The 61540-nt window shown below is 33.7% G+C and overlaps 7 protein-coding genes and 1 long non-coding RNA gene across 9 annotated transcripts; 5 read left to right on the forward strand and 3 right to left on the reverse strand.

Annotated features, from left to right (window-relative positions):
- Positions 1-12951: 12951 nt before the first annotated feature.
- Positions 12952-14036, forward strand: LOC114925530 (uncharacterized). Its single transcript, XM_029293914.1, has 3 exons — positions 12952-13116; positions 13249-13420; positions 13903-14036. The coding sequence occupies exons 1-3, from the start codon at positions 12952-12954 to the stop codon at positions 14034-14036; spliced, it is 471 nt and encodes a 156-aa protein (XP_029149747.1).
- A 2339-nt stretch (positions 14037-16375) lies between these two features.
- LOC112755797 (transmembrane 9 superfamily member 8) lies at positions 16376-20418 on the forward strand. Its single transcript, XM_025804092.3, has 7 exons — positions 16376-16678; positions 17582-17746; positions 17827-17936; positions 18065-18170; positions 18254-18366; positions 18538-18688; positions 18899-20418. The coding sequence occupies exons 1-7, from the start codon at positions 16571-16573 to the stop codon at positions 20054-20056; spliced, it is 1911 nt and encodes a 636-aa protein (XP_025659877.1). The 5' UTR covers positions 16376-16570; the 3' UTR covers positions 20057-20418.
- A 692-nt stretch (positions 20419-21110) lies between these two features.
- On the reverse strand, positions 21111-21668 carry LOC112755798 (uncharacterized). Its single transcript, XM_025804093.3, has 2 exons — positions 21507-21668; positions 21111-21427 (listed from the first exon to the last, which is right to left on the reverse strand). The coding sequence occupies exons 1-2, from the start codon at positions 21577-21579 to the stop codon at positions 21210-21212; spliced, it is 291 nt and encodes a 96-aa protein (XP_025659878.1). The 5' UTR covers positions 21580-21668; the 3' UTR covers positions 21111-21209.
- A 17494-nt stretch (positions 21669-39162) lies between these two features.
- LOC112755799 (early nodulin-like protein 13) lies at positions 39163-40192 on the forward strand. The gene is made up of 2 exons (XM_025804094.3): positions 39163-39456; positions 39609-40192. The coding sequence occupies exons 1-2, from the start codon at positions 39267-39269 to the stop codon at positions 39998-40000; spliced, it is 582 nt and encodes a 193-aa protein (XP_025659879.1). The 5' UTR covers positions 39163-39266; the 3' UTR covers positions 40001-40192.
- A 303-nt stretch (positions 40193-40495) lies between these two features.
- LOC112755800 (uncharacterized) lies at positions 40496-43642 on the reverse strand. 2 transcript variants are annotated; one of them, XM_025804096.3, is made up of 6 exons: positions 43308-43642; positions 43165-43220; positions 43010-43064; positions 42846-42917; positions 42046-42323; positions 40496-40830 (listed from the first exon to the last, which is right to left on the reverse strand). In XM_025804096.3, exons 1-5 carry the CDS (start codon positions 43516-43518, stop codon positions 42100-42102), a joined length of 618 nt encoding a protein of 205 aa, XP_025659881.1. In that variant the 5' UTR covers positions 43519-43642; the 3' UTR covers positions 40496-40830; positions 42046-42099. The 2 variants fall into 2 exon arrangements, with proteins under 2 accessions (XP_025659881.1, XP_072053817.1); XM_072197716.1 differs by lacking the exon at positions 40496-40830 and adding an exon at positions 41479-41549.
- A 1268-nt stretch (positions 43643-44910) lies between these two features.
- LOC112755801 (uncharacterized) lies at positions 44911-46453 on the forward strand. Its single transcript, XR_003179082.3, has 4 exons — positions 44911-45169; positions 45259-45324; positions 45946-45996; positions 46153-46453. It is a non-coding gene; the product is annotated as an uncharacterized lncRNA (long non-coding RNA).
- A 760-nt stretch (positions 46454-47213) lies between these two features.
- On the reverse strand, positions 47214-49169 carry LOC112755802 (sugar carrier protein C-like). Its single transcript, XM_025804097.3, has one exon. The coding sequence runs from the start codon at positions 48938-48940 to the stop codon at positions 47390-47392; it is 1551 nt and encodes a 516-aa protein (XP_025659882.1). The 5' UTR covers positions 48941-49169; the 3' UTR covers positions 47214-47389.
- Positions 49170-55171: 6002 nt separating this feature from the next.
- Positions 55172-55859, forward strand: LOC112757842 (uncharacterized). Its single transcript, XM_025806393.1, has 3 exons — positions 55172-55213; positions 55348-55584; positions 55707-55859. Exons 1-3 carry the CDS (start codon positions 55172-55174, stop codon positions 55857-55859), a joined length of 432 nt encoding a protein of 143 aa, XP_025662178.1.
- The last annotated feature ends 5681 nt before the right edge of the window (positions 55860-61540 follow it).

Below are 61540 nucleotides of genomic sequence, written 5' to 3' on the forward strand. Positions count from 1 at the left end.
CTAAAGTGTCCAGTCTAAAATTCTTTGAGGACCAAAATGGGTATATACTCTCTAATTTATTATCTTTGTTGTTTTATTTGTAAGACAAAATGTATTTGCTTAATCAAGACACGTATATCTTTGGTGAGGGATCATGGCATAAGTGGCGTTCACATGGGTCCACAAAATCCTCTAATCATAAGTTTGGTGAATGCTGATATATATACTATGCCATCTCGTGCTCATCCAATATGGTATCTCATATTATATTATTATCCTTATAAAGTTCTCTGGGTGCATAATAAGCTAGGAAGGGTGCCATTTCTCTTTCTCTTTTCTAAATCATAATTGGTATCAGCAAGTCCAAAAGTGGCGTTAATATAGGTAGCATAAATGTATAATGACACGACAACTTGTAGTTAATTATGTCCAAAAGCTAAGTTAAAAGCTTAATTCAAATTAATTAATAAAAAAAATGAGCCAGTATATTTTAATATTATATATTAAAATTATTATTAATAAAAGTTTTAAATTTTTTATTTTAATATTAAAATAAAACCCTAAATACTAAAAATTTAAAACTTTTAATAATAATAAATATATTAACAACTTAAATTTTATATATTTTCTATAAAACATTTTTCAATTAATAACTTTAAGGGATAAGTACTTTTTTCGTCCCCAAGGTCTGGGGTCAAAATCGATTTCGTCCCTAGCCTTTTTTTTTTGTTAAAATCATCCTCAACGTTTAAAAACGCTTTAAAATCGTCCTTTTCTATTTTTTTGGACCAAATTACCCTCATCATCATCATTCTCCTCTTCACCACCACCACCACCACCACCACCACCACCACAAACACAAACACCACTCCCTCACCCTTCCGGTAACCCCCACCCCCCACCCCCTCACCCCTCACCCTCCACTCCTCACCGCCTCACCTCACCCCCCACCCCTCACTGCCTCCCCCTCACCTCATCCCCCACCCTCACCGTAACCCCCCCTCACCTCACCCCTCACCCCTCACCCTCCACTCCTCACCGCCTCCCCTCACCCCCCACCCTTCACTGCCTCCCCCTCACCCCCTCACCTCATCCCCCACCCTCACCGTAACCCCCCCTCACCTCACCCCCCACCCCTCACTGCCTCCCTCTCACCTCACCCCCACCCTCACCGTACCCCCTCACCCCCCTCACCGTAACTCCCCCTCCCACCCCTCACCCCACTCGGTCATCATCATCATCATCATCAACAGATTTCATCAACAACAACAAATTTCATCAACCATAACAAATTTCATCAAAAACCACAGAAGAAGAAGAAAAGAATAAGAGGCAGCAGAAGGCAGAAAGCAAAAACAGAAAAACAGGGGCGGTGGGGGGCTGGACGCAGGGGCGACAGCGGGCTGGACGCGGGGCGGCGACGAGGGGCTGGACTCGGGGCGGCGTGGGGCTGGACGCAGGGGCGGCGGCGTGGGGCTGGACGCGGGGCGGCGGCGTGGGGCTGGACGCGGGGGGCGGCGTGGGGCTGGACGCGGGGCGGCGTGGGGCTGGACGCGGGGCGGCGGCGTGGAGCTGGACGCGGGGGCGGCGGCGGAGGGCTGGACACGGGGCGGCTGCGGGTTGGGGGTGATGGAGTGAGGTGGGGGGTGGGTGTAGGAGGAAAGGAAAATTGTGTGGGGGGGGAGGAGAGAAACGAAGAGATCTGATGGGGGGTGAGGGTGGAGTTTTTTTTTTAATTTTTATTAATAGTTAAGGGTAATTTGGTCCAAAAAAATAGAAAAGGACGATTTTAAAGCGTTTTAAAACGTTGAGGATGATTTTAACAAAAAAAAAAGGCTAGGGACGAAATCAATTTTGACCCCAGACCTTGGGGACGAAAAAAGTACTTATCCCTAACTTTAATATATGTATGTCTTGGCTAAACTTTTAATTAAAAGGGATGTCACAACAACTTTTTTGTCTAATCAATAATCATATGCGCATGTGTGTATAAGCCTATAAGGTGGAATCATGGGTGAGATTAGGCGTGGGCATAAATAGCCCATCTATCGCAATATTAATAATTAATAATTATAATAATTATTAAGAGTTTGATGGAAGAGGGTCCCAAGTTTTTTAAAATGGTTGGAGTGTGAGGTGACTTGTCTCCTGGCAAAACTTGCCATTGGGGACCATGTGGCTTCTTTTATGCCTAAACCCTAATGTGGTTCTTGCTCATCCTTTGACTTTATCTTTTAGATTTTAATTTTAGAGAAAATGACAAATAAGTCCCTGACCTTTTGTCCCGCAGACATTTTCGTCCTTGACCATTGAAAAATACTTTTAAGTCTCTGACCTTCACAAAACTTGGACGGATCAGTCCCTGACGAAGGCATTTGAACGGATCAGTTCCTGACGGAGGCATTTGGACGGAGGGACTGATCTGTCCAAGTTTTGTGAAGGTCAGAGATTTAAAAGTATTTTTCAATGGTCAAGGACAAAAATATCTGCGGGACAAAAGGTCAGGGACCTATTTGTCCTTTTCTCTTAATTTTATAATTGTAGGTTAAGTTTTGATTGAGATATATATGGATAGATGTTGTTTCGTTACAATAATGCAACTGGCTAGCTAGTATATTCTCTTAAAGGTTTTAAGATCTTAAAGATTAACATGATTTGTGCACGCTTGTAGTGAGCTTTTTCATCACTTCTATTATAATGTCCATAATCAAATATACACATATATATAAATGTTTCAAAATAGTTAATTAGTAATGAATTCTCTCATTTTTTCTCAAATTGATATTATAAAATATTATATAATAAAAGATCACATTTGACAAGATTACTTGAGATAAAAAAATAAATTAAAAGAAGTTTTATAAGTAGAATTTAATTTTTATATACTAATAATATAAAAATAGTTTTATATTGTTATTTAATTGTATATTATTATATTAATGAAAATAATTAATTTTTAAATTATTTATTTGAAAATTTATTTAAATTTATAAATTTAATTGAATAATTGTATAAATTTTTTCCATCATAAATGTAATATACCACATATTTTATGTGACAATTCACCTAAATAAAACAAATGGATCAAATATTTACCCAAATATAACAATTGAAAACTGATTACTTAGTTGTCTTATTTTTTATTCTATGTAAACTGTGGAATCCCTCCCAGTTCTTATAAAAATATGTAAACCGTAGTACCCCTTCTATAGTTTATGAAAGAAAAAATGTGTGCGAGTATCCTTTCACGATTTACAAAAAGAAATTTGTGTGCATAAAATGTGGTATCCCTTCCACAGTTTATAAAGAAAAAAATGTGAGCACAAACTGTGGTACCCCTTTCACGGTTTATGAAGAGCTATATATATATATAATCTGCGAGACCGAATGATAGATTATATTGTTGAGTGTTAGAGTTATTGGAGGTGAGAGCATTTGGGAGAGAGTTCGGGGGCATCGAGACTCTGACGTGGTGGGATCATGAAAAACCAAGATCACATATACGATTGAATGGCGTTGCTCACGTGGCTGGCAACATCAACCAAGAGGTTAGTTTTTTATATGCTAAAATTTCATTAATAGTAAGGAGTTAATTTTTTTTTTTTTGTTAATTTATGTGTTAAAATGTTATGTGTGTTTTGTGTAATTCGTAAATAATTTATAGTGTAGTGATTTGTACATTAAATTTTTATTAGTATCGAATTAATTTTTTCGATAATGAACCAATTTTTTCGTTAATGAACCGTATTTTTTAAAAATTTGATACGTGTCGAATTAATTTTTTGTCAATGAACCATATATTTTAAAAATTTGATTAATGTCGAAATAATTTTTTCTTTCACATGTTGCAGCGGTGTATTTATAGTGTTGGGAGAGAATTCACCCACTTGCTCCCAAATACTTCAAGCTTCTGCAACATGCTATTCTTTAGATGTGATAACGTATTCGATGAACTGATAAATATACGGAAGGATTCTATGTTAGTGAACTTCACATCATATCTCTTGCTTCTATAAATTTTTCCAGACTAATGCATTGGCACTAAAAAACTCTCTTCCTCACTTGTCATTATAAAAATGATACTCTTTTATACAATTGATTTTACTGAGTATATATAAAGTTTTTAATCCTCATAAACCGTAAAAGGGGTAAAACGGATTATGTATGCATCCTTACTATTCATAAACCATGGAAAGATATGTATTTTCTACATTTTTCATAAACTGTAGAAGAGATACCACAGTTTACATGTTTTTGTAAAAAGTGAAAGAAATTTCACGATTTACATAGAATAAAAATAAGGCAAATAAGTAATCCGTTTTTAATTGTTGCATTTGAGTAAATATTTAGTTCATTTATTTTATTTAAGTAAATTGTCCTATTTAATTTTATATTATTATATTTTTTATTTATTTATATTTATATTTTTTTTTACCTTGTTTGATACGGTGAGGACAGCCCCATCCATGATGATTATGGCAATGTGCAAGGTCATATAAATAATTATATATGAAGAACATCATTACACATTGTAAAAACTAGAAACTGTCATAATGGCCTAGTTACCTATTTAAATTTTTTCTATAGTAAAATAATCAATTAATGATACACATAAGTTAGATTACCATATTTCAAAATAATTCTGGTAAGGAGTATAAATAAGGCTAATGTTAAATTTGATAATTAAAAAAAATTAAATTAAATCTTCTAAAATAAAAAAATTAATAAAATAATAAAGTGAGAGACTAATTACTATTAATTTTATAACTTTTACAAAATATATACATAAGTTATGTGGTGATCATATTTTGTGGTGGTTAATAGGTTAAGACTAACTATAGTTGACTGGCCGATAAAATTAAGACATATGGATGGTAAAATTAGTTATTGTATGATTAATTTCAAAAGAGGAAAGTATTGTTTTTGTCCTCAATATTTGAGGTAAATTCTAAAATTATTCCTAACGTTTCAATCTTCCTATTTAAATTCTTAACGTTTTAAAATTGACTCAATGTTGTCTTGCCGTTAGGGATCCGTTAACATAATTGACGGCGGGACAAAATTGAGACGATTTTAAAATGTTAGGGACTTAAATAGGACGAAAACGTTGGGGAAAAAAATGATACATAGAAATAAATTTTAATTTTATCCTTCAATAATATCAATTTTTTACTATACATAGTATTCAATTATTTTTTAATCACATTTAAGTAAATTACACTTAATCATATTATTTTTATTTTAAATAAATTAATTTTTTTATAATTTTACTCTTAAATATTTTTAGTTATCATGAAATGTTTGTAGAATGACTAGTATATGAACTTGCAGAAAAGAAAAAATAATATATATACAATAAAATATAAATTATAGCTTTTGTCTCTAATGTATCAAAATTCTTTAAAATTATAAAAAAATAAATTTATTTAAAATGAAAGTAATGTGATTAAGTGTAATTTATTTAGATGTAAATAATTGAATACTATGTACAGTAAAAAATTAATATTATTAAAAGATAAAATTAAATTAAAATTTATTTTTATATATTGTTTTTGTCCCTAATGTTTTCGTCCTATTTAAGTCTCTAACATTTCAAAATCGTTTCAATTTTGTCCCGCCGTCAATTCTGTTAACGGATCTCTAACGGCATGACAACATTGAGTCAATTTTGAAACGTTAGGGACTTAAATAGGACGATTAAAACGTTAGGGACAACTTTAAAACTTACCTCAAAGGTTGGGGACAAAAACGATACTTTACTCGTTTAAAAAAAAAAAACGGTAACTGAAGGAATATTACCACAATGATAGAATGGTAATTACAGGTCCTAGACTAGTTTTTGATGGATTGGGCCTTGAATGAAATGGACAATAAACAAAAAAAATGAAATTATAATGGTATTTTCCAAAAAATGTGTCAAAGTGAAAGGAAATAGTAATTGGACCCCAGTGAATTAAATAGTTAGAACTGGTTAAGAAAAAAAAGGGATGATGCAAAATAAAGTAGTCAGCATTGTATCCAGTATGAAAATTTCGGGAGGTGACGGTCCTGTTGGGGCTTTAGGCTCATATTGTTAACATTTAAAATTTAAAATTGAAAATTTTAAAATTTAAAATTTGATGTAAAATAATTGAATAAAATTTTTTGAATTTAGAGTAATATGTGAAGTAGTTTTTACTATTTGTTTTTATTGGGCTAAATAATTAACCCATAGTATATATTGTTAAAGTTTTTTGTTGTCTTTCTAACAAAGTTCATATTATAATGCTTAATGCTCAGGATTCTATCGTAAACAATAATTGTTATCATCTGTATCAATAATAAAGTAAAAATATAAATTAAAATGAAGAAAGTTGCTACTATTGTTAATATTTGTAAACGAAATCTTAAATGGTGAAGTGTGAAAATCTATATTTAAATTTATACAATTGTAAGTCTTTAACATTTTTTTTAAAAAAAAGAGTAAACTCTCACTGAGTTGGTGAATTTTAAAATTTAAATACTTAAGTTAATTACCATAAATGCTAACTATAGAATAATTTTATTTTTTTTTTAATCTATGATACATTACTTACATTTCATAGATGGTTTAAGAACCATAAAAAGCGTAAGAAAATAATTGTTGTAACTTGAAATCAAAGAATTTTGTACTAAACACTAGAAAGGTAACGAAATTAAATTTTATGTGAGAGAAATTGAAAATTATAAACTAATATTATTACAAATAATATTCAATTAATTATAAATTACTTAATTAATAAATAGAAGAACTACATATGACATATCCTTTATTTGCAACCATTTTTTTTGTTTGACCAAAATAAATTTTAATCTTTGTAGTTAAATATAAACCCTCTTTTTTAATTAGTGAACCCTAATTTATATAATTAAATCAACTATTGTAAATGCTAATCATAAGATGACTCCTTTATTTCTTTATCTACAATATATTACTTACATTTCATATATGCTATGAAAACAATTAAAATAAAAGAAAAAGATTGTTATAACTAACAAAATTTTTAAATGATAAAAAAGTTATATCTACTTTAATATATTATAGAACTGATTGTTTTATTTTAGAGATTAATAACGGAATTAAATTACATGTGAGAGAAATCTTCATATATTGTTAGACGTAAAAATTATTTAAAAGGATAAATTGATTTTATTATTTAAAAAATTAAATAATTTAGATATAAAAAATAGGGTAAAAAATCCAAATAAGCAGACTGAGACATATTACCCAAATCAGCCAAAATGAAAATTTTTTTAGCATTCAACCAAAGATTACTTTAATGTAATTCGAATCAATATAATTCGAACTATAATTGCAAGTAATTCGAATCAACTAGCTTCGAATTAAGAGCATAGAAATTTGCATGTAATTCGAATAAAGTTCTCTCGAATTACAGTAGCATAATTCGAATCTTAGTAGGGAAAAACGAGTTAAACATAATTAGATATATGTCGATTCGAATTAGTAAGAAAAATAAACCAAACCATAAAGTCTTTTTCTTATAGTTGCTAACATGGATAGCCCAACGCTGTGTCCCTGTCCCATATACTGATATACCTTCCATTAGTTTGAATAGTAAAACTTATTTTAAACATAATAATAATAATAATAATAATAATAATAATAAGAATAATAATAATAATAATAATAATAATAATAATAATAATAATAATAATAATAATAACAACGAAGATTTTTTTAAAATATTAATGAGTTATCAATTTGAATTCTATACAATACACTTTTGTCCATTTTTAATAGCTCATAAATATTTTTTAATAAGCACAAGTACTAAAAGTGTGTTGGGTAAAATAGCTTTTAAAAATTAAAAAAAATATAATAAACATATTTATAACGAAGAATAATATTTTTTTTTTCAAATTTTAGAGACCAATAATTTAAATATTTATTTGATTTACTCTCTATATTAATATAAATAGAGTTATCATTAGTCAATAATAAAACTTGTATTGATACGTTTATTATCCATTTATATATATTGACTCACTTATACAAATCACAAAAAATGAGACACATATCTCAAGTAAAATTATATGAAGATTGTGTTAGAATTTGTGAAGGTTAGGTTGAGAAATTAGAAATATATAAGGATTCCAATGGCAACATAATGATAGAAAATATGTGTAGAAAAATAAATGAAATATATTTTTAATTGTTTTGTATGGAATAAAATATTTTTTTTTAATTTCTAAATTATTAATGACTATGTAGAGTACTTTATTTAAAATTTGAGTACCTAAGTCATTAGAACATTACAAATTTTATAGTACTCCTAACATTTTTTAAGCCATTTTTTAAAATTGTTTTGCATAGAATAAAATATTTTTGTAGTATAGTTTAAATAAAATTATTAAAAAAATTTATTAAAAAATATTTATGAGCTATTAAAATTGGACAAAAATGTATTGTATGGAATTCAAATTGATAGCTCATTAATATTTTAAAAAAATCTCGTCATTATTATTATTATTATTATTATTATTATTATTATTATTATTATTATTATTATTATTATTATTATTATTTTGTTCAAAATAAGTTTTACTATTCAAACTAATGGAAGGTATATCAGTATATGGAACAGGGACACAGCGTTGGGCTATCCATGTTAGCAACTATAAGAAAAAGACTTTAAGGTTTGATTTATTTTTCTTACTAATTCGAATCGACATATATCGAATTATGTTTAACTCGTTTTCCCCTACTAATTCGAATCGATTTGATTCGAATTATGCTATTATAATTCGAGAGAACTTGATTCGAATTACATGCAAATTTTTATGCTCTTAATTCGAAGCTAGTTGATTCGAATTACTTGCAATTGTAATTCGAATTATATTGATTCGAATTACATTAAAGTGATATTTGGTTGAATGCTGAACAAATTTTCATTTTGACTGATTTGAGTAATATGTTTCTCAGCCTGGCTTATATGGATTTTTTACCCTAAAAAATATTATGAATTATATATACTACCCTAGATCCTAAATAATCAATCCTACCCTATAAACCTTTAACTTAATGACCCTTATATTTAGTTGAGTAAAGTATATATTTTGTACTTAAAGTTTGGCAAAAATTTTAAAAATATCTCTAAATTTTATTTTGTTTTAATTTTATCCCAAAAGTTTTTTATTTGCATCAAATATACACTCGACGGCTGAATTTTTAAAAAAATTAAGACCAATCTAACAATAATGCATAAAAATTATGCTTGATTTGCTTGTGTTGAGGGGTTGTTCTTATGAAATTGTTGTTAAATCGGTTTTAAATTTTTTGAAAAATTAGTTATCATAGGTATATTTGATACAAATCGAAAATTTTTGGAATGAAATTAAAACAAAATAAATCTTAAAGATATTTTTTAAACTTTTGTCAAATTTTAGAAACAAAAAATATACTTTATCCTATTTAATTTATTATAATCGGTAATATTTTTAAATAATTAAATCTTTCAATTTAAATATCAATACCTACAGCAGCGTAAACACTAATTTTAATACCATTGGTTGCAAACACAAATCTTTTAAGTTCAACCGTCTCCAAATTTAATGTGTTAACTACATTTTACCTTTAAAAAAACAAAAACAAAAACTTTATAATATAGCTTTAAAACTAACTTTTCTAGAAAAAAAAAAAAAAGGAGCTTTCTCTCGATATATATATATAGAGAAAAAATTCTAAACAATTCCTGATTAATTGGAAAGATAACGAAGTATTCAATAAATTTTTTTTTTATTTTTAATATTTATTTTTATGAGAGATTAATTTTTTTGTTAATATTTTTTATTTGTATTAATAGAATAAACCTACATGACATATTAAACTGTCAATTAATCCATTAAAAACTAATTAGAATTAACAAATTCTTTTTTAGTAAAAATCTCGTTGTCTTTTAAAGATAATTATCGAAGCCGTTTAGTTTTATTTTATTTTTCTATTACCTTTTTTAAATACATTAGTTAATTTTACTGTATAAAACTAAGAAACATTAGTAATTTTTAAATTATTTTTATTTGTCATATAAGTATATTTTGAAAAGAGATCATTAATAGAGGGACTAACGAGTCTCACGAAATTAAATATTAAATACTAAAAGCAATATTTTTTGTTTAAGACCTCATGATCCATTACAAAAAATGATCAAAACCAAATTGAGTATTCACTCATTCACATATATATTATTGATTGTTATTCTCTCCCAAATCATTTAATACATAAAATCTTGAGAGTAAAATACAAAAATAAGACAAATTAACTTTATTACTAATAAAATTAAATAATTTAGATATGAAAACGTTAGTGATTATATATATACTTTTTAAATTTTAAATTTTAAATTCTTAATTTAATAACTTTTAAATTTAGTTTATTATAATTCCTAATCTCTAAATACTCAAACCTTTTAATTTAAATTCTTTTGACTACACCATAAATATTAATTCTGATACCATTAGTCGCAAATACATAGCCTCTTAACTTAAATAATCCCATATTATTAGTAGCGGTTTTTTATTATTGTTTAGGATGGAACCTTAAGCATTAGGTATTACAATATTTTACTTTTATTTTTGTGTTGTACAGTGGATACAATGCTTACTATTTTATTTTGCATAAACTCCTTTTTTTATACCACATTATAACCATTTAATTTACCGGATGTCCAATTACTATTTTTTTTATTTTGATACATATTTTTGGAATATTCCACTCTAATTTCTTTCTTTTTTTTTTTTATTGTCCATTTTATTCAAGGTCCAATTCATTAAAAAAATGATTCTAGACCTGTAATTATTATTTTACCATTGTAGTAATATTTTTTGGCTTACTGTGTTTCTTTTAAAGCTAATCATATATTAATTATTTTTTTCATTCATGTGTCCTAATTTTATTAGTTAGTCAATTATAGTCAGCTTTAGCCATCACAAAATATGGCCATCACATAAGTCACAAAATATGTATTTTATTATTTTAATTTAAGAGTAATTAACTTCTCATTTTATCATTTTATCAACTTTCTCACTTTAAAAATTCTAATATAAAAATTATGTGTGAATCAAATGGATTTATGAAACGATTCAATAAATAATTTAGTATCTGAATAATATAAATGCGAGTCAAATAAGTCCTTTTATTAATTTTTCATGAAATCCTAAAATTATTGGTGTTTTAAAGTGTTACCTAGAATCGGATTAGACTTTAAATTTGGATATGGAGTTCAAACACCTTAGTTGAGAGTTTTACTTGTTCATCGAAATAGAAATTTTTTTTATGTTATCGTCTAAATGATGGTAGGAGTACTTGCAATAAATTTTGACGCTTAAGTTACTAAATTTTAATAGATTTAAAGTAAAATTGGATTGGAAAAGATACATGAATGTTAGGATATTTATAAAATTATAGATAAAATTTAGTTATTCTTTAAGAATGACTTCAGATAATCATGAGTGATTATTTTTTTATAGAGTAAAAAATTATGTCTATATTTGAGATAATTATCTTCAGATAATCATGAGATAATTATTTCTTCCCACCTTTTACTGTCAAAATAAAAGACTTATTTTGTTGCACATCATTGTTCTGTTCTCCCAAATTTTCCACCATTCAATTCTCCTCTCTTGGGATTATTAAAGACATATCTCTTGAATACTTCTTGCCTTCACTCTCCTTTTCAACTTTCTTTACACTTATTTGCAGTTGATGCTGCTCTTGCCATGAAGGATAACGTGGATCATGGGCTCTGGAGTGTCCGCCATGGATAAAATTACCCCTCGTTCAACCAAAATCGATGGAACAATGGAGAAAAAAATGTATAAAGAGAAAATAGAAAGAATTTTTATCGTGATAGTATTTTTTTACTTTTTCTTTTACAATTCTATCGTTATATGCTTCTCTAATCCCTCCTATATTTAGGGTTTTTATTACTCTTGTAACATGTTTAATTTCATTTCAGTTCAATGAATTCAGAAAGAAGAATTGAAGAAGCATGGACACCCAAAAAAAAAAAAAGGATGCAAATAAATGTTTGATTAGATAAATAATTTATTTGAAAGTTAATTTGGCTTGGTTTAATGGTTAGTTTTCTAGTTTGTTTAAGTAAGTGTGAGAGATTTAAATATCGTCTTATACATGCAATAATATATTAGCCAACAATAAATCATAAATAAAACTTCAATTCATGACAAATTAGTTTGTAGATTATCGAATAAAAGAATACAGTAAAAAATAAGAAAAATATGACTAAAACCCCAAAGTGGTCCCTGAGATTGGGCGAGTTACCCATACTTGTCCTTGACTTTCAAAATTCCCTAACAACATCCCTAACATTCAGCTCCGGGACCCATAGTTGCCCTGCAACCCTTTCCGGCGCCAAGTCAGCAAACGGAGGGATGATCTGGCACCTCCAATGCCACGCTGGAGCCAGCAACGGCTAGCTGATGTGGCAAATCTGAATTTTGTACCCAATCTGGTCCCTGGTCCCATTAAAACCCTAAAAGCTAAGATCATCCTCTTCATCGCCTGAGCTTCAAACTGCTGTTGCTGATTCCTTCTCAGATCATCCTCTTCATCGCCTCCAGCTCCAGGTAATAACACATACAGATCACATGCCTTCCATTTCGATCTGCCATTTCTCTGTTTCCTGATTGCTAGCTGCTGCTACCATAATATGAATGTAACTTGGCTAAATTTCAGTTTCCTCTAAAACTGTAATCACTCAATACTAAAAACTATAAGCTGCCGCTGCTTTTGTCAGTTTGCAATTGTTTGATGTAGCATTGCATTGTGTTACTTACTGTAGACATGTGCTGCAAATGCAAATGAAAAAGGTGACAAGGCTTCCTTGATTCCTCACTCCAGACGGCCTGCACTCCCCTCTCTGCAAATACCCCCATGGTCATTAGATGCCGCATTATCTTCTTTCGCAAAGACGGATGGTCCTTCCACATCCACCTACTTCAAGGACCCTCTCTCTTAATGGTCAAGGTTCATTCTCTCCATTGTCAAAGGTTGCCCACTCATTACCGGTTACTCCAATCGCATCTTTGGGTCAAGAAAGTGTATATGGCAGACATCTGGGATGTGCTTCTGATTTAAATGTATGTCTCTTTTCTTCAATCAAGGCAACTGTTTTCATACAACGCTTGCTAAAATTTTTTACATTTTGTATGTTAAACTGGTATATGATTTTAAACTATGCTGCATTGATGAATATTTCCATTCTTGTATAGACAATGGTTGTCAAGCAGCATATAACTCGATCACTTTCGGTTCCAGTTGATGCCAAAGCCAGCAAATTAAGGTGCACTCAGTCTAGGGTCTTGATTCGTATCATTTCAGCCAGGCGGCATCTTGCAACTGTTGATGGAACTTCAACTGGTGATTCTTCAGTCATGGAGATTAGTAATTGCTTGAAATATACGTAGAGCACATAATTTCTTGTAGGTTCCCATTTTACATTTCTTGATCAAGAATCACAATCTGAAATATTCAGTTATGAGTTCTAACTTTCAAGAACTATTAAATATTTGGCACTTAACCATATATAACATGATATTGTTAACGCTTTGCATCGTTTAATAGACATTATAGATGAAAGAAATTTGGTGGCTTCTAGGTGATATAATCTTTAGTGCGTCTCTCATAGACAATCTTAGAGACTATAGCCTTTTATAGCCCTTCCATGTCAATTGCTGACTAACTCTCGAAATTAAAAGCTAGCAAATTAAATAAACTTTACATTGAAGTTAACTTATTCATTTCTATTTTCAATCATCAAGTTTGTCAATTGCAGATTGTCTTTAAGTTAGGATTCCTAGGTATTTCAGACTATAGCCTTTTATAGCCCTTCCATGTCAATTGCTTATTAACTCTCCCCTTTCTAGCTATTGAGGATGCTACAGCAGATATTCCAGAGGAAGAAGCAGTTTGTAGGATTTGTTTGGCAGATCTCGGGAAAGGAGAGAATACTCTTAAGATGGAATGCAGTTGTAAAGGTGATCTTGCACTTGCTCATTAAGACTGTGTAGTAAATTGGTTTAGTATTAAGGGCAACAGGATCTGCGATGTCTGCAAGCAGGATGTTCAAAACCTCCCGGTAACACTGTTGAAAATTTATGATCGTCAACTCCCTGCCAGACAGCCACCAAATGTGCCACAACCAAGGGAAATAGCTTATTACCAAATGGTCCCTGAAGGAGAGAAGAAGAGATACTAGTTATAATAACGATTCTTAGCTTTTAGGGTTTTAATGGGATCAGGGACCAGATTGGGTACAAAATTCAGATTTGCCACATCAGCTAGCCGTTGCTGGCTCCAGCGTGGCATTGGAGGTGCCAGATCATCCCTCCATTTGCTGACTTGGCGCCGGAAAGGGTTGCAGGACAACTATAGGTTCCAGAGCTGAATGTCAGGGATGCTGTTAGAAAATTTTGAAAGTTTAGGACAAGTATAGGTAACTCGAAAGTCTAGGACAAGTATGAGTAACTCGCCCAATATCAGGACCACTTTGGAGTTTTAGTCAGAAAAATATATTCAAAGTTAGAATACTAGGCTAAAAATGTGTTTAGATGATGTATTTAAAAAAAAACCCACATTCAGGCTAAATTTTCTCGGCCCAAACAACGATCCAACAAAAATAGGTTTTAGAATAATTAAAATTCTCAAAGACAAAATATTGTGTTCACATATTTAATCAAAAGGATTTCGGATTAAAAAACAAATATAAATTTTAATTTTCACCTTTTTCAATTTTTCCTTTTCTCTATCTCATTTCAGCATTTATATGCATTAACTAATATTTAAAACTAATAAATGATAAAGTCAACTAAATATTTTATGAATAAATACAATCTAACTTTCTTTTTCAAAAAAAGCAATTCAAAAATACAATTAATATAATTACTTCAACCAAACAAAATATTTTGAAATTGAAGGAAATTTGATTATAATATTTAAAATTTTTAATATTTGAAATATATTGAAATTTAAAAGTACTCAATCTAAGCACACTCTAAATGTAAAATTTGAAAAATAAACTTATTGACCACAAAACGTGATAGTTTTTTAAGTTTCTAATTTTCTATCTATTTTAATGCTAACAAATCCAGCATTAATGTAACTGGGTTATGTTGAATATTAAGAAATTGTAATATACAAAGAATATAGTAAAATGATATTGTTGAATAACTAGGAAAAATTCTAAATCTACTTGTATCCTATTATAATAATTTGTCAATAATTTAGACAAATTTTTTGACAATTAACTAATATGAAGAAATAAATGAATTCACAACTTTTATCCTTTTTTTTTTTTAATGAACAACGGGTATTTATTTAAATTTTTTACTTTGATATCTCCATGCATTGCATGTGCTAATTTGGATTACAAGTTACAACTAGTTACACCCTATCCAAATGCACCTTTAGCAATGAATAAAAATAAGAACACAGCTCCGTGAGCTGGAGATTTGTCGGTGGTTTAGTTTAGCTTATTTGGGCCTTTTGGGTGGAGGAGCAGTTGGTCATTTTCCATTTTGGTAAAAGTTTGAACATGGGTACTAATGTGTGTAATTGGTTTAATTGATTATTTGATTTAAAATTGATTATGTCAAAATTGTTAGAATTTATTTTGAAATAAAATGATTTATGTTTGGGAATTCTTCTACCTGTGGTATAGTTGTTTATAACCACATAATCAATTATATTATAATTTTTTTGGGTTGATTGAATTACCATGTATTTCTTTTCTTATTGATGCTTAATAGTTAATATTCCGACATGCGTTGACCTGAGTAATGTAATTATAAATTTTACAAAAAATAAAATGTGTCACTTGTAATTTTAGTAAAAATAGTCTGTAATTATAATTATAATTTACCACATGCTCCCTTTACAACTTTAAAATGTAGTATCATTATAAAATAACTTTTAATATTAAAAACTAATATATATATATATATATATATATATATATATAATTTTATAAATTAATATTTTTTAAGTATTTTTATTTAATATTAGTAAAGATCAATATACTATATCTTAAAATTATATTATATTTTGTATATTATTTATCAGGCATCAAAAAATATTTGCATGCTATTAAAAAATATTGTCAAATTCTCATTTTCTATATATAATTTTTTTAGTTGACTTTTTTTTTTTAATTTTCCTTATGTATTTAGTATAAAATGTTTTATATAATTCTTCAGTTATATTTTTTCATAACAATTAATACAATAAAAATAAAAATATATTTATTTAAAATAATAATAATAAAAAATATTAAAGGTGAGTGACGTGGCAGAATTAGATGGGAAGACGAATATAACCTTTGTATCTGTCTCACTGTGTCCCGCTCTACACTGATTCATTTCACAAGTCACAACACATCCTTCTTTCATCACCCTCTAATCTTTTATATTACTCACACCGAGCTCCCTCCCTTCGTCGTAGATCTATTCTCGTTACTCATTATTAATAATATCACACACAAACCAACTCTCTTCTCTTCTCGTCTCTTCTTTCTTTCTTCTTCCGATATCGAACGACATGTCGTTTCGGAGATCCCTTGTGTTCTCCGCATCCTTCTTCTTCCTCCTCTTCCATGGCGCCTTCTCATTCTACCTTCCCGGCGTCGCACCTCAGGATTTCCAAAAGGTAACCACAAACCAAATCTCTCTTTGTTTACATTTTCTTCATTCGAGCTTTTCCCCGATCTGCCTTTTCAGATCTTGGATCTGCCATAAGCTTCATATATTCTATTTAGTTTTAGGTAGTTGCTTGCATTTTTTTGTGACATTTTCGTCGGTTGTGTGGTTTTCATTTTTGATCTGTTCGGTTTACGGGAATCTCTAGCTGCTTCAATGGTTGGAGCCCGTCTGACGCATTATGTTGTATGTTGTCGATGGTGCGAAAGTTTTAGCATTGTCGGTTGATTCGGATTTGAACTCGATTCGTTGATTTGGACTAGTTGTTAGGGTGGTTTGATGTGGTGGCGTGCAATGTGATTATATGAATGTGAAGATATGGGAACGTTATTGTGGATGCTTTGTCGTCTTCTTTCTTAGGAGTAATTTGACTATGATGTTACAAATTGAAACTTTGCAGGGAACAGATTTAGTTACTTGTCTTGTGTCATTTAACGGCGAGAATAGATTTGATTTGATTTATGCTTCTTGTACTGTTTAGTGTCTCGTGAGCTCACTAAGAATTTTACCCGCTTTTAGCATTTTTATGGCATATGCATCTTTTGAAATAGTCAAATTTAGCTGTAATTTGAAAATCTATGTGTTTAAAACTTTTCGTTCCATGCCTAATGATTTAGTTCTGTTTCTTCAAGTATGTTTTCTCCTGTAATGTTGCTTTGCATGGATTTTGCAATGCATACTTTGTTGGGTGCATGTGATTGGTTCTTTAATTTGGCTTTGGCCTTCTCCCTTTAACTTTTAGATTTTTCTCTCACCCATTAATCCCTGAATGTCAAATTGCTGTTAATAATGAATGTTCAGAATTCAGATTTAAATATATCTCTTCATTGACTTCTGATATTTGCTGGTGCAGGGAGATCAATTACAAGTAAAAGTAAACAAATTAACATCAACGAAGACCCAGCTTCCCTACACATATTATTCCCTTCCATATTGTAAACCAGGCAAAATTCTAGATAGTGCTGAAAATCTTGGGGAAGTGCTTCGAGGTGATCGCATTGAAAATTCTCAGTATGTGGTAAGATTCTTATAACATGTTATTTTGTGACATGTTAACTATGTCATGGATCCAGCTAATTTACTCTTATTTATTTACAGTTTAAAATGCGTGAACCACAAATGTGCAATATTGTGTGTAAGCTGAAACTTGATGCCCAGAGTGCAAAAGAGTTCAAAGAGAAGATTGATGATGAGTACCGGGTGAACATGTATGCCATTCCTGTAGTCCCCCTCCCCCCCCTCCCTCGTTTTCCTTTTTTTTTTTTGAAAAAATATGACTATTATTATTTAATGTCAGTATTGTGTAATTTATAATGACTACACCTTTTATGTACAGGATCCTAGATAACCTTCCCTTGGTGGTTCCGATAAAACGTCCAGATCAGGACTCTACTGTTTATCAGCTCGGTTTCCATGTTGGACTCAAAGGGCAGTATAGTGGGGTATGCTCATTTTTTTGTAGAACAATATTTGTTGTTTTGAATGCCAAATATTTTCTTGTGCTTATTTTGTTGAAAATGGACAGAGCAAGGAAGAGAAGTATTTTATTCACAACCATTTGGCATTTACTGTCAAGTATCATAGAGATTTGCTAACTGAATCTGCTAGAATTGTGGGCTTTGAGGTGAAGCCATTCAGGTTAGTATTTTTGCGGTTGCTCTGCACTATTAAATGTATTTCATTTATTTTCTTGTGATATGTATACAACACTCATGTCGACCCCACCTAGGGGGATAAAGCTTTGTTGTTGTTTGTTTGTATGTATACAATACTCATACTGATTTTCTGAAACTGAATGTTGAAATGTAGTGTTAAACATGAGTATGATGGGAATTGGGGTGAAAATACACGTTTGACAACTTGTGATCCTCATGCTAAGCACACAGTTGTCAACTCCAACACTCCTCAAGAGGTCGAAGAGAACAAGGAAATTATCTTCACATTTGATGTTGAATTTGAGGTGAGTTCATGATTGTAGAATGGTACTGTATTTTCTCCTTGGCACTTTCTTGATGGCCAATTTGGCTTATGACTTATGGTAGATATTAGATAAAATAAAATTCCTGTTCTATTAATGGATTTTCTTTTGTCTTATCATAACTGGCCTTTCATTTCTCTTACATTATGGAATGATTGGAATCTGTTTTTTATGACATTTATCTATCTACAGGAGAGTGATGTGAAGTGGGCTTCAAGATGGGATGCCTATTTGCTAATGAATGATGACCAGATTCACTGGTTCTCAATTGTGAATTCATTGATGATTGTTCTCTTTCTCTCTGGAATGGTGGCAATGATAATGTTGCGTACACTCTATCGTGATATTTCAAAGTACAATGAGCTTGAGACCCAAGAAGAAGCGCAAGAAGAGACAGGCTGGAAGCTTGTCCATGGTGATGTTTTTAGGCCACCAAACAACTCAGATTTGCTGTGTGTTTACGTTGGAACAGGGGTTCAATTTTTCTTTATGATACTAGTAACCATGATCTTTGCCGTCCTTGGATTCCTTTCTCCTTCTAACCGTGGTGGGCTTATGACAGCCATGCTGTTGCTTTGGGTATTCATGGGAATTTTTGCTGGTTATGCTTCTTCTCGCTTGTACAAAATGTTCAAAGGATCAGAGTGGAAGAGTATTTCCCTCAGGACTGCAACCTTGTTCCCTGCAACTGTCTGTGCTGTTTTCTTTGTGTTAAATGCTCTCATTTGGGGAGAAAAATCATCTGGAGCTGTGCCATTTGGAACAATGTTTGCTTTGATCTTTCTATGGTTCGGAATCTCTGTTCCACTTGTTTTTGTGGGTGGCTATGTTGGATTCAAGAAGCCTGCAATTGAGAACCCGGTAAAGACCAACAAAATCCCAAGGCAGATCCCGGAGCAAGCATGGTACATGAACCCGGTCTTCTCAGTTCTGATTGGAGGAATACTCCCATTTGGAGCTGTTTTCATTGAGCTTTTCTTCATCCTCACCTCAATTTGGCTGAACCAATTTTACTACATCTTTGGTTTCCTCTTCTTGGTCTTCGCCATCCTCATCGTCACTTGTGCCGAAATAACAATTGTGCTTTGCTACTTCCAGTTGTGCAGTGAGGATTACTTGTGGTGGTGGCGTTCATACCTCACCTCTGGCTCATCTGCACTCTACCTCTTCCTTTATGCAACGTTCTACTTCTTCACCAAGCTTGAAATCACCAAGTTCGTATCTGCTGTACTATACTTTGGCTACATGCTTATAGTATCTTATGCCTTTTTCGTGGTAACTGGTACCATCGGATTTTACGCATGCTTCTGGTTCACAAGGCTCATCTACTCTTCAGTCAAAATTGATTAGTTATGCAGTGGTCAGTCTCATGGATTAAATCTAATATACTCTTCCCAAAGGATGAAGATGATTTATGTAAGGATTTCGAGATTCAGGTACTATCATTATTCAGAATCAGATGTAACCTATTCTATACAATTTTGCATTGTGAGAAGGACACGGTTATTCTTTTGTTTCGATGTCTTTTTTCCTTGCTGATGCTGAGTTGTCGAAGTAGGAGGATCCTTGTTTGATTACAGATTTATAGGGTTTTTTTTATGTTACTGTCGTAGAAGAATTTCAAATTGGCTCCATTTTAGTTGATTTTTATTTTTGTTATTGTTTTATTGTTATATTAGCAGTGTAATAAATGTCAAATATCGTTAGCTTCAGGGTTGTTCGTTCCAGTGCAGCTTCGTCCGCTGCCTGTTTAGACCGTACTTCTTATTTACCCCCTCATTATTATTACTTTTTTACTTTTTCAAAGGTCCAATTTATTACTCGATCGAACCATGAGACAGGAGAATGGAAAAAAGACAGACAAAGGCCGTTTTAATATCTTTTTTCCTTGACGATTGATTAACCAAGAATATGACAAGAGTTTACTTAGAAGGCAGAAGCTGTAAGTTTTAAAGTTGTTCCCAAGAGATGAGTTATTTTTAAAAGTCTGATCTATCGTGCATCGTACACCACGCAAACCACCTTTTAACCATTTGAGAAGTCTAAAATATTTCTTCTCCAATAAAGGATCAATTATTTTCCTTGTGGCATCAAGAAATTTGTTAAAGAAGTGTACTAATCAAGTTCTTCTCTAACATGCTTGCTACCTGTGCAAGCAAGCATCCTTAGCTTTTACAATGTTGGGAGCTGCCAGATCCAAGTCAGCTCTCCTCTTCGAGAACAATGCAAGCATCAACCTTTGAATACCAAGCAAGCATGCTAGCGTTCTCCATTTAACTATTATTTTGCCTTAAACAAAGAAAGACCATTACTCTTTTGCGGCTTGTAAAAAAGACTTTGTATTATCATGTGTGTGTGATTATGAAGAACGTGATTGCGTACAAACCCAAAAAAGGTAAGAAAATTTTCAAGAAATGGCAACGGATTAGTATAGCTAGTTCAGCATACATTCACGAAAAAAGAAAAAAAAAGAAAAAGAAAAAAAAGAAAAATATATAGGTAGCTATTTCTTTGGGTGTGTGTCCTCAGGTTTTGCAAGTCCAACATTGACCTTAGCGACATCGGTAGCTGTGGCCTCTGGCTTCTTCTTGACATACAAAACAAAGTAACTGACAGCACCCGTTATGAGTAATCCTGCCACTGCCATTGTGCTCAAACTGAAAGGTAGTGATCTTCTTTGGTGAAGAACATTCCCACCTTTTCCCTTTGATCCTTCAACACCTGAGTCACATACAAGATACAAATCTTCAATAAAACCACATGAAATAAGATATAATGAGAAAGTATATATTATATGAACCTGCTGCTTTCACTTGTTCTGAGCTCATCTTGTGTGTGTCTGCCGTTTTCCTCCAATCTTCCTCTCCACTCATCACTACTATCTATTTCTTTCTTTCTTTCGTTTTCACTTAATCGATTTCAAGCTCTATGGTTTGTTGTCACCTTGTTTGTGAAATGTGGATATTGTTGCCACTCACTAACTTTTCCTAAAGAAACGTTGTTGCTTGCTTGTTTGCCACGTTTGAAGCTAGTTGGGTGCCTTACTGCCTTACCAACACGTACTCATTACGCGGCAATGAACTGGGTGTACGGGTGTTGAGATGATTCACGAAAAAGAATGAAAAACAATTCCCTTTTAATTGAAAGATCTTTTACATAAATAATACTACAAATACAATAATTTAAATTGATGTTATTTAATTTAATATTTATAATTTTATATATTTAATATTATTTAATTATTTTAATAGGAATTAAAGAATATAAAATAAAATAAATAATAATTAAATAATATAAAATTAAATAAATTTAAAAATAATTTTCTATTATTTTATGAACAATTTTTTTACTTAAATATATATATTTATGGTAACATGATTTTAAGGATGATTTCTCTAAAGTTTGATTAATTTGTTTAAAGATCTGAATTTAGCATAGGCATGATATCTTCACGTGGAAATTAGGCTAAAATGGACAATTGTTAAAGTCATGATGAGTTGAATCAGTGTTAATTAATGAGTACTTATCCAAATCGGTTTAGAAGGATTTTAAAAGCGGATATTTTAGTCTTAAAAAAATTAATATTTAAATTAATTTTTAAGGTTTTATTCTGGTAGATAAATCAGTTTTCAGTTTATTTTTCGACAGAATAATTACTCAGATCAATCTCCAAAAATTTTAAAAATAGACATTTTAATTTTTAAAAAAATTAATATACAGATCAATCTCCAATATTTATTCCATTAGACATAACAGTTTTTCGTCTAAAAAATATAAAATTATTATTATTATTAATTGCATAATAATATTATACCATAATTTTTTGTATTTTTTAGATAAAAATAATAATAAATTTATTCATTAGATTTTATGTATGTATTTATAATATATATATAGTCACTAAATAATAATAATAATAATAATAATAATAATAATAATAATAATAATAATAATAATAATAATAATAATAATAATAATAATAATAATAATACACTCTTTTTCGTTAGAAACAAGTAAGGTGAATAATGATACTTTGAAATTTAAATTAAAATATTTTATTTTAATACAAATATGATTTTTAAAATTGGGCATCTTTTGATTATATTAAATACAAAAATATCAAATATTTTTAACTTTAAATTTCTTGTAGAATAATCTCTAATAATTTTATTATTATTATTATTATTATTATTATTATTATTATTATTATTATTATTATTATTATTATTATTATTACAAATACATACATAAAAATCTAATAAATAAATTTATTATTATTTTTATCCAAAAATACAAAAGAACAAATATATGTAATTTGAATCAATACGATTCGAATTTGATTCCAACGTAGTTCGAATTGATTAAATTCGAATTACACCCAAGTAACGTGCTTGAGTAATTCGAATCAATATGCATCGATTTAATAAAGCATAGTTCGAATTGAGTCAATTCGAATTACTAGCATCAGCTGCATAAGTAGGGAGTTCGAATCTAATTGATTCGAATTACTATTGGTTGCTGACTAAAGCTAATTCGAATTGATATGATTCGAATTATATATATATGGTGCGAATGAAGTTGATTCGAATTACTATGAAGCAGAGTTCTATATATATGATGTGAACGTCAGTTGCTCTCAATAGAGGGATCAGATGGCTAGTGAGGATAATTTTTTAGTGTTGGTTCACCACAGAAGATCGATTAAGAGAAAAATTCGATCCGGTGTGAAGTTCACTGATAAGGATCCTCTCTGTATTATCGTGAGGCCTACCACGAGCTATGATGACCTTGTTAGCTCTGTACTGCTGAAGCTTGGTCTGGATGGTCTGAAAAGGGTAAAGAATTTTTTCTATCGCATTCCAACGACGGTGCTGCAGGATACCGTGAAGTATGACTGTTTCACGATCGGAAGTGATGAGGACTTGCAGGTCATGTATCATTGTCGCCGGCAGTTTCCCGAGGTGAGGACACCAGAGCTGTTGGCAAAGTTGGTTGATGTGGTATCCAACTCGGGTGGTTCGAACCGGAATACGCACACCTTAGCCACGGTGGCCGGTTCTAGTTCGAGACCTGCCGTTGCTTCTTCGTTTGTCCCTGCGTACGAGCTGCCGACCCAGCCTGTCGCCTCCCCTTCGTTCGCTGTTGACCTCAGGGGCAATGTTGGCGACGAGGTTGTTACAGGGGAACATCTTCCGAGCTCATTACATTGTGCTACACCAGCCGATGTTGGAGACGGATTGTTTGATGATCCAGATGACAATGATGTTGAGCCGGATCTGATTGCTGATGACAGTGGCGATGACCTCGGAGCGAGTGACCCGAGAGGGGCCGCAGGTGGATCTAGTTCTGGCACACAACAGTACCCACCCCATTTTTCGTCATTGGACCTGGATGCCATGAGGCAGGATGGGCTTCCAGGGCAAGCCGCTGAATTTGGCGCTAGAGATGCAGACGGGTCTGCTGGTTTGACAGAGTTCCAGGTTGGTCAGCAGTTCCAGGATAAAGATGAGGCCCTTTTGAGTGTGAAGACTTACAGCATCCGCCGAGGGGTACAGTACAAGGTAATTGAGTCTGACTATCGCCGATATGTGGGAAAGTGTTCTGAGTTTGGGAATGGGTGCACATGGTTGATTCGGTTGAGTCTCCGGTAGCGCAATGGCATCTGGGAAGTGAAACGGTACAACGGACCGCATACCTGTCTCGCCACCTCTATCTCCAGCGACCATAGGAGTTTGGATTATCATGTCATATCGACGTTCATTATGCCAATGGTGAGGGCTGATGCATCCGTCAACATCAAGGTGCTCCAAAATGCCACGGCCGCGCACTTTGGATTCAGGCCGACGTACAGGAGGGTCTGGATGGCGAAGCAGAAGGCTGCTGCCGTCATCTATGGTGACTGGGATGAGTCGTACAATGAGCTCCCTAGGTGGGTGTTAGGAGTCCAGTTGACCATGCCTGGTTCAGTAGCAGTCCTTCGGACATGCCCTGTTCGAGTTGGGGGACAGCTCGACGAGTCTCAAGCTTATTTTCACAGGCTGTTCTGGACGTTCCCACCTTGTATCGAGGCATTCTGTCATTGCAAGCCGTTGGTGAGTATTGACGGCACCCATCTATATGGCAAGTATGGGGGAACGTTGCTTGTCGCAATTGCACAGGACGGGAACTCCAACATACTGCCCGTGGCATTTGCACTTGTCGATGGTGAGAATGCTGAGTCTTGGTCCTTCTTTCTCTCCCACCTCCGTCAGCACGTGACACCGCAGCCAGGTCTGCTAGTTATTTCGGACAGGCATAACGGCATCAAGGCCGCCCTTGAGTCTCCTGATGGGGGATGGCTACCTCCGGCTGCATACCGTGCATTCTGCATTCGACACGTAGCAGCGAATTTTGCCCTCACCTTCAAGGGCAAAGATGCTCGTAGGCTTCTTGTGAACGCCGCATATGCCAAGACCGAAGTGGAGTTCGATTACTGGTTTGACATTCTGCGCTCTGAGAACCCGGCGATGTGTGACTGGGGGAACAGGATTGAGTATTCCTTGTGGACTCAGTATTGTGACGAGGGGCGCAGATTCGGGCACATGACGACCAATATCTCTGAGTGTGTGAATTCAATCCTGAAGGGTGTCAGGAACCTCCCTGTGTGCTCGCTGGTGAAAGCCACATACGGCAGGTTGGCTGAACTATTCGTCCGCAAGGGGAGGGAGGCACAGGCCCAGCTGGGTACCGGACAACAATTCAGTCAATACCTGGTAAAGTGTATCGAGGCAAATCTAAAAACTGCTAGGTGCTTCACGGTGACTGTATACGACAGAGATAACTCGGAGTACACCGTGGCAGAGACGACTCCGACTGGTTCGTTCTCACTGGAAAGCTACAGGGTCTCACTGGGTTCTCAGACATGTGATTGTGGATACTTCCAGACACTTCATTTCCCATGTACGCACGCCTTGACATGCTGTGCCTACTCACGTGTTACTTGGCAGCCATACGTCCACCCAGTGTATCGACTCAGTTCGGTTTTCAGTGTATATCAGATGGGATTCACTCCTCCCATTCCGGAGGGATTTTGGCCACCTTATGACGGGGCGACCATTATACCGGACCCGAGTATGAGGCGTGCGAGGGAGGGTCGTCCACGGTCCACTCGAATACGGACCAATATGAATGAGACAGATCCGAACCGGCCCAAGAGATGTAGCCTCTACAGGCAACCCGGACACACTCGTCGGAGTTGTCCACAGGCCGGAGGACCCAGCCATGCAGGGTGAAATAAATAGTAATGTGTGGTTTTATGTTCTGCTGCTGTATTAGTTTGGTCATCTGTACTTTTTTTTTTAGAAAACGATGTACTAAGTTTGCTAACTAGTCGGTTTTCAGTGCTGAAAAATCCGTCTCGTAGAAGATATGTATGTTAAATGTGTTACTAATAATGGAAATAAGTTACATAAGGAAAATACAGATTTTATCACCGTCACTGATACACAATAACGTAAAACCAAACTCACTGCTGCATGATCGGATGAAATAACGATATAAAATACAACACTGACAACAAAAGTATATAACATACAACAAAGATAACAAAATAAAATAGAACATTGAAAATTGAAACATATAACATACAACAAAGTTGACGATTTAACATATCACAAATCATCTAAATAGGTGCGACCCCGTGCCACAACGACGTGGGACCCGTGTCCTATGACCTCTCCGGATAAGGGGCTCCTCATCCTCGATCTCGTCCTCCTCGTCCTCCGGAGGTGGCTGTGCAGGCACCCTAGACTGGACATGTAGGGGTCTGGAGGAGGATGGTCCGGCGACTGAATGTGATGGAGCAATACGTGCTGATGCTGGGGTCCCACCCAAGGCGAAAGGCTGAGCAGGGCCCACCGAGGGAGGCTCATTCAGATCTACATCTAGCGCTGCCTGTGTCCCCGTCGTCTGTCCCCGTCGACGGGCTGCCTCATCCTCCTGCATGATGGTGGTGATCTCATCTAGGAAATGTGATCCTCCAAAATCCGCGTCAATCCCATCACCGGCAGGAAACTCGGAAAACATGGATCCCGGAATCACCCATGGCGTATTCTCCTGAGGTGTCTGGTTGTCAGCGGGAACACCGACGAAGTAATCTCCGAGCGACCCCACTCCAAGCCCAGTGTTACGATGGCTCGATGGATCTCCCATATCGGATCCATACCACTCTCCACCATGTCCACCATGACCGGGCCTAACATCCCCCACTGGAGCTCCTCCTCCAGCGGCATGATCACCACAATCAGGGCTATCCTGCCTAGGAGCAACCCCCCTCCTCCTGCCTCCACGCCCTCGTCGTCGACCACCACCCCTACCGGCCTCATCACCCTCCTCCATAGCCTGGTCCAGCCATCTCCAGTCACGCTGGCTACGACGTGTCCCGACTCGAGCTCTCCTCTCAACCCGACGCCTGTCAGGAACGTCGTCAACTCGGTCCATATCTGGAACTCGGCGGCACCCCTCTGCGTCGCCTCAACCGGAATAGGAATACTTCTGGGATCCCCCAAGTACATCTCAGGTGACAAGAACCTCTTTCCATGCTGATGCCACCAGGCCAAGAACTCATGTGAGGGTCCCGGGTCAGCAACAACATCGAACCGTAACATATGATCTGCACGTGTCTCCCAGTGAAGATGCCAATGCTGTAAATGGGACGGGAACCAACGGTCACCACCTCTCCCGTCCTTCGACATCAAGAAGTCGATGTTCAGGGCGGGATGTGGGGGAGGCTGTAAGCCGCCGAACTGCGGTAACACTCTATCAACCTGATGCCACTCGACAACCGCAAAATATATCAAGGACGTCACACACCGCCATAACATCGTATGCCGAGGCTCCAAGACCTCCGGATGGACAACCTGGAGGACGTCGGGTGTGCTGTAGGGCATCCATATGAACTGAAAAAAGCAAATCAAATCCATTTGACGAATTCGTTAAACCATATAAACTGAAAGAATCAATAACTACAAATATGGGCTGAGCGTACTTACATCCCGAGCCTGTAACAAGTCTATCCTCAGTCGAGCCATCTGCACCCGAGGTCCCTTCTCGCTAATCTCAGGATTGTAACTTGACCACCTACATAGGAAATTAAACATGGTACTGCATTCATGAATGATTCTAAAAGGCATAAAATTGCATGCGAAATTGAAAATACATAAAATAACGATAAATGGTACAATAAGATAGTGGTACCTCGAGGCAAGGGGCCAGCTAAACGCATCATACCCAGCAGGCCTAAAACCAGGAAACTGCCAAAAGATCCAAGACTGAAGTAACTGTAACGGCCCAGCTAACTTCACGACATATCTGTTGGCCACTCGGCACATGCACCGATACAACCATGCTAGTGCTGCCGACCCCCAGCTATAGCCACCCATCTCCTCAAGCCGAGCCACAAACGGTAACCATCTGATGTGAATATGATTGCCGGACTTGTCGACAAACAGTTGGGTGCCCAACAACATCATGATATAGGCACGGGCAAAGCGCCTGACCGTCTCCTCATCTGCCCCCTCGGGGCACTCTCCAAAGGTCTCCTGGAACCAGGTACAGTTCACTGCGAACTTCTGTATCTGGTTCGCGGGAGGTACTACACCCAGCAACTCATGGAACCACTGCCAAGCTGGCCTGCCACCCTCTATGTATACGTGAAAGTCTGTCAGGCAACCACTGACGTAACGTCCATCTACTGGCAACCCCAACTGATACGCGATATCCTGAAGTGTGATGGTGCACTCTCCGAACAGCATGTGGAACGTGTGCGTCTCCGGACGCCACCGCTCCACGAAGGAACTCACAAGGGGCTCGTCCAATCTGAACCATCTGTCGTTCAGTCTCGCAAGATGGTACAATCCGGCCATCTGCAAGTATGGAACGTACCTCTCATTTAGTCGCATCCCCTGCTGCCGCCGCATGCTCGAAATGCAACGCCGGGGCTGGGCATTACATTGACCACATATTTATTTCGAGTTAGAATACCACTAACAAATAAAATTCACGACGTAAACAATTAAAATATACCACTGGCAATAACAAATATAGTGAACCAGTAACAGTATTTCTTACGAAAACCACAAACATAGACCTTTTCTGGAAAACACATACACAAAATAATGGTGGTAAACCACTAGCAAAACCACATACTAAAATCGCATACAGAAAATCAATAACATAACCCACATGCAAATCCACTAAAGAAAACCACATGCAAAACCACTCAATTAACCACCTCCAATACCACCACCCTAAACCGCTAAGATAAACCACCCTAAACCGCTAACATAAATCGCTTAGATAAACCACCAATAAAATTGGAAACAAAACCACTAGAAGAAACCGCATGCAATACCGCTAGCCCAACCCACTAACATAAACAGCCAGTAAAACCGCATGTAAATCAGCTAACATAAACCACTATCAATACCGCTATCAAAAACCACTGACATAAACCAATGTCATAAACCGCTATCAAAAATCACTAACCTCGTCGTTGATCACCCCGGCGATATGAGCAACTCCATCCAGTCGATACAGCCTTCCAGGATTGTCCCCCATCGCCTGACTTTGTCGCTCCACTCTTTCTCGGACCGATTCTGGGTCGTTTTCTCTGGGATTTGGTGGGGTTTGAGAATGGAAAAGTGATTCGAATGACCTTGATTCGAACTCCTTATATAGGCTACTCCCTTGTAATTCGAATTATATCGTTTCGAATTACTACTAGTGTGGAAAAATGAGTAATTCGAATCAACTTGATTCGAACTAGCTTAAATCCTCCATTCCCTACTAATTCAAATTGAATCAATTCGAATTACATGTTTTTAATTCGTTTCATGTTGATTCGAATTACGTGTTGCGAATTGCTTCCCCTAATTCGAATTATATCAATTCGAACTACGTTCATATCAAATTCGAATCTTATTGATTCGAATTACATATATTTGTCCTTTGGCGGATTGATGTATCAGAAATTCATTTGGCTGATTTAGGTAATTTCCAACCCCCCTTGGCACATTAACGTTTTTTACCCTTAATAATAATAATAATAATAATAATAATAATAATTTTATTTTATATTTTTTGGAGCAGGACTGTTATATCTAATGGAATAAATATTGGGGATTGATCTGTATATTAATTTTTTTGGACTAAAATGTCTATTTTTAAAATTCTTGGAAACTAATATGGGTAATTACTGTGCCAGAAAATAAACTGGGACTGATTCTGCAAGAGTAAAACTTTAGGGATTAATTTGGGTATTAATTTTTTTTGAAGATTAAAATGTCCGCTTTTAAGATCCTTGGAACTAATTTGGATAATTATTCTAAATTAATTTACAAGGAGCGCTAGGATCAATAAATTTTATGATTTATAACTATTAATTAATTATTTTATTAATATTTTTAATGATATAAAATTATATTTAATAATATATATTTATTCATTTTTTTACTAATTAAACGCTGAATAAATTTTAATAAAAATGTTTAAACATAGATTTTTTTTTCTTAATTTATTGTCATGAGGCCTTCAAGAAGAGTTACTATTATCATATGTTAACATAAAAAGTTAGAAGTAACAAAGAAGAGGCACACCATATAGCAAAACTAGCAAGTACATAATAATTGAGGAAAAAATTTACGGACCACTATTTTTATTAAAATTTAGTTAATATTTAATTAGTAAAAAAAAAAAGTAAATAATTTTACATTATTAAATAAAATCTTACATTATTAAAAATATTAATAATAATTAATTAATGATTACAAATTATAAAATTTATTGATCTCTAACACTTCTCTAAATTGAGTATTGAAAATAGAAGGACAATAAAAAAAATGATAGACTATTGAAATCCTGAAATAGCTCACATTTAATATTGGTTACCATTCCAAGTTTTCAACACATAAACGGACAGGCTAGCACGTAGCTGGTCATAACAATAAAATCATCTCTAATGTTTATGTTTATGTTTATTTTTATTTTATTTTAAATCTTATAAAAATATTACATAAGTATTTATAAATTATATATTATAAAATTTAATATAAAATTTATTATTTTAATACTTAATTTATTTTAATTTAAATTTATTCATATTCTGACTTAAAATTGAGTCAGGTCTATAATAAATAAAGATTCATTAAAAAAATTTGACCTCATCTACATTTACTCAATTTTATAGGGATTGGATACGATGCTAATAGATCAGTTCTATTTATCTAAATGAATAACTAACCCTCAAAGATATCTCTCATTCATTCAAAAGAGATATCTCAGCCACTTCCCTAATAAAGCGAAACGGTTATTCATCACTAAAAGTGGAATTACCGAATTATTCTAAAAGTGGTTATCTTTTCTGTTTTAAACCTTAAACCCAATCTATACAAACTCTGCTTTAAATTCTTACTAACTTAAACATCGGAATTCCTTACAGGTACTATTTCTATTTTCTCACGAGGAACTCGAACGGTAACACCTCAAAAACAAGGAGGTCCCTTAAAGGAGTTTGGACCTCATATTCAGGCCCAACAACAACCCAATTTCAGCTAACCCTCGGAATATTAGTTCTGTTGCCGGGAACCTGAAAGTCTACACTTTACTATAGCGAACGAGCAATTTAAAGACAAACACACTGTATCTGAGTCTGAACTAGAACCTCACAATGATGACCGAGCTCTAATGATATCTTCACGGCCTGAAGGAACATGTGAGCCACACGGAGAAGGAACATCTAAAAACTCAGCGAATTCATTCAAAGGTACATCCCCCTGAAAACAAAAAACCTCCACACCTAACTGAGATCATGGGACTCATTTATGGTCATTATGGCCAGTTGGAACAACTCAAATAGGAGAGCGAGCGACAACAAGAGACTGAAAGAGACTTGCGCAAGAAAGTACGATATAAAAGAAAACTTGAGGAAAAACTTTTGAAGTTGGAGGCTGACTTGCAAAATCGAACCAAAAACACAGAACGAGAAGACAAATCTGAACCCTTCATTTTGTTAAAAAATTCTATACTCAAAATCCGGTAGTACAAACCGTGTAGATCTAATTACCCTAACAAATTATATAATTGGTGTTGTTCGTTCCAACATTAAAAACATAGTTAGTCTCATTAAGTCTTAACATTATAAATTTGAGTTGGTTCGATATCTAATAACTAATAATCTAGAAGTGAAATATATTTTTCTTTATGAGTAACAATTTCAAATTATGCACCAAAAACTCTTTTTTGAACTGATAAAGGAAATAAAATTTTGAAATGAAAAGGAAAGAATTTAAAAGACTAGAAAAGAGTAAGAACTAAACTAGACCAAATATAACAAAACAAATTGCAAATTAATAAAATGTCTTTGACATGAACACATTACTTTAAATTTAAATACAGTGTTTAAATGTAAAAGAAACATAAAGAAAAGGAAAGACTTTGCAGAAAAAGTAAATTTGCAAAGAAGATTAAAGGAAAATGTAAAGACAGTAGAAGGAGTTCTACAGATAAAAAAAATTGAGAAATGCTATTTGTACACTAAAATCAGTCATCAATGTATTTATATATAAATACATATATGGTTTAATTTATTTTTATAATGTATTTGTATTCTAAAATGTATTTTATACTAGTGACTGACTTTAGTGGCTGATTTTAATATACACGTAACATAACCCAAAAAAATTTCGAAGAAGATCGATAAAAAAATCTCTGGGAATATGAAGTTAGAAGAGTATTTTTTTTAAAAACGAATTTCAATCTCTATTCTTTCCAAACTTTATTTATTTACAAGCTTTTTTCAACTAATCCAATTCCATCAAGTGCTTCCTATACAAGAAAAAATAACCGTAACTATTTTTGCCACATTAATGATTGAATAACTGTCTTCAACTGTCTTAAATATTGGTCTCTTTACTGCTTCGATCATGAAACCTTGTATTCAACATGCACCTTCGATCAATCTACCTTGTTCATCGATAATCTTCTCTCAATGAACTCGAGAATATTTTCGATTGAAACCAAACAAGAACATTTTCAATATGCTGACTATCAACTTGGATTATTTTAGACCAACACCAGCACAAGAACAGAAAGCAATGTTGGACCTTCCAATATCAAGTTGCACATTATAATCAACGCCATTTGTAGTTTCTACAAGAAGACTACAATTTCAATTTCCCAGCATATGGACCGTACGGCACAACGGATTACATAAGTGCATCGCCAAATTTCAATTTCTTCGTTTACCTCATCATTCACATATACCACTCGTCTCCATTCTATCTTAAATACATGTCCATTAATAAATCCGCACAAACTTTTTTTTATTTATATTTTAATATATTAAGTACATAAAAAATTCAAAAAAAAAATTAAAAATGATAATATTACTCTTATTTTTAATAATGTCATTTTTTATATATTTTTTTTGCTAATCATATTACGAGTTCACAAAAAATATAATTTTAGGACATAAAATAAATAAATCCTTACTTATAGTACTTAATTTTTCTATGCAAACACTTATTTAATAATTTATCAAATATTAAAAGTGGACATTATTTGGGAGTCATATTATCTTCAATTTTAATAAGTGTTTACTTTTCAAATATAATTTGATTTTAAATAATTTTTGCAATTGGAAAAGCTAAGCATCATTGATTGACTTTTTTTCCAACCCTATTAAATAAAATAAGAGATAGAAAACATTATAAGAAAGTACTAAAACAAGGAATTAAGAATAAATTTAGAGTGAAGACCTAAATTAGTCTCTGATAAAATATTTTGATCATAACAAATTTTAATTATTTTGGAAGTCCTAAAAAATTAGTTTCGTCAGACATTATTTTCTGATCCGAAGAGAAAATAAATAAGATGCGGACAGCATGGATTGAAATTTTTGGTATGCCAATTCATGCATGGAATGAAGAAAATTATCACAAAGTGGCTGAAGTTTGAGAAACAATGATAAAAGTGGACGACAATCTCATAGATGGAAGGAACTTTAGCTTTGCCAAGGTGATGATTGACACTTCATGGATGTTAATAATCTAAAGTAGGGTAGTGTTGGATTTAGACACAGCAAAATTTAAAATTTTTGTCAACGGAGCAAACAAAACCTTTGATGATGATGTGAAAGAGGATAATTTTATGGGGAGTGAAAAGCCAAAGATCCGAAAAAAAATTGACAAAGAAGTGGACGAGTATGATGATGAAGACAGTTTGATTCGTCTCTTCTGTAACTATTGTGTGTTATCCGTCTCTTCCCCATGAGAAGCGACCCCAGTAAATTTTGTGATTTGTAGTCATTAATTAGTTATCATTGATATTTGAAATGGTGTGAGATTTTATCTATTAGTGTGGGATTACTCATTTTTTTTGCTGGTTAAGTGCTAGCTAAATTTTAATAAAAATGCTAGCCCACCTAAATTTTCTCCAAAATTTATTATTTAAAATACTCAAAAAGAAATTGTTATTCAGATTTTCATTTTTTTGCAAAAATAAAAATGAAAGAAAAAGATAATGTCCATGATAGAAATACATTTTTCCTATCTTAATATATTCTCTGGTTACAGTTTAAATTATGCACAAAGTTCTAAAAGAGAATTAAAATTATTTTGGTTTTAGATAAGTAAAAATAAATTTATAAATTATAATAAATATTTAAATTAATCTCTAAAAATTTTTTAATTGAACAATTGTTTTTAACAAATATTTTTTATTTAAAAATTTTTAAAAATTAATTAATCCATATGTCATTTTGAAGGAGACTAATTTCAAATTAAGTACAAAAATAGTTTTTGAAATTGACCATTTGCATAAAAAAAGTTTCCAAGATACCGGTTATATCATAAACATCGTCGAATTGAAAAAATTGTATCAAATTACCTCAAGCCATGAGTAACTTAGCACATTTTATTTTCTATTGAACTAGACAATATGAGGTGACTTTGTTTTTGATATTAAATACTTGATGAAATGACATCCTTTAGTCATAATAGTCGTATATTTTTTTAAGGGAAATAAGCTATTTTGTAGTTCATTAAGGTTAATGACCATGTTTGGCATAGAGACAAGTTTGGTGACATGAATAATAAAATCATGAAATTCGAGGAAGAGATTAAGAAGATAGATGATATGGTAGGAGATGGGGAGTATGATGGAACGGTGGAAGCAAGAAGGCGTGCACTAGTGGCATGTTGTGAGAAATGGTATGTGAGGAAAGAACTACATTGGAAGCAAATGTCGAGGTCTAGGCATGCGAGGGATATGGATAAGAACACGAGATACTTCCACAACCTAGCTTCTGCAAGAAGGAGGAATAATAGGATTGATGCTTTGGTTATTAACGGAAGATTGATAAGGAATCAAGCTCGAATTAAGATTGCCATCAGGGGATTTTACAAGGAGTTGTATCATCAAGAAAAGTCTCCTAAGGTGGGATTCAGAGATGGACTGGTAAATATGATCAGTGAGGAGGATGCATTGGCTTTAGAGAGGGTTCCGACAACCGACGAGGTTAGGGAGGCAGTTTGGGATTGTGAATCGTCCAAGGCGCCAGGTAGTGATGGCTACAATATGAACTTTATTAAAAAATGTTGGGATGAAATTGGTGCTGATTTTACTGCAGCGGTTATGGATTTTTTCCAATCCTCCAGGTTACCGGCTGATGCTAATGTCACTTGGGTGGCGTTGGCCCCCAAGTTTACTGGTGCTAAGGAAATCAAAGACTTGCGGCCGATTAGCATGGTGAGGTGTGTGTACAAGGTAATTTCGAAGATGCTGGTAAGGAGAATGTGAGCAGTCATGCCAGGATTGGTAGGGGAGACTCAGAGTGCCTTTGTCAAGGGTCGGAAGATACATGACGGAGCCCTTATTGCGTGTGAAACGGTCCAGTGGATAAAACTGAAGAAGAAGCAAGCAGCATTAATAAAGTTAGATTTCCAGAAAGCTTATGATAGGGTCAAGTGGAGTTTTGTTGACATTGTCCTGCAAAAAATGGGGTTTGGTCAAAGATGGAGGGGTTGGGTCGTGGAATGCATCAGTACATGCTCTATGTCAGTTTTGATAAATGGCTCGCCTTCTAAGCCGTTCAAAATGGAAAGGGGCTTGCGACAAGGTGATCCCCTGTCTCCATTCTTATTTGTTCTCGTGGTGGATGTTCTGCATAGGATGATTGGAGAGGCTGTTAGAAATGGGCGCATATCTCCACTGTTGGTTGGACGAGATCACATTGAGTTGTCTCATCTTCAGTTTGCAGACGATACTATACTCTTTTGCCCACCTGACGATGAGACTATCATGAATTACAGGAGGCTACTTCGCTGCTTTGAGCTAATGTCAGGTTTAAGCATCAACTTCGACAAGTCCAGCTTGATTTCTATTAACTGTGAGGAGCAGTGGGTACAAAGAATGTGTAGTGTACTGGGTTGTAAGGCAGCTTCTCTTCCAGTCAAGTATCTGGGTATCCCACTAGGAGCTAACCCGAGGCTGGTAAAGACGTGGAAGCCAATAATTGACAAAGTGGAGGAAAAACTCAGTCTCTGGAAAGCCAAGGTCCTCAATAAAGCCGGTAAGTTGGTCCTCATCAAGTCTGTATTGAATAGCCTTCCGGTTTACTACCTGAGTTTGTATAAGATGCCTAAAGGTGTTGCAGAGAAACTGATCTCTTTGCAGAGAAGATTTCTATGGAGTAAGGAGGATGGGAGGCACGGTATGGCTATGGTCAAGTGGGATGTAGTGCAGGCTCCTAAAAAATTAGGCGGTCTCGGGGTTGGGGATGCTATGATACGCAATACAGCACTTCTCTTTAAGTGGTGGTGGCGTTTTTCAAAGGAGGAATGTCCATTGTGGAAAAAGGTGGTATGCTCATGTAACAACCTGAATCCAAATGAGCTTTTGTCCTCCCAAACACTACCGGTGAAAGGGGGTCCGTGGAAGGATATCTGTCAATTACAGGGCATGAATCAACAAGTTAGACAGAAGTTGATCACAGGTTTGTCTATGGAGGTTGGCGATGGGAGATGCACGAGGTTCTGGGAGGATGTCTGGCTTATGGGAGGCTCTTTAAAAGATCGGTTTCCAAGACTATTCTCGATTTCAAACCAAAAGGGATCAGTGATAGGGAATTGTGGGTTTTGGGATGGGTTTGAGTGGAATTGGAACTTTCTATGGAGGCGAGATTTATTCCAATGGGAGTTGGATATGCTGAACCAGTTACATGATACGTTAAGACTGGTTAAACTTGCATATAATAGAGAGGATAGAGTGGTGTGGAAATATGATAATCAAGGTGTTTTTTCAACTAACTCTTTTGTGCAGGTGCTGCAAGCGGAATTGACTCCGGAGGAAGTTACAAGCTATAGCTACACCAAGTCTATTTGGAAAGGTCTAGTGCCTCCAAGAGTGGAGTTGTTTGTCTGGTTTGTTTTGTCTGGCAGAATCAATACTAAAGATAGACTGGGACGACTTGGAATCATCAACCAACAAGATAGGTCATGTGCTTTGTGTAATGAAGGTGTTGAAAATGGGCACCACTTGTTTCTTGCTTGTAGTTTTTCTTGGCAGGTGTGGTGTGCTTGGATGTCATATGTTGGTAGAAAATGGTCTTATCCGGGTACGTTGAAGGAGCATTTCTTAAGCTGGATTGAGTTATCTACCAGGAAGGAAGAGTGTAAGAGGTGGATGGTGTGCTTTTGTGCTATAATTTGGAACATATGGTTGGAACGGAACAGAAGAATTTTTCAGAATAAAGGTAGAAGGGTGGAGGAGATAATCAACATGTGCTTTATGAATTTTAGGGAGTGGCTTGGTGCAGACCCCTTTTGTTGTTGATGGCTATGCCGGAGATGACAATGGGGCATCCTTTTTTCTTAGCTAGGCTGTTTTCTTTTGTTCGTTTGTTTTGTTGTTCCTGTTCAGACGTCTTTACGCTCCACTTACAGTGTTGAGCTTTTCGTTCAAAAAAAAAAACATGTTCTATCTAGTCTCGTGTAAAAAGGTATGTATAAAATCACTCATGACGTGATAAGTAACTCGATGAAAAGTGGGTAAGAACTAATATGGTGCAATTTTTTTAATTTTAATGACCTTTGTGGTGTAATTGAAATATTATAAATTTTTTAGTGTAAGTAACCAATCTCAAAAATTACTTTAAAATTTAATTTTATTATTTATAATGATAATTTTTTAACTCAATTATTTTATAATAAAATTTTTAGAAACTTATTATTCAACATACCTATTAAAATTTGATTAAAAATGAGAGACGGATCAAACTGTCTTAATTTTCGATAGTTGGTAAAGATTCTCTACCCTTACACATTGTTTGGTATAGAAGAATTTGGAAGGAAAGAAAATGAAAGAAAAGAAAATAGATGAAAAATTAGTTTTTTTATTGTTTTGATCAAGAAAGAAAATGAATAAAAATTAAAAAAATACAAAAGTACATGTGGTACTTATATTAAATTTTAAAAAATGGATAAAATTATAAATTTGTCATTATAACATTAGTATATTATAATTTATAAAAGGTTTAGTTATTTTGTTAGTCTCTATCGTTTTGCGAAATTTTTAATTTAGGTCCTTATACTTTTTTTTTAATCGAGTTCTTGTACCAATTTATTTTTTTAATTGGATCCACTACACTTTTTTTTCTTTTTATTTAAATCCCTGCACAATTTTCTTAATTAAGTCCCTATATAAGCCAATTACTGCCAAGAGGGATCTAATTGAAAAAAAAGTTGGTGCAGGGACCCAATTAAAAGAAAAAAAGTATAGAAACATAATTAAAAATTTTGCGAAACGATAGAGACCAACAAAATAATTAAACTTTTATAAAAAGTATTAATGTAAGTTTATTTAGATATGTTTTTTTTTCCTCCAAATAAAAAAAATTTTCTATTTTTTTTATTTTTCTCCTCATTTAAATAACACAAAAAAAAAATTAACACTTTTTTTTTTTCTCATTTTTCATCTTGCATCCAAAGTTAAGTATCCAATGTTGTACTAATGAGTATTCGTAGAGGCAGCCATGGTGTTTTTTTTTGACCGTTTGTTAATTCTGATTTCTGAGGCCAAACAAATAACAACAAGAAAACATAACTCTGTGGCCCCCACACCATGTACCATTCCCAATGTACCCTTTTAACGGCTACTTCTAAGTTCTAAGTTCATCGCAATATCTCATCACCCAAACCCACCGCTATATAAATAGGGAGCTACTCAAATGAAGATGCAAAAAACATCTTTTTATGAAGATGCTTTGTATAAAAGTGTGATTTATTGATTTGGCCACACTTCAAATAAAAACAACACTTTTATAACATATCAAAATCTAACCCTACACTCCATCATCTAAGGGTCAAAAAGAAAAATCATCACATGAAGACAATTATAATATCTTCATGGGAGTACCCACCATATAAATAACCTCAGCACATTGCTAAAACCAGTTAGTTGTGTACCATTTATATCACATCAATAATCAGTAAAAATCCTCAGCATATTTTGTTGTTGTTTTGAAACAATGGCTGGTTGTTTGAGAGCTTCCTCAGCTACTTGTATTTTGGTCCTTTCTGTTGTGTTTGGAATATCTTATGCTGCTAAGGATATCTTGGTTGGAGGCAAGGTTGATGCATGGAAGGTTCCATCTTCACCCTCTGATTCCCTCAATAAATGGGCTGAGAGAGCTAGGTTTCAAGTCGGAGACCGTCTTGGTAATTCTCCTCTTCTTTTTTATTTCAAAATCTAAGTTTCTTTACAAGATTATTTGTGACCAATTATAGAAATTGGTGTATTATAAAATTTGATGATGAAAAAGTATGGTAAAGTTGAGAATGAGTAATCCATAAGTTTTTTCTTTATTCAGTGTGGAAATATGATGGTGGGAAAGACTCAGTGTTGGAAGTGAACAAAGAGGATTATGGGAATTGCAACACATCAAATCCAATTAAGAAGTTCAATGGCGGCAACACTAAGGTGGAGCTGGACCACCCTGGACCATTCTACTTCATAAGTGGAGCAAAGGGTAGCTGTGAGCAAGGTGAGAAGCTTCATGTGGTGGTCATGACTCCAAGGGGTGCACCTGCACCTTCACGGGCACATCCACATGCACCTTCTCCTGCTCCTTCACCTTCTTCAGGATTTGAAGAAGATCATACACCTGCCCCTGCTGTTGCTCCTTCAAGTGGTGGTGCCAACGCTTTGGAGTCCGGCATTCTTATGACTCTTATTGGGGTTTTTGCCATGTGGGTTTTCTAATGTGAATCAATGAATGGTTGAATTATATCCAATACAGTAGTTTAATTGAAAATCTGTCACATTGATGTGATATTATTAGATTATTAGTTCTGTAGGGAAGGAATTGAAAGATTTAATTTTTTATTATTATTATTATTATTATCATGTTTGCCTTTTCAAATATCTTATAACCATATATTGATTTTTACTAAATATTGCATATATTGCATATTGACGACCATTCTTCTATTCGAATAAGTAACTTCAAACTTGAAATCAAATAACTTGGTTGATGTAGAAGCCAAAGCCATTTTGGTTCTACTCCTAAACATGACAACATTTTAGTTGGAACTCAACAACTGTCTTAACAAAATCAAAAGTTAACATTACAAAATGTATTTTTTTTTGGTGACTATTACAAAATGTATTTGACACCATCAAGATCCATTGATGAATAAACAATTACGAAAAAAATAAAAATAACAAAATTCCAAAGGCCAACAAAAGCAACAAGCATTTCAAATAAACACTACCATAATAATTCAAAATTATTAAGCCTTACAAGTTGAAAGGGCAAACCTTAAAATAACTTCTGGAAAAGTTACTAGAAAAGAACATGAACATAATAAACATGGATATTCTAGGAAGATAACCAGTGAGATCAAAACTATACAAGCAGCTGATGGACGCAAATGGTCGCCAACTGCGAAACATGCCATCCACCCCCCCCCCTCCTATCAGTTGAAATAATCTCAAGCACTGCTAAGAAAATCATCCAAAAAGTATGGGAAAGCAGCAAGGATGACACGGAATTCTCTCTCTTGAAGGCAGCTCCATTTTATTCAGTTATACTGCAAAACGAAATCAAAGTGTATAAAGCATATGGAAAAATTCAAAGATGAAATAAGAATTTAATTTTCTCTCATAAATATTCAATTACAGTAAGCCAGTCGCAAAACTATAGGTGGGTTTGGTAAAGTTTAGTAGAGAAGTGTTTAAGTGTCTGCAGTTTTTAAAAACAAACACTTCACTTTGTGGTTGACAAATCAAAATGATCATGTATTTGTGCTTTTAGCTTTTGAAAACTCCTATAAAGATACTTTACAAAACTAACTGGTGTTTTTTAAAATTAAAAAGATAATATAACCTTATATATTAACAAGTGTTTAGAATTATTTTTTTGTTATTATATTTATATTTATGTCTATAAAGTCATTCTAAACTTTACAAAACAAATTTTACCAAAACACAATTGTTGTAGTTTGTATTATTTTTAAAGGCTCTTTTATTCGATTTAGCACATATAACTGCTACAAAAGCCATTACTTTTGAAAAACACAAGGTTTTACCAAACCACCCTAAGTGAAATTTTTTGAGAACATAAGAATTTAACATCACAAATAAATGAATAATTGCACATTGTCTAATCAAACCTTAACACCAAGCATACACTAAACTTTCAAAGATAATAAGTTATAAATATGATAAAGTATACCGACCTCCCTTGAATTTTAGGTGAAATTACACATAGCACCCCATGAATTATATGTTGACAATGACAACCCCAGATCTGGTGAGAGGTCAGTGTCCATTTTAGAAAAATATAAAGTTACCAGATGTCAGATAAACTTAAATCTTAGAAGAGTTCTGTAAATACTTTTAGAAATAAAGAGGTATGTGTGTCATGTCCCTTAAAATTAGAGGCTCAGAGGAGGTTAATGTAATTTTACCAATCACACCAAATCAACAAAGCTTAAACATTTATACAAGTTATAAAGTTAGCAAGGCTAGAGTTGTCTATTGCGGGCTAGAGCAATTCTTAATTGGATATAACTAGAAACTTCTCCAGAATCCGCATACTTCAGTTCTAAGTCGAGATTCTTCAATTTGAGCATAAGATGAATCTTAGTTCTGGAAATGAGTAAGTCAACTGGATTGACTTGGAATCAAAGAAAGCAGTTATAAATCCTTAACTTTTTTCAGTTATAAATTCAAATATTTTGTTTGTCACAGTTATGGTTATATCAGATTCAGTATATGAACAAATGAAGTTTTGAAACTCTTACCCAGATTCTGAAAAATAAGGGTGGCACAACTGCACAAGCAGCTCAAAATGATCATCACTCGTCATCATCTGAAATGTCAATTACTATTGGTTCCTCAGTTTTTCCATTGTTATGACCAAAAACCTCAAGTGGTTCTTTCTTCACGTGCACCTCAGCATCAACTTGAATAGGGTGTTCTTCAGAAAATGGATGCTTTCTCTTCTGACCAGCCTGCTCCTGATAGTTGCTCATCGTTGGTACCTCCTCAATGCTCATGTTAGCCATTTCTTTTCTTTGTACTGCATAAAATAACCGTTTCTATTCAAAAAGAAATACATCCAACCATTTGAGTAATACTCCATTCAGTTCTAGTAATTGTAAGCTTGTGTCATCAAACCCCAACTTAAGCAAATTCACTTTGAAGTATTCAATATTTTACTTTGTATTCAATTTGCCCCAAATTAAATAATTAATCCCAGTGGGGTTAATTTTCTAAAAAAAGTAGCGATAAAATAACTCATTTTTGTGTATTCACTTGAAACTCAACATGTTATCATCATAGCATAAAATGTGGCTCCCACTACTCACTTCAGATTCATTACCTCACCACATCGGATCATAGGATGGACTGTGATGAGTGTGATCCCCATTTTAACTGGCCATCACACTGTATCATCCTATGATGATGAAGTGATGAGTTCCAAGTACATAAAAAATGCATGGCACAAATATGTCTCTTCTCTATAGTTGGGGACTATTATCCTAGAGGCTTACACTTTCATGCATTAAAGTTCAGAGTTATATAACTTACAATTACTTACCTGAAGTGAGGTCACTTAAGGAGTGGTCAACAGAAGCCTGCTCATCCAAGAAAGAAGAAGGCAGTGGTAGAGCTTCGGAAACAAAAAACCAAATCGACTAATATTAATTCTAAGATCAGATAACTGAAACTTGAACTCAAGAAAGAATTAAAATTGTGCAGTACCTTGACCTACATCCCCAAAGGGTTCCAGTTTGCGTTGGTAAACTTTTAACCTGTCCTGTGAGAGTCGGAGACAAAAGCAACAACATTAACGATTAACTAACATACTTTGGCCGTGGAAACCTACAAGGAAGTGTTAAGCGAGAAATGGAACTTACAAGTTCAGATTTGAGGGGATGATAATCTGGATTAGTCCCTTTGCATCTCAACTTCACTACACAGAAACAAAACAACAAAAAGCCCTAAGCATGTGTGTGAATTGGGAATTTGGAAGAAGAAATGAAGAAAAAGACGAAAGTACATGAGAAAAGGGTGGAAGTGATGTTGGCAAGGGTTAAGAGAGAGTGAGCGCGTTGAAGAGGAGGCATTTTAGAGAGGATGAAAGGGTTTGAGAGAGACAGAATATTCGGCAACTCTGCTTCCAGATTCTCCAGGCTGGCTACCGTGCGCCTCAGTGCTTCGCTCATCTCTTTCGGTACGCCCTCACCCACACTTTCGCTTCCCCTCGCCATTTTCTGTGTCTCTCTTTCGGTTTTAGTCTCAGGGGAAGTAGAAATGTTGGTGACTCATAAGGAGAGAAGCACAACATTCAAGGGGAACATGCTTTTTCACTATTCGATTAGTGAAAATTCAGTTAACCTGATAATTGAGAGTCTATTAGATAAATAATTTAATTAAATTTATTAAATTATTTAATAATTTTTAATTTTTAATTTTATCTAAAATTAATCGTACTTAAATTTTTATTCTATTTTATAGTTTCGTTCATCTAACAAATGACAGTAAACTATATATTTTTTTTCAAAATAAATAATTAAATAAGTCTTAAGAAAAAAAAGATTTTTTTTTATTTATGATAGAATTCAAATTTATCGATTGTATTTAATTATTCTAGCGTTCACTTTTCATATACTCCAAATAACAATATTAAAATTACTAATTTAAAAAAGATGACAAATTTAAATTTTAATATATTTATTGTGCATTTATTTAAATAAAAAATTTTAAAAATTTTGCAGATAATAATATTAATATATGATCTAAAATATACTTTAGTTAAATATAAAAGGGTAAAAAACGTAAATAAGTCAAGAGAGCTCAGAAATTACGCAAATCCGCCAAACTGAAAATTGCTTCACAAATGAGTCAAAGTACTTCTCTATGCAATTCGAACCAACTTAATTCGATTTGCACTTGTATATAGTTCGAACCGAATCAGCTCGAATTATTTAGTGAAATTAAGAGTAATTCGAACTAGTTTGGTTCGAACTAAGAACATACATAATTCGAACTAGATGAGTTCGAAAAAAAAATTAAATTTATTTATTTATTAAATTTAAATTTAAAACTACAATAATGAATTTTTTCAAATTTTAAAAATAAAAATTGAAAATTTGTACTTTTTTCTGTAATTCATCTTTATTAGTGCTGGAAAACAAACAACAACAAAATAAAATATAAAATTAAGATATGAAATTGTCTAACAAAAATATTTGATAATCTCACTCAATAAAATTATAAAATTCGAAGAAGAACAAAAGAAAATATATTTAATTAAACCAAAATCTAAACAATATTTTATCAAGTGAATTATTTATTAAAATAGAAAAGAAATCTTAGGTTATATTTAGAAGGGAGACTGAGATTAAGAGATTAAAATTTAATTAAATTTTAAAATTATGTTTAGTGTAAGATGTACATGACTTAATTATGTCTCATTATTTTATGAAAAAGTATAGGCAGACAATAAAAATACTAAACAATGTGAACAATAGATATATTGGATGTTCATTTCAGTAGGTGTGCGGATGGTTATTCTAATATTAAGATTTAGATGGATAATTTGAAAGTGTAATGTATTTTAATTTAATTAATAATTATTCATGTTGTTGAAGAAAATTATTGGTTACCTAACAATCATAACCCTTATTTTATTTAGTTCAAAATAAATAAAATGATCAAGTTATTCCTGCATATTAAAAGAAAAAACAAAAATGAAACGCTCACCCAATCCTCCAAACAACCATTTCCCCTTCCTCCTTTCTCAATCCCCATTGTCTCCCGTCAGTTCAACCCATTTCTCCGGCGTCACTCTCTTGCTTGGCATCGAGTTCGCCGTCGACGAGGAAGCTTTGCCACCGCTTCTCCAGTGCTTCGCATACGGTTCTCTCTCTCCCTCTGTCTCTCTTTCACTTTCGATCTCTGTCTCTCTCTTTCTCTCTCTCTCTCTCACTTTCTTCTGTTGGTTGCAGGGGATACTAAATAAGAGCAAATTGGTTGCTATTGATGCTGGAAACAGGGGCTACCCTCCGAATAAGGTATGTAAGTTGATGATTACGATGTTTTTGACACCAAATTTCTGATGATTTGGTGATGACACTGATCTGAGGTAGTTAACATCGTTGTTAAGTTTGCATAAGGTCACAAGTTGAAAAGTTGTTTTCCACAGTGAGTGCTTTTGAGTTTGTGGTGTTTGAAATTTAAGGGGAGAAAATGAAGGTTAGATGGTGAATTGGTGATTGAGTTTTGGAGCACATAACCTAGTCATGTGTTTGCTGTTTTTCATTGTTTTTCAAGAACCAAAATTGCTTGCAATTCTTTTACTCTGCCAGATATTTGCAATTATGTCACTGAGAGCTAAAAAAAAGATAATTTTGTTTCATTACAATTTTGTTAGCTGAACTTGAATTTAATCAACTCAATTTAACTATTATGCCTTTGCATTCTTCTACTTGTGTTCTATTTAACTATGATGCTTTTGATTCTCTTTTGCTGATATCCTACAATCAAACTTCAAGCTATTTTGGATTAGAATTGAAGTTCTCTAATTTGTATAAAGCATGTCTGCAGCATTCAATTTATTTGATATTACCTTTCATTAAAATTAAATGATGATATAGAATTTCACTTACAATGACAATGTATATTTCTTCTTCAAGTCGAGGGCTTGTCAAGAGTATGCTGCGGAAAAATCCAGAGCTTAGGCCAGCGTATGTTTACTTGCTTGACTTCTTAACTGTTACTTTCCATCTTTTAAACTGTGTATTAACTGGTGAAAAGTTGAAAATCAAAATCTACCCTTGCTGTTTGAATTTGCTACTAGTTTATTGATAGGTTCAATTTATTTCCTCTCTTTTGCTGAACAGATCTGCTACATATACTATCATCTACTCCGAGACATCCAAGCCTCATTGAGCACACCAGTGAGAAAGCCAAAGAAGCTAAAGATATACAAGTGAGAAAGCTAGTGGATATATAGCTTATGCATCACAGAAACTCTTGGAAGCAAAAGGAACTACATATTAAGTTATAGTGTTGTGTTTTACATTGTAATAGGAGCATTTGTTTGTATTTGTGAACATGTTATAAAAGCAAGTATATGAATGAATTAGATTGGCTGGTTTGTTGACATTGAATTCTTGAAATTATATTGGCTGTTTTGGAAAATAATTCTCTTCTTTACCTAGTTACAAACAAAGCGAATGCAAAATCTGATTCAACAAGGTTTTCAAAACAACTAAAACTGTATATGGTCATAATTTCATATAAACCATTAATATAGATGGGAATAACAATTTGCTAATAACATAAATGGTAGGAAACTATGAATTTGGCATATTGAAACATAGCATGAGTAAAATTTTTATGACAACTTGCTTGATTACTACATTCTTGATTAATATTCTTCCGTTTTCCCTTAGTTGAAGAACTTCTATAACGGTAAAAATCAACTGGCTCAAAGATAAATACTAGTAGTAGCAAATAGCAACACCGAATCTCAATCTTTTTCTTGTAAATAACCTAACTCTTTCATAAATCACATTTATAATTAAAGCTAGTATCACAATAAGTGAAGTTAGCTATAACATTGTAGTGTCCAATCATAAATCATATTCACATCTAACCACATATCCATCAGAACTCCTCTCCCCATTACTAGAAACAAAACCCAATTTTCATAAATAAATGACTTAACTCACCATGTTAATGTCTCTTAGCTGCAATTTCAGAGCCTCTGAACATTCATGGTGGTTTTTGAACAAACAAGCTACTAGTAATATTGTGTCATACGTTTTTTAAAATAGCATCAAACAAATTAAGATATAAAATTTTATATTTTTTTTAGTTATTAATTCTTATTAACGCTGAAAAGTAGACAACAACTTAAGATATGAAATTGCGTGAGAAGAACATTTAATAATCTCATTAAGTAAAACTATTAAAATTTGAAGAAGAACAGAAAAAAATGTATTCGACTAAACCAAATTCTAAACAAAAACTTAATAACAAGTGAATTGTTTACTAAAATAGAAAAAAGAAACTTAAAAAAACAATAGAGTCTAAATCACTTTTGGTTCCTAATTAAAATGGAAACTGTCTTAATCAACACGAGTTATCGACCTTGGCATTAGCTTCTTCGCTTGCAGACTTGACAAATTTCTTCCAAAAAGAATGGTTCTGCCACACAACAGACATCTCTTCGATGGGAACTCCCTTAGTCTCGGGAAGAAACTTATGAATAAAACCGCTCATGACCAAAACAAAGAAAGCAAAGAAGATGAAGAGGCCAAATTTCATGTGGCAGAGCATGGAGGTGAATACTTGAGCAATTGCAAATGTGAAAATCATATTGACGGACACATTAATACTCTGAGCTGCAGATCTGACTTCAAGGGGAAATATCTCGCTAGGAACCAACCATCCAAGAGGACCCCATGACCATGCAAATCCCATGACATAGATGCATATAAATCCCACCACAAGGAACGCATACCATTTTGGCAAGATTCCGGGGTTTCCATCCACTCCAAATTTACTTGCTATCGCGGCGGTTATCACAATCTGACAGATAAACATCTGAGCACCGCCTTCGAGAAAGAGCTTGCGCCTTCCAACTTTGTCAACGGTAAAAATTGAAACAAAGGTAGCAAGCGCATTAAAGCCACCGGTGATCATGGAAGACATAAGAGAAGCGTTGCTGCCAAAACCAATGGTTCTGAACAAAACAGGAGCATAGAAAGTAATGACGTTCATGCCAGTGAGTTGCTGGAAGAAAGGAATGGCTATAGCCATCACAAGCTGAGGCCTATAATGCCTCTTCAACAGAGTGGCCCATGGGTGTTTCACTGCCATGGACGATTCACTCGCCTCAACAAGGTCCTTGAACTCTTCGTCCACGTCACTGGTTCCTCTAATCTTGATCAGCTCTTGCTTGGCTTTCTCATCTTTGCCACGCTCGATCAAGGAGCTCGGCGAGTCGGGGAGAAAGATTGCGCCGATGATGATCATGACGGCGGGGACAGCCGCGAAACCCAAGCTGTAGCGCCAGCCTTCACCGTTCTCCATCTTGGCGAAGAAATAGTTGAGGACGTTGGCCACAAAGATTCCAATGGTGATGGCCAATTGGAACATCATGTTAAGGGCTCCTCTGTATTTGTAAGGAGCAACCTCCGACACATAGATTGGAACAGACTGATTGGCACATCCAATTCCGAAGCCAAGCAACATGCGACCAACAATGAGCATCCACACTTTCTGAGCAAAGGCATTGAAACCGGCACCCACGAGGAACAGAATACCGCCGGACAACATGGTAAGACGCCTTCCAAAGATTCGAGTGATGGAAGACGCAAAAAGTGATGCCACCAGAGCAGCCAAATACAGGGAGGATGTAAAGAGTGTCAAAACCTGGCTGTCAAACCTGCAATACTGATTGTCAGATGGCTTCATGTTCATCTCCTTTGCATACACGTCTGGGAAAAATTTCTTCAGAAAAGGATCCATCGATGTAACTCCACCTGAGATGCCAAGATCATATCCAAAAATTAGTCCTCCAAATGCAGCAACCATGCACGTCACAAAAACCCGGAAAGTGAGTTTTCCCGGATATTGCTTCCCATTGCCGGATCCCTTTCCAATGACTCCACCCGCCATTGTTATATTTGATCGGTTAATGGAGTTGCTAACAAGGGAGAAGAGAAAAATAATTACTGATGATGAGGGAGAGATATGACTAAGAGAAGAGAAGAGAAAAGAAACGACTAGTGTTTGGTTTGGAGTTGAGTTGAGATCAGCCGAGAGAACAAACACTACATATTTATAGATGGATTCATGACTTTTCTGCCGAATTATTATCTTTTTTTTTATCTTTTATTATATTATCTATCTTCTATCTTTTGTTTAAAATGATACTAATTATATATCCTCATTGATTTGAGATCAGACGACAGAAAGAACGCAAAGACTACTATATCTATACATCTTTTGACACTATTTTAAATATTAAATCAATAAGCAGTTTAAATAAATCTATTTTTAAACATTTTAAAATAATATTTAAATGAAATTTATCCATATCTATATATAGATAGATGGTATTAAATTAAATTTAAACTGCAAAGACTACCTACTTATATATCTTTTGAAATCGTTTTAAATCTAAATCAATAGACAGTTTAAAATAAATCTTATCTTTAAGTATTTTAAAATAAAATTTATCTATATCTATATCTATATATAGATAGATAATATTAAATTAAATTTAAATAAAACAACAAAACAAAAGTCAAGTTATCTAATAATAAATCAAAATTTAATTTTAAAAATAAGATAAAAGATTGTTAAATGTGCTTTATCTTCTAAAAAATTTTGGAACACTATTATATATAGATGAAGCACAAATTATGGTGTAACAGACTGTTATACGGAATTTTTTTTATCTTTTTTAATCTTTTATTATATTTAATTTTTATTGTTAGATGAGATGAGATGAAATGAGATAATATTATTATAATTTTATTATATGTATCTATCTTTTGTTTAAGATAAAAAAATTTTTTTTGTCTTAATTTAAATAATGTTAACTCTCTAAAAAAAGATGGAATATATATACATGATAAGATTAAGATAGAGATTGATCAAATTTTAGATAAAAATTAAAAGATATAAATTAAAAGACATCAAGGTATAATCAATATAAAGATAATGTATAAATATGGGACATATGTTAAAATTTTAAATAACACAGAAACTAATAAAAAATCTGACAGAACAACTTAATTAATTATCACTATTTTTTATTGTATTTAAATTAAAAATAACTTAATTTAAAAATAATAAATTATCTACGAGTGAAGCTAAGTTTTCTTTTTTCATGAAATCAAATATTTGTGAAAATAAATTAAATAATAGTTTAATTTAATACACTGAATATTCTATTTTATCTTTAAATACATGCATTTAAATAATTTTGTATCAATAACAAAATATAAAAAAATTTGTATCAATAAAAAAACATAAAAAAAAAGAACATGTTTAGATAAAGAAAAGGAAGACAAAATATAAAAAAAAAAAAAGAAGTAAAAGAATAAAATATATTGGAAAAAATTTTGGTGTCATACTTGAGAAATTTCAATGATATTTTAAAGAAATTTTGGTGCTATTTTTGTTTTTTGTAATTTTTAATTAGTTCACTATTAAAAAATTTTAATGTCAAAATTCATAAATTTTTTGTGTCAGACTTAAAAAACGGTGTTATTTTTCGAATAAAATTTAACATAATTCAAAAAGTTTTCTTTTCTTTCCTCTCATCTTTATGGTCATCTTTTTTTTTTTAATCTTCTCTTTCTTATTTTTTTTTTATAATTTTTTTGTTTTTCTAACTTAATAAAAATAAAAATAAGAAAATCAAACAAAAATAATAATAAAAAATACTGCAACAATGATATTTTTCTTTCTCAAAGTTTGTAATCGAGTTGAGATTAGAGAAAGATTGCAAAGACTGATATTTTATATGATGACTTTTCTATCAAATTATTATCTTTTCTTTTATCTTTTATTATATTATCTATCTTTTGTTTAGGATGCTTTTTTAACCTTATTTAAACATTTTATTAAATAAAAAAATATATTAGTAATTAACATATTATATAGGCATATTTCGAAAAAAAATCATTAAAAAAGAGACTAATTAATCTCATAAAATTAAATATAAAAAATTAGTAAAGATATTTTTTTATTAGGGGCCGCGTGATTCTTTGAAAACATTATTAGGGACAGAATGGACATTCACCCCACAAATATATAATAATTAATTTAATAATTTATTTTTAATATACATATAATATTTTTATAAATAATAAAAATTAATTATCATATATATGTATATTTGTATATATTGCAAATGTAATATAACCTCCAAAATAATTATTTTCACAACATAATAATCATTTTTATTTTGTAATTGAGTAATCAAACTTTGCCATAATGAAATATTCAATTTTTTATGAATGTAAAATTATTCACCAATAAATTTTGTACTTTATTCGTATCCGGCTATAAATATGAATTTAGTTTAATTATATTATTTATAAAATTTAATTACAATGAGAATCAAATATATTGATTATGAAATGTATTTATAAATATGAGATCATTCTATATTTTGATACAAGTGACATATGTTCATAGTATGCTTGAAAATCTTTATATTATGTACAAAATTATTTATGCAAAAGGCAAAAGCAAAAGTTAAGCGAATATCTTTAAGTCCTGATTCAAATAAAAAATTAACACAAAATTTAGATAATTTTGTCAATAATATTATTACATTTTGTAGATAATTTTTTTAAAACATTGAATTTTATTTTGTATGAATAAATTTGTTGGTACATTAATTAGTTTTAGATTATTTTAATACTTTAATTTTAATAAAAAAGTTGAGTTCATATAAAATTAAAATTTCAATATTCAAATAGGAAATAATACACGAAATCAATAAAATATTGAAAAATAAATTAAAATCATATCAATAGAATGACTTTCTTTCCAACATAAAATTTGCAAGTTTCTTATTAAACGTAAAAGTTGGTTCTCTTCTTATACATATCAATTGTGTAACCTTGGTATATAATTTACTATTTGCCTTAATTTACTATTTGCCTTAATCTTGTCGTTGTCTGAGATCTGAAACTCACCCATAAGCACTTTTTTTTTTTCAATATATGTTTTGTTTAATAAATGAACTTATAAAATATCATTGAAAAACTAATTTTGAGATGAGTTTAGTTTAATTTCAATAAAACTTAGCTAATTTTTTAATGTCTATTTGGTTGTCCGTTACCAAAGACAAAACCATTTTAAAATCAAACATCAAGAATAATCCATCAGATTATCTTAATTCTTGAATGGACAAATTTTACATTCTAAAAATAAATTCTTAAAATATAGATTTTTTTAAATAGGTCGATTTTTTCAATCTATAACAAAAAAAAATGAGCTGCCAATTTCAATAGTTTTATTTAGAACAATTTTTTAAAAGTTTAATAAAAAATTAAAGCAAAAATAATACAATAATTAACTGAATACCTTAACTAAATAAATATTGAATAAATTGGTTAAACATGCACAAATTATCTTAAATTTATAAAAATAGAAATTAGCATCCCTACTAAAAAATTATTTTATGCTCTACTATTTTCACTTTTCTCCTTTTCCACCATTTTCTCTGCCACTCTTTCCTCTGTGATGACCCTTCCTCCACTATTGCCACCTAATGCCTTATTCTTATCGGATTTTATTTGCATAGCTTCTATCAATAAAAAAAGGCAGCTACTCCCATGAAGATGCCAAAAACATCTTCTCATGATGATCCTTGTTTAAAAAGTGTAACTTATTTATTTTGCAACACTTTAAATAAAGGTAACACTTTTACTTCAAATAAAATCAAGTCCTACAATCTATCATCCAATGGTCAAAATGATATATCTTCACATGATGACAATCATTAAATCTTCATTGGAGTAGCCACCATAAAAAAATATGATCTAACACACTTTCTGAAATCTAAATTTTGTGCTTTTTTGCCGAATTTTTATTCATGGATTCATACAAAGACTATGATATTTTATTCATGGATTCATACAAAGACTATGATATTTTATACATGGATTCACGCAAGGACATATTATGACTTTTCTGCTGAACTTTTATATTTTTCTTATCTTTTATTCTATTTAATTTTTATTGTTAGATGAGATGAGTGAGATGATATTATTATAACTTTATTATATCTATCCATCTTTTATAATTTTATCTTAATGTGAACAATTTAAACTCTCCAAAAAAAATAAAATATATAGGTAAATAAGATTAAAGTAGAAATAATCAAGTTTTAGATAAAAAATAAACAATATAGATTAAAGGATATCAAGATGTAATCAATATAAAAGATAATGTATAAATATGGAATATATAAATTTAAGTTTTTGTATAACAAGAAAGCTAATAAAAAAATATGATAGAACGACTTAAACCAACTATCACTACTTTTAATAATATTTAAATTGAAAATGATTTAACTTAAAAATAATAATATATTTAGGAGTAAGGTTAAGTTTTCTTTTTTATGAAATCAAATATTTGTAAAAGTATATTAAAAAATAGATTAATTTGATACTTTGAATATTATATTTTATTTTTAAATTTATGCATTTAAATATTTTTGATATATTTTATTTTTTACGATTCGATATTTTCATAAAAAATTTGTTAGATTTTTTTATTTATATAAAATAAAGAGAGCCCAATATTACCAGATTTTTCTAAACTAATTTTAAAAATGCGGAACCTCTCTTCCTATTAATATATAAATCGTTACAAAAGTGTGTGTATTAAGTAATATATTAAACGCTACATCTTAAGACAATTTATGCATAAAAATCTTTAAAAAAGTCACATAAATTGTCACAAGGTATTGAGCTTTCCAAAATGAACGTAAATCCTTTCAGCTTGTGACGATTTACGCTTTTTTCCCTTAACCCACAGCACCTTGGGATTACGTTCAAACCTAAACCACAGCACCTTGTGATGATTTACGTGTTGGAAGCTAACCCTCAAGACACGGTGAGAATTTACGTGCGAATACATAAATCTCAAGACCCTAAGACGATTTATGAAGACAATGAGCCTATAAATAAACGAATATGGTGTACAACGAGCCAGACATGAATTGAGAGTTTCGAGAGAGATGGCGGATGGTGTGTTTTTGCTAGTTCATCACCGAGAAAAAATTGATGAAAACATAAGTGATGATGTTACGTTCTCTAGTAAAAAGCAGATTGGTGTGTTTGTAAATCTGTCAATGATTTTGATAGATTTAAAAAATAGTATATTACAGAAGTTAGGAAAGTACAGCAAAAAACGTGTAAAGCAAGTATTTTTCAGATTTCTATCTCACTCAGGCAAGGTTATGTTATGTTTGAAAAATATGAGATTCTAGGTGATGAGGACATGCGAGTTATATTTCACAGTCAAGCTAGATTTTCAGATTTGGACGCTATGGAATTGTTTGCGAAAATGGTTGATGTAGAGAGTAGCTCTGGTAGATCTGCTCTAAATTCGCCAACTGGCGTGATAGAACGGAGTTCTAGGGTCATTCCAACTGGTCATGAGGTTACTGCCCATGTTTCGTCTCCATCATTTGTAGCAGATTTTCCCGTTCATGCAGATAATGCAGATGACTTGGGTGATGTCCGTACCTTCGAAGAGCTTGCAGCTGTAATGAGAGCAACACCTGTATAGGATGGTGCACCAGCATTCATGGAAGTCAGAGATAGAGATCCACTTGCCGAGGCTATAAGCAATGATGGGTCGGATTTGGAACCACCCATTATTGGTGATGATACCGACGGCAAAGAAGACACAATACGTGTCAGGAGATCGCAAGCTCAGTTAAGCTCTCAGACACAACAGTACCCTCCACACTTCTCTAATTTAGAACTTGAGGAAATGAATAAATCTGCATTTTCAGATAAATAGCTCCCTGCTATTCACGGAAACAAGCTTGGTACGCTTGGCACAGACGAGTTTCAAATCAGCCAGCAGTCCCAAAGCAAAGAGGAAGTTGTATTGACGGTAAAGAATTATAATATTCGTCGGGATGTTGAGTATAAAGTGTTTGAGTCCGATCAATTGAAGTATCATGAAAAGTTTGTGTAGTTTGGGAATGGATGTAATTGGCTAATACATGTGACTATGCGACAGAAGAAAGGCTACTGAAAAGTTAGAAAGTACAATGGGCCGCACACATGTCTTACAACAGAGATATCCATCGATCGCAGACAGTTCAATTATCATGTATTTTGTGCGTCAATTCTATCATTGGTCATGGCGGATGCATCAATCTACGTGAAAGTGTTGCAGAATGCGGTCTCATCAAAATTTGGTTTCAAGCCCAGTTACAGGAAGCTGTGGATGGCTAAGTAGAAGACGATTGCACATATATATGTGGGAATTGAGAGGAGTCTTACAACCTGATTCCGAGGTGGATCATTGGAGTTCAGATATATATGTTTGGCACTATAGCAGCATTGCGTACTTTACCTGTTAGGGCTAGTAATACAGTCGATGGAACAAGGATGTTTTTTCATCGATTGTTTTGGAAGTTTCCTCCGTGTGTTGAGGCCTTCAAGTATTGCAAGCCACTGATATCTATCGATGGTACTCATTTATATGGCAAGTATGGAGGTACTTTACTAATGGCGATTGCACAAGATGGAAACTCAAACATTCTCCCAGTTGTATTTGGTTAGTCGAGTGCGAGAAGACGGATTCGTGGAAGTTTTTCCCGGGTCACCTTCGTCAGCACGTGACTCCTTAGCTTGGCATTATAATTATCTCTGACTGCCACAACGTAATCAAGGCTGCCTTGGTTGTCGAAGATAGTGGGTGGCTCCCGCTGACCGCACATTGTGCATTATGTGCAAGACACATAGCTGCTAATTTTGTGCTAAACTTCAAGTCTAAGGATGCACAAAAGATTCTTGTGAATGCAACATATGCGAAGGCTGAATAGAAGCATCAATATTACATGGATATCCTGAAGCAGGAAGACTCAGCAATGCTTGATTGGTGCAACAGGATCATATTAGAGTTGTGGACCCAATATCAGGATGACGGCCGCTGATACGGTCATATGACAACAAATATTTCTAAGTGTATTAATGCCATCCTAAAGGGTACACGCAACCTATCAGTGGGTTCACTTGTTAAGTCAACATATGAGCGTTTGGCTGAGCTCTTTGTTAAGAAAGGAAAGGAAGCAGAGTTGCAGCTCGGGGCTAGGCAAGAATTATGTCAGACACTTGTGAAGGCGATTGAGAAGAATCCACAGGCCTCCAGAAATATGCGGGTTGATCTATATGACAGAGAAAACTCAGAGTTTGTTGTGGATGAGATTACACCGACATGGGGAAGAAATATACGGTATCGCTATCGTCGCACACATGCGACTGTGGATATTTTCAAGCCCTCCATTATCTATGTCGTCATGTGCTTGCAGCATGTTCATATTGCAAACTAGATTGGAGGACTTACGTTAATGACGTGTATCACCTCAGCACCGTGTTCAATATTTATAAGATGAGTTTTTCTCCACCAATTCATGATGACTTTCTGCCCTTGTATGAGGGTCTTCAGGTTATCTCTGATCCTGGCATGATGCAAGCTACAGTTGGTCATCCTCGGACTACAAGAATAAGAAATAGTATGGATGAGACTGATCATGATCTCCCAAAGAGGTGTGGTATGTGTAGGCTTTCGGGTCGTACTAGGAGACAATATCCCTATCACCCAGGTGCTTTTGGTGCTCATGAAGGGAGCAACGCATTGCCGTTTTGTGACTTTCCTTTTAGCTTATGTTATTTGCAGGTTAGCTTTTGCCGTTAGGATTTTATGTTCGCTTTATGTCACCTTTATGTTATGTTTCTAGTGATGCACTACTTGTGTTTTTTAGTCACAATGTCTTGGACGATGTGGTGTATGTTATCTATTGTTACTGAATTCACGTAAATCATGTTTATCTTATAGTTGTTTTCCTTGTTGCACTAAATTTTACATCCAACATGACATTAACTCAGATAATACAATAACTAGGAGAAACTATAATATGATGCAAAGACTTCAAAATATAAGAGTTACAAACCCAATGTACCATAATAGGTAAAAGATACAATAACATAGTGATAACATAATAATAAAATAACACTAACATATCCAAACCCAATAACTATCACATATGTGACCCAGTGCCACACTTTGTTGGCTTAATGATGCGCTTCTTCCTCTGGGTGACTGGAACATTGGATTTGGTGGCAGAACCACAGGTGCTGAAACCTGCTCCAACTAATCAGTAGATGGTATCTATGTATGTCCATCAAAGGTAGATGTTGGAGTGCCACCCATCACAAATGGACCTCCCACAACACCTCCCTCAAACTGTGGCTTATAATCACCACCTAGGCTGGCAAATTGTGCAATCTCAGGCACAAAAACACTGCCAGCACCAAACATTTGCTCCATCTGGTTCGAGCTACCGAAGTTCGAAAATAGTGTGTAAGCCTCAACCACTCCACCTTCACCCCCACCCCCACCAGCAACACAAGAACCTTTAACCACCACTACCCTGCCCTCCAAAGCCCCCAACTCCTCTACCTCTAGAACCTCCAGAACCACTAGCTCCTCCATCCATTCCCCAACCAAAGCCACCCGCACCACCTTCATCGTGTCCTTAACTTCCTCGATGACTCTGACTTCCCTCATCATCATCATCATCGATGTCATGTTCCTCATCCAATCCAAATACATTATTGAACCTGCCTGCCATAGGCTGGTTGTATCAGGTGCCAACACACTCACGAGTATCCATACGTCGATTGTCTGGGACATTTGGTCCCTATTGTCTAGCTGGAATAGCAATATGAATCCTAGCCTGGCGATGGTCAACTAGGTCCTGATCGTGTGAAAGGAATCTACATACTACCCTATACCACCACTCAAGATACTTAGCCGAAGGTCAAAGATTTGGCACTAACTCAAATGCGAGCACGCTTTAATGTCTTTGGTCCCAATACTATGCCATGTGGCGAATACTTCAAAGAACCATTGGGTTGGTCCTCAACCATCCTTCAACAACAGAAAGTAAATGTTGATGGTTGGATCGGGAATGTGCTGAACTCTCCCAAGTTGAGATAGAACTTTGTCAACCTGATGCCACTCAATTGACGCAAAGTAAATCAACGCAGTAGTCGACTTCCATAATAGCGTGTGCTCAGGCCTGAGGATATCACGATGGACTACTTAGATAACCTTAAGAGTGTTGTATGGCATCCAAATAAACTGCAACATGACAATTGATCAGATTCAACTATTATGACATAAACATAAACAATGAACCAGTATAATCTAAAGCAAGTAATGGAAGCTTATACTTATATCATCAACACTCAACATGTCTAGTCTATGTCGAGTAGCGATGACCCGAGGAACCTACTCATCTGACGATGGCATGTACCTATCCCACCTGGAAGATTTATAATGATAAGCATTAAATTTAGAAAAAAAGTATATAACTAGTGCACTATAAACCTCATTCATGAAATGTACTCACCTCGATGCAAGCAGCTAGAAAATGGTCTCAAACCCTTTGGGCCCGAATGTGGGGAAATACCAAAATATCCAAGACTGCAGCAGTGTTAGTGGCCCAACTAAATTCTTAACATTACGGTTAGCAACTCTGCAGAGACACCTATACAACCAGGACAAAGTGGCCGAACCCCAGCTATACTTGCCGAGTCCGTCGAGGTCTGCAAAAACCTAGAGGCTCTTCACCTTCTAAAAACCCAACCTTCACTCCATCTCCAATGCCTTCACTCTCTCCTCCTCGCACCGAACTAATGGCTCGGATGCTTGAAGATGTCTCTTGTTGCTGATTTTTGTTTTTTTGACTCTTTGCTGGTTGACATAATGTAATTTTTTTTGGATACTGTTTTATGATTTAGATGACTGTAAACCCTAACAACTACTTAATTTGCACTTATTTTCGTTCGGATTATATATTCCTCTTCTGCTAACATGTTTTTGTAGGGTTGAGTTGCCTTTAGTATCCTCGTTGATGACAAAAAGGGGAGTAGTAGTAGTGTTAGTTTTATAGTTAGTTTTGTTGGGCAGTTTTGATTTCAAGCATGTGGTATGATAAGTTGTTCTACTATGGAATGATTAAGTGCATACTCATTTTTTAAAATTTTTTGCTGATGGCTCTAATACCTTGATTTTTTTTTTGCCAAATGTGACATTGGTTTGACATAAACAAGGTGTTTGAATGAACTTTGGACTAGTGTTGATATCACACTTGAATCATGATATGTTGCTTGATTTCATAGCTTGGGTGCTGTTTAATGCATGATGGATTTTTTTTATCAAGTTATCGAAAATGTTGAATCACAACTTTTTGTACAAGCATGTGTATGTTTTGTATAGTTGTGTTCTTTATATGTATATATATGAACGGAAAACAAAAGAAGAGCACACATTAAGGGGGAGCAACCCTTGAGAAAGAAAGGGGGTACATCAAAACTTCTTGACATCATTAAAGGGAAGTGTCTTAATTTGATCTAATTCAATTCCTTTGATTTTATCTTTTGAAACTATGTTTGTCATCAAGAGAGAGATTGTTGAGTTAAGAAAAATATTTAACACAGTGATGATGACAAACATGTTAATTGGGTTAATAACCCAAATGGGCCTTGATGATGTGTTGCAGGTGTGCAAGCCCAAAAGAGAATACTGCAGCCCAAACCTATGAAGACTAATCTACCCAAGGCTACTGATTAAAGTGGAAAATGATCCAGAGACCAAGCCCAATGCCAACCAAGCTTTAGTGAATCAAACCTAAGCTAGGTTTCACATGTGCACTTCGGGTAAACATAAGAAAGAAAGAGAGAGAGCTTCATCTTTGAACTCACACACAAGAGAAGAAAGAAAGAGAAAGTTAATAAAGAAAGCAATGTCCAATCAAACTAATCAAAAGCATGTTAAGCTAAGTCAGAGGTTAAAAGTAATTAGTTTTCATTTGCATGCAAGTTGATTTCTTTACTTTTTTTTCCAACTCTCTGCACCACCATTTCGAGTAACAAGAGGAAAGAGGTGGCTGAACTTTTTCTGTTGTAAATCAATGGCTTACAATGTTACTTGGAGCTAAAGCACATTTTCAAGGGTTTAGATTTGGAATTATCACTGAGCAAACAAGATTCTACTGCTATTTCCTCCTTGGTCAAGCCAATAGCCAGATTTCAAATTCTTAATTTTGGGGTTGATTGAAGAAAGAGAAAGAAGGATGACATGTGATTCAGGGTTCAAGAAGTTGACTTTGAAAAAACCCTAACTGTGGCTCTGATCAAGATATAAAAAGAAAAATAATTCTCATTAGAGTTTAAGAAGAGAGAACCAAAATCTAAGTTTGTTTGAGAGCTTCCTTGAGAGAGTTCAATATTTTAGACAGTGTTTCTACATCAAAGAAACATTCCGCTAAGATGGAGAGCTTCATTAGAGATAGCTGAATCCGGTTCAATTTATAGAACAAAGGCTGTGAATCATCATTTCCTTCATGTTTAACTATTTGTGTTTCTGTTTCAGTGGTGTATATCTTTCTTTGTATTTTGTATGAGGAAAAAGGAAAAGAGAGAGGCGTTGATAAAAGCCATTGAGTAAAAAGGTTGAGGAAAACAATTGAGAGAAAAATCAAGAGTGATTTCAGATTTCTTTTGGTTGTTTTCTATGTTGTATCAAGTACTTGAGAGGTATCTCTTGCTAAGTTGGGTAAGCACTTAGTGTGTCTAGTTTAGGTAGTTGCATTACCAAATCAAGTTTGTCTTGAAACTTGATGTGTCTCAGATATGATTACTTTAAGTCCTAGAGAATTGGTGTATGTAATACTTAAAAGATAGTGAAAATTCTACCAACGTTGTGGTGGAGAGTAGATGTAGGTTGCATTGCACAAGGCAACTGAACCAGGATATATGGCTGTGTCACCTTCTTCCTCTCTACTAGTTCTATTTTTTCTAATTTTTCTAATTTTTATGAGACAAAACAAAATTGTCTCCTACATAATCCGCTGCGTAGACCAAACAGAAGCCAAGTTTAATTTCTGGTTTTATGGCTTAATTAATCAAAGTTAAAGAAGGCCATAGATTCAACCCCTCTCTAAGCCTTATGGAACCTTCAATGCGCAATACCGTTCAATCGGTACATGTCTCCCTCATTCCTTGCCATCTTTCACCAAAATTGCTTATCCCCCTACCCTGCCTAGCCCTGCCGCAAACTTCCCCCTCCGCAGCCCACCAACGCTTCCACCACCACGATTCGCAGCTGTCGTTGCCATCATTCGCCTCGGGCTGCGCTATGCACCGGTACCCACTTAGTCGTGCCTGGCTCTGCCGTTGACCCCAAGGATTCTTCTTCCTCCTTTGTCATGGACCGTCTTCTTCCCTAACTTTCCTTCCTTCGAAGACCTTCGTCACCGTCAATGGGGGTTCTCTTTGGCAAATGTTACTCATGGGAAGCTATTGAGGGTTTGATTATATGCATAAATTGTCACAGCCTATTATACATTAGCGTGTTGCACATAAATTGTACTAGGATGTTGTGTATTGTGGATGCAAATAAGTTGTCTTACCCTAATGTGTTTTAGGGAAAAAACGT

The sequence above is a fragment of the Arachis hypogaea genome, chromosome 6 (assembly GCF_003086295.3).
Source record: "Arachis hypogaea cultivar Tifrunner chromosome 6, arahy.Tifrunner.gnm2.J5K5, whole genome shotgun sequence".
Lineage (NCBI taxonomy): Eukaryota > Viridiplantae > Streptophyta > Magnoliopsida > Fabales > Fabaceae > Arachis > Arachis hypogaea.

Excerpts from the sequence above, each read along its gene's own strand:
- LOC114925530 (XM_029293914.1), top strand. The coding sequence starts at position 12,952 with ATGGTCCTTCCACATCCACCTACTTCAAGGACCCTCTCTCTTAATGGT. Across the intron at positions 13,117-13,248 it reads GATGTGCTTCTGATTTAAAT|ACAATGGTTGTCAAGCAGCA; the intron begins GTATGTCTCTTT and ends ATTCTTGTATAG. Across the intron at positions 13,421-13,902 it reads TTCTTCAGTCATGGAGATTA|CTATTGAGGATGCTACAGCA; the intron begins GTAATTGCTTGA and ends TCCCCTTTCTAG.
- LOC112755797 (XM_025804092.3), top strand. The coding sequence starts at position 16,571 with ATGTCGTTTCGGAGATCCCTTGTGTTCTCCGCATCCTTCTTCTTCCTC. Across the intron at positions 18,171-18,253 it reads TCAAAGGGCAGTATAGTGGG|AGCAAGGAAGAGAAGTATTT; the intron begins GTATGCTCATTT and ends GAAAATGGACAG. Across the intron at positions 18,689-18,898 it reads CATTTGATGTTGAATTTGAG|GAGAGTGATGTGAAGTGGGC; the intron begins GTGAGTTCATGA and ends ATCTATCTACAG.
- LOC112755798 (XM_025804093.3), bottom strand. The coding sequence starts at position 21,579 with ATGAGTGGAGAGGAAGATTGGAGGAAAACGGCAGACACACACAAGATG. Across the intron at positions 21,428-21,506 it reads AGAACAAGTGAAAGCAGCAG|GTGTTGAAGGATCAAAGGGA; the intron begins GTTCATATAATA and ends TATGTGACTCAG.
- LOC112755799 (XM_025804094.3), top strand. The coding sequence starts at position 39,267 with ATGGCTGGTTGTTTGAGAGCTTCCTCAGCTACTTGTATTTTGGTCCTT. Across the intron at positions 39,457-39,608 it reads TCAAGTCGGAGACCGTCTTG|TGTGGAAATATGATGGTGGG; the intron begins GTAATTCTCCTC and ends TTCTTTATTCAG.
- LOC112755800 (XM_025804096.3), bottom strand. The coding sequence starts at position 43,518 with ATGGCGAGGGGAAGCGAAAGTGTGGGTGAGGGCGTACCGAAAGAGATG. Across the intron at positions 43,065-43,164 it reads ATCCCCTCAAATCTGAACTT|GACAGGTTAAAAGTTTACCA; the intron begins GTAAGTTCCATT and ends CGACTCTCACAG. Across the intron at positions 42,918-43,009 it reads CTTTGGGGATGTAGGTCAAG|CTCTACCACTGCCTTCTTCT; the intron begins GTACTGCACAAT and ends TTGTTTCCGAAG.
- LOC112755802 (XM_025804097.3), bottom strand. The coding sequence starts at position 48,940 with ATGGCGGGTGGAGTCATTGGAAAGGGATCCGGCAATGGGAAGCAATAT.
- LOC112757842 (XM_025806393.1), top strand. The coding sequence starts at position 55,172 with ATGGCGGATGCATCAATCTACGTGAAAGTGTTGCAGAATGCG. Across the intron at positions 55,214-55,347 it reads TGAAAGTGTTGCAGAATGCG|ATATATATGTTTGGCACTAT; the intron begins GTCTCATCAAAA and ends ATTGGAGTTCAG. Across the intron at positions 55,585-55,706 it reads ACTCAAACATTCTCCCAGTT|GCTGCCTTGGTTGTCGAAGA; the intron begins GTATTTGGTTAG and ends AACGTAATCAAG.